This window comes from Malaclemys terrapin, chromosome 11 (genome assembly GCF_027887155.1).
Source record: "Malaclemys terrapin pileata isolate rMalTer1 chromosome 11, rMalTer1.hap1, whole genome shotgun sequence".
Lineage (NCBI taxonomy): Eukaryota > Metazoa > Chordata > Testudines > Emydidae > Malaclemys > Malaclemys terrapin.
In genome coordinates, this window is record NC_071515.1 from 739,545 (window position 1) to 800,492 (window position 60,948).

The 60,948-nt window shown below is 52.4% G+C and overlaps 2 protein-coding genes across 2 annotated transcripts; both read right to left on the bottom strand.

The window, feature by feature from the left end:
• Positions 1-28,285: 28,285 nt before the first annotated feature.
• Positions 28,286-29,125, bottom strand: LOC128845203 (zinc finger protein 3-like; the record flags this gene model as incomplete). The annotated part of the gene is made up of 2 exons (XM_054043597.1): positions 28,286-28,663; positions 28,751-29,125. Coding segments are annotated over 2 exons (753 nt in total), but the record flags the coding sequence as incomplete, so codon positions are not given.
• Positions 29,126-36,427: 7,302 nt separating this feature from the next.
• On the bottom strand, positions 36,428-60,731 carry LOC128845151 (butyrophilin subfamily 1 member A1-like). The gene is made up of 8 exons (XM_054043515.1): positions 60,594-60,731; positions 55,687-55,803; positions 52,054-52,401; positions 46,239-46,520; positions 44,587-44,703; positions 40,685-40,705; positions 40,554-40,580; positions 36,428-36,997 (listed from the first exon to the last, which is right to left on the bottom strand). The coding sequence occupies exons 2-8, from the start codon at positions 55,790-55,792 to the stop codon at positions 36,435-36,437; spliced, it is 1,464 nt and encodes a 487-aa protein (XP_053899490.1). The 5' UTR covers positions 55,793-55,803; positions 60,594-60,731; the 3' UTR covers positions 36,428-36,434.
• Between the last annotated feature and the right edge of the window lie 217 nt (positions 60,732-60,948).

Here is a 60,948-nt window from a genome sequence, read left to right on the forward strand (position 1 = left end):
AATCCGTCCCTGTTGGCAACCCTAATTGTGGCACAGGTGGGCCGGGGAGTTTTTCTTGCATGTTGGGGGACCTCAGAGAGAAAAAGGTTGAGAACCCTTTCTTAGGAGGATGCAATGTGGCCGTTATTCTGCAGCCTGTCAGGGCGAGAAAGGCAATCGGGGACATTTCTGAATTAGTGTTAGTCCATTTCACACCCCGATTGCCCTCAGGTTCTTTCCCTGCAGACAGACACTCTAGGCTCCGCCATGCTGGGAAAACCCTCAGTTACATTATTACAACACAGAACTGCCCCTCCCACCCGGACTAAACCCACAAGACCCTTTTAAACCCTCCCAGGAACACTTCCTCAGGCTCTTCCTTGACAGGAGTTTTGTAATGAGAATTACTAGCAGAGGAATGATCCTGGGGAAGTCAGTGCCCAGCCTCCCAACCCTGCTCCTTTGGCTTTGTTTAATGAACAGATTAGAGATAAGGATCAGGGGGTAGCCGTGTTAGTCTGTATCTACAAAAACAACAAGGAGTCTGGTGGCACCTTAAAGACTAACAGATTTATTTGGACATAAGCTTTCGTGGGTAAAAACCTCACTTCTTCAGATGCATAGAGTGAAAGTTACAGATGCAGGCATTATATACTGACACATGGAGAGCAGGGAGTTACTTCGCAAGTGGAGAACCAGTGTTGACAGGGGCAATTCAATCAGGGTGGATGTAGTCCACTCCCAATAATAGATGAGATGTCAATTCCAAGAGAGGAAAAGCTGCTTCTGTAATGAGCCAGCCACTCCCAGTCCCTATTCAAGCCCAGATTAGTGGTGTTAAATTTGCAAATGAAGTTTTGTTCTGCTGTTTCTCTTTGAAGTCTGTTTCTGAAGTTTTTTTGTTCAATAATAGTGACTTTTAAATCTGTAATGGAATGACCGGGGAGATTGAAGGGTTCACTTACTGGCTTATGTATATTACCATTCCTGATGTCTTCACTTCTCTACAGAGGAAAAAGGACAGTAAGCTATCTAAGCTCCTACCTGCCACAGGAAGCTACAACAGTGGTAGCATTTTACACACCCGGAGACTGGATTTGACTAATCGGGGGATGTTCCGGGACAGGGTGACTAATCCAGAAGGGGGTTGTATATCTCCTCTGATAACTCCTCCCTCTGTCCTCTACCAGTTGAAATGGGCGTCAGCCTTGTAGGACCACCCTGAGAGGGGATTTGACCAAACAAGGAAGTGCTGTAGTGGAGTGACCTGCCCGCAAAAGGATCCCGTGATCCCTCTAAGAAGTCCCCCCACCACCCTCTACCAATTGGTGAGGGTTTCACTCCCACCTTAGGCCATCTCAGAAGGGTAACATGTACCAATCAGAACAGGTATAGCCCGAAGGTCTAGGCCGTGATTTCTGCTAAAGACACCCTTGGAACGATACGGCCTATTCCACGCAGCGTTGTGTTGCGACTTCCAGGGTGATGCTGCCAGCCACGCAAACATGGAGCTCCAGAGATCGGCGGCTTCTTGCCTAGATCTTCGGGCACTACCTATTCTGATTGATACATTTCCCTTCTGGGATGGCCTAAAGGATGTGTGTGAAACCCTGACCGATTAGTAGAGGACAGTGGGGGGATTTCATGGAGGGGTGATGGGCCCCTCTCGCAGGCAGGTCTCCCCACCACGGCACTAACCCTATTTGGTGAAATCCTCTCTCTGGTTGGTCCTCAGGGGATGAGGCCCACCCCAACTGAGAGGTGTTCTCGGAGGGGTCACATGACCCACTTCCGGATGGGTCACTCTGCCCCAGAACTTTCCCCCATTGTTCAAATCCATTCCTGAGGCAGAGCGATGGAGATAAAACACCCCCAGATTGGTAGAGGAGTGGGAGGAGCTCTTAGAGGGCTCACATGCCACTCCTTGCTTCCGCTCATGTTTGCATCTTGACCCCAAAAGTCTTATGTCATGGGGTCAGTCTCATGGTGACAGATGAGCGATGCCTTAGGGGTGACGGGGCGAGGTCCCATGGCTGAAACCAAATAACTGCCATTAGCCTGAGGGTGGTTTGGCCTAATGGCCAGAGTCAAAATGGCTGCCCTGCCACTCAGGGCCGTGTGGCCCAACGACCAGAGTCCGTGCGGCCGCCCTCTCCGTTGGGGCTGTGTGGCCCAGAGTCCGTGCGGTCGCCCTCTCCGTCGGGGCTGTGTGGCCCAACGACCAGAGTCCGTGCGGCCGCCCTCTCCGTCGGGGCTGTGTGCAGGGCCGGCTTTAGCAAGAGCGGGGCCCGATTCCTGGGGGCGGGGCTTGCAGCAAGCCCCGCCCCCAGGACCCGCGCCGCCGGGGGGGGGGGTCCGGGGGGGCCCGAGCCGCGCCGCGCCGCCGGGGGGGGGCCGGGGGGGCCCGGAGCCAAGCTGCGCCGCCGGGGGGCCCCCGAGCTGAGCCGCGCGGGCCCCGAGCCGAGCCGCGCCGCGCCGCCGGGGGGCCCCGAGCCCAGCCGCGCCGCAGGGGGGTCGGGGGGACCCGAGCCGCGCCGCGCCGCAGGGGGGCCGGGGGGGACCCGAGCCCAGCCGCACCGCGCCGCAGGGGGGCCGGGGGGGACCCGAGCCCAGCCGCGCCGCGCCGCAGGGGGGTCGGGGGGGACCCGAGCCGCGCCGCGGGAGGGGACGGGGGGGTCTGAGCCGCGGGGACCGGGCCGGAGCCGGGCCACGGGGGCCGTGCTGGGGCCTGCGGGAACGGGCCGCGCCTGCCCGGAGCCCTTCTCCCGCCCCCACCCCAGCTTACCTCGTGCTGCCGGCCGGCCCGACCCTGCTGCTTAGTCTCAGACTTCCCACGAATCTCTGATTCGCGGGAAGCAGGGGAGGGGGCGGGGCGTGCAGGGCAGGGGAGGAGGGGGAAGTGAGCTGGGGGCGGGGTGAACAGCTGCAGCGCGGGGCCCTCTTGGCGCGGGGCCCAATTCAGCCAAATCGGCTGAATCGGCCTAAAGCCGGCCCTGGCTGTGTGGCCCAGAGACCAGAGTCCGTGCCGCTATCCTGTCTCTCATGCCTGTGTGGCCCGATGGCTCCAGACAATATGGCTGCTCTCTCCCTCAGTGCTGTCTAGCCCAGAGACCAGAGTCAATATCGCTGCCCTTCAGCGCAGGGCTGTTTGGCTGAGAGTTCAGAGACAAGATGGCTGCCCCTCCTCTTGGGGCTGTGCAGTCTAGTGGCACACTGGGGACGTGGGCTGCCACCCAAGGATGGATGGCGGCCAGGGCAGGGGGACCTGGGCCCTCGTTACTCCACCGGGTCCTAGCCCGAAGCCTTGTCCATGGCCAATGTGTTTGCCATTGATTCAGTGGGGATCCAACCAGAACATCTGATGTCACTCAGCATGACAATGGCTAGTTCACCCAGGTTACTTCCTACGAGATGTCTCTAGGCCTTGGGCTGGGGGTCTCTGGGCTCCCGGCCTGGGAAACTCCCAGAGACTCCGATCTCCCCTGCACATCTGCAGGCCCCTGGGGATGCGGCTGGGTCTCGGCTCCTCGGGGCTCTGCAGTCAGGGGCTTCAGTTGCTTCTGGACTGGAGCCCACAATGTGCATCCTCCATTTTCGGCACTCTGCCTAGACTGAGCTGAGCTGCTCCCTTTCACACGGGTGCTCCAGCTGTAGCATGTCCGGCAGGGCTGGGGAGGGGCTTGGCTTCTTCCGCCTAGACTATGGGGTTGTGTGTGGCTGGTGCACCCGGCACATCCTGCTCTGCCTCTTCTGTCTCCTCCTTCCCAGGCAACAGCTGCTTTGGCGTCTCACAAGAGATGTGATCGGCGGTGGGCTCAGATGGCTCCTGTTAGCCTCTAGATGTCTGTAGGAGGGAAAAAGGGCAGGAACACAAATCGGAAGAACAAAACCTTCAAGCAGGGGAGTTTTCCATGGCACAACCCCCCCCACACACTTTGCTAAAGCTCATTTGCAACTTCCCTGAGAGCTGGCATTGCTTAAACACAGCCCCCCGCCCCCGCAAGCTCCGCTGCCCTGTGGGCTGGCAATGGTTGAAGGGAGTCTGGGAGAATTTCTCCTCTGCCCGCCTGGCTCCGATGACTGAGGGAATCACATGCGAGAAGCTCTGGGAATGTCGGGCTCGGTGCAGTGGGGTGAGATGTCAGACATGGAGCCCAGAGGTGGGGTTGTCCTGACTCTGCAGTAACTTCATTACAGTGAGAGGGATTTCATTGCTCAGCTACAGGGTTCTGCCCTGTAACCGTGTGTGGGGATGGGGCAGAAGTGGGGCAGTGATGCACTCATGAAAGGAGTAGGGCTAAGGGGGGGCCCGTGCTGCAGCCACTAAAACCTCTGCGTGCTGCGTTCCGGCCGGGCCGGCTCTGCCTGGCTGGGGTGGGGGCGAGGCGGCTCCATGCGCTGCCGTTCCTCTCCCCCCAGCCGCCTCGCCGCGACGACCACCACACTGGGAATCTCAGTCCCAGGTGCTGCTCTTGCCTGTAGGCTCCGTCCCCTGCAGCTCTCATTGGCCGGGAATCCTTAATCCCGCCCTGGCCATACTCCCCAGCCTGTTCCAATCCTGCTCTTGACTCCTGACTCCGGCTCCAACCCTTGGCTCCCCTCGGCTCGACCTCCACCACCCTGACCACTAGGCCCCACTGCCACTGCTCATACCACTGGGCCCAACCAACCGTGCTTTGGTGTCCGACACCAGCGATATGTAGGAGTCATTTACCTCACTGCTTTCCATGCGTATGGCCCTGCCTTTGTCACCACTGGTTTTCATCTGTCATTGTGCTGCCCAGTCACATGGCTTCATTAGATCCTTTTCAACTGCTTCAAAGTCTTCTCTATGCCTGACTAACCTACATAATTTTGTGTCATCTGTCAATATCCACCTCGTTGTTCAGTCCCGGTTCCAAATATAAGAACATAAGAAAGGCCAGACTGCACCCACTTTCCAGAAGGCTGTGGGCAGATATCAGCTCCCTGAACCGAAGGGCACTTACAGATTTATGCTCCCTTTTCTTTTGCTGCCTCTTGTTGGGAACCTTTGGATGCAGCAGCCCAAAGGCCTGAGGCCTGTCTTTGCAGTAGAGGGTCAGGACTCTTTCCCAGAAGAAGGCTTTTCTTCCAAATTGTGCTGTGTGCTGTGAGACTGGATGAGGCACTAGGCTCCAGCATGGAGTGAAGCAGGGAGGAGAAGACTCTGCTTGGGCAAGGGGCTCTGGCCATTAATGGAGTGGGGGCCCCAGGGGATTCTGGCTCTTTGCTCTTAAGGAAATAACGACTGTGGCACTTACCAGTGTCACACGCTCCTCCTGGTCTTCAAGATGCAGCAGCAGCGGGAGCAAGCAGTTGATCATTTCCTGCTGCACAATGTGTTTGTCCGGGTCCTTCACCCTGCTCACCACGTTGCCAATCAGTAAAAAGGCAGCGGAGCGCACACTGCCCCTCTCCTGGCAATGACACACAGGGAGTGGGGAAGCCCGGTCAAAGCCAGGCAGTATCAGAGCATAACGCGACAGAGTCATAATCCGCCCACTGCTCCGGTTCCCTCTGCGTTAACTGACTTGGCTCATGGGAGCAGTGAGGCCACCAGGCCAGCGCCATAGACATCTTGTGCAGAGCAGGGCCTGAGATACTGTGCAGGGCAGTGCAGCCCCATGGTGTCCCAGACGCAATTTCTGTCTGGAGAGCACCGAACCCTGGAAGATTAGGGGACAGGGAGGGAAGGCTGCTGGAGACTGGTCTGGGGAAGGGGAGAAGCAGCTGCTGGAGCCTTGCAGGGACGTGCTTCTACAAAACACAGCAGTTCTTTTGCTCTTCAGTTCCCCTGAGAGCCGGGCCATTCCCGACCCACCTCTTTCCTGCTGGGAATCTCCACCTCTTTGGGGGCTGGTGTTCTCCAGACAGCTGGTCATCTGCCCAGTGCCAGGCCCGCTCTCCCCCAGGCCAGGCTGCAGCAGGGGCTGGGAGCAGGGCGCTGAGGCTGAGGTTTGCTGAGAAGAGCTCTGACAGGGAGGTGGCTGAGCAGGAGATTCCCCACCCATGGCGGGGGCACTCCTTGGAGGCTCCATGGCAGGGCTGAGGGGCGGGAGGCAAGGGGATGGGGAGAGAGAGACAAGGGCATCAGAGGCAGGCGGAGGGGGGGGAATTGACTTATCCTGCGGTTCCAAGCCTTACATCATCAATGAAGGGGCGAAGGCTGACTGCAATGTCCTGGGAGATGGAGCCAAGCCCCTCCCCGTCGAGGAGGTAGATGATGTCTGCAGCTTTATGCATGGCCCCCATGACACACCCTCCATCCCTGTCACCGAACGTGTCCATGATCGCTGGCAGCTGGGCCCGTAACAATTGCACCTGCAGGAATGAAGAAGGCAGCTCATTACTATCCTGGGTGACAGCCTGGAGCACATGCTGGACGATCCCACTCCCACCTATGAGAAACCACGGCTGGCACAGCCCCCCAACGGGGCAGAAAGTCATTCTCCTCTCACTCTGTGCCAGCTGCTCACTGTAACCTTTGTCTTTGCTCACCCCGCCTCCCCCATTGCATCACATCTGCAATCAGGGGTCAGCTCACGGGAGCAGGGACCACGTCATGCCTTGATTCGCTCAGTAAAGCACCTCCAACATTTGAGTGCCGTGCGTTAAACAACAAGGCTTGTGTGGGGATCTCGCTCTCATTTCTGAGCTATTCGATAGACATCGGCTTCCTTGGTCCCCAGGCAATCCACGCCTCTCACCTTTGCTGGCTGGAGCACAACACTGCCAAGGCCTCGCAGACTGAGCCTACGTACAATGGGATTTTTGTCTTGGGTCCATTCCATGAGCTGCGCCTCGAGCTCTGATCTTGTCAGTGTCATCTCAATGGAAGGACTCTGGAGAAACTGAAAAGAGCCAAATCAACATCCGGTTGAGGAGCAGAGGTCTTCCTGTGGGGTCTGTTCTCTGGCAGGGCTGCCCAGAGGATTCAGGGGGCCTGGGGCAAAGCAATTTTGGGGTCCCCTTCCATAAAAAAAATTGCAATACTATACAATACTATATTGTCGTGGGGGCCCCTGTGGGGCCCGGGGCAAATTGCCCCACTTGCTCCCCCTCCATGGGCGGCCCTGGGAAAAATAAACCTTCCGCATCTCAGAACAAACCCAGTTTTGAGAAAACTTCTTTACAAGCTATCACTGGTTCTCAGCATCAACTAGTGCTAAAAGGCACTAAAGCTCATTAAAAGGGTTGGACAAATATTTTCGATTAAAACTTTTTTTGGATCGAAAACTAGGGGTTTTTAAAAAGCAGAAAAAATCACGGACAATGTCTGTTTTCCTTCAAAATTTGTTGTGTTTTTTTTTAATTGAAAAGCTGAAATTAGTCTGCCAAAACCTGAACATGGTTTGGGGTTTCAGAACTGTGTGGCCAAATATTTGTGGCTTGCTGTGTTTGATTGTTTAAAGAAACAATAAAAAAATTCTGCTTAAAAAAAAATCAAAACTTTTGAACCACCTCAGCTTGTGACCAAATGCCTGAGCCCATCCAGTCAGAGATTTTTCCAGGTTTCTGATACTCTGCTAGCTTCCTTGACTCATATCTGTCTGCATAACTTTGGGTTCATTTAGGTTAGAACATAAGAACATAAGAAAGGCCGTACCAGGTCAGACCGAAGGTCCATCCAGCCCAGTATCCCGTCTACCGACAGTGGCCAATGCCAAGTGCCCCAGAGGGAGTGAATCTAACAGGCAATGATCAAGTGATCTCTCTCCTGCCATCCATCTCCATCTACCCTCTGACAACCAGAGGCTAGAGACACCATTCCTTACCCATCCTGGCTAATAGCCATTAATGGACTTAACCTCCATGCATTTATCTGTTTCCTAGAGACTGGTTCCATGGGGTCCCTTACAAACTGGAGACGGTTACTGTGGGTTTGTCTTTAGTATAGCTTATGTACATACTCCATGAACTGAGCATTTGAGGTTGTTCCAGAATCTGGGATGAGCCTATGCTGTGAAAACTGAAATGCTCAAAATAGCACATGCATGTGAATGGACAGAGGGTGCTAAAATTAACTTAACCCAGGGGTTCTCAAACTGGGGGTCGGGACCCCTCAGGGGGTCACGAGGTTATTACTGGGGGTCGCGAGCTGTCAGTCTCCACCTCAAACCCCACTTTGCCTCCAGCATTTATAATAGTGTTAAATATATAAAAAAGTGTTTTTAATTTATAAGGGGGGGGGGTTGCACTCAGAGGTTTGCTATGTGAAAGGGGTCACCTGTACAAAAGTTTGAGAATCACTGAATTAACCCCTCTGAAGCCTCGGAGAATGCGGCGGGGGGGGGAGGGGTCTCCCTTGGTAGGGTTGGGAAGGAGGTAGGTGGTATTGCTCTTCTCATGTGATCCCTCCCCCAGTGGCTAATTTGAAATGAAGCTCCCCTCCCCTGACATGAATCTCCCTATGGCACTGAAATGAAATGTAGACTATCATTTGGCATTTGAGAAGTGAAAGGGACGGCAGCGCTAACAGAAAAGCGAACAGCTTGGCTCTTCTGCAAGCCTCAAACTGCTGAATGAGCTTTCGGGTAGGGAAGGCTGTGCCTCCCCAAACAGCCTGGCCCTGCCCCCTATCCGACCCCCACCCACTTCCTGCCCCCCGACTGCCCGCCCCCCTCAGAATCGCTCACCATCCTGCTCCTTGTCCCCTCACCGTCCCCCAGAGACCCCCCCCTACCAACCCCCCCCCGCTCCCTGACTGCCCCAACCCCTATCCACCCCCCCGCCGAATCCTGACAGACCCCTGGAACGCCCACGATCCGACTCCCCGTTCCCTGTCCCCTGACCACCCCCCAACCTCTGCCCCCTCCCTGTTCCCTGACTGTCCCCAGGACTCCCTGCCCCTTATTCAACTCCCCAGCCCGGCCCCTCACCCCTGGCTCCCCCCCTCACCCGGAGTCTCAGCGTGCCGCGTCCAGGAGCGTCCCTGGACAGTGCTGCAGTGGGGCCTGAGCTCCACCCCGCTCAGAGCCGTGTGCTAAGGGGGCGGGGCTGCGAGCTCCGGCGGGGCCTGAGGTCCCTCCGCTTGGCCCGGAGCTCGCAGCCCCACCCCCTTAGCACGCGGCTCTGAGTGGGGTGGAGCTCAGGCCCCGCTGGAGCCAAGCTGCAGCGCTCTCCAGGGACGCTACTGGACGCGGTGCCTGAGGCTCTGGGAGAGGGGTGGAGGCGGGGTTGGGCTGGGGCCGGGGAGGGAGCCTCAGCCATTCTCGGGGGGACCCCTGTGGAGCCTGAGGCAAATTGCCCCACTTGCCCCCCCCGGGTAGCCCTGTTCCCTGGACAGTCATCTTTATCAAATGGCCACTTACTCCGGTACAAAGTGTCTGGTGTGTAGGGAGCCAGTTGCTGCTCTTTCAGTTGGTTCATTCCCAGAAGTTAGACTAATGTACAATTCACAAATAAACCCCCAGGGAAAGGGGAATCTCCAGGCCCCATTGAGTGCCATGGAGCGACCCCTGGCCTTGGGGCATTGGAGAAACATCTCCTCTTGTCCAGGAGCGCCACCAGATTTTCTGCCGCCCTAGGCAGCGGAAGGTCCCGCCCCGAAATGCCGCCCCCAACAGAGGCAGCGAAAGGTCCCGCCCCTGAAATATCAACGATGACCGGGGTGGCTGAAGATCCGGCCGCCGCGGTGGCCACCCCCCAAATTCTAGTGCCCTAGGTGACCGCCTAGGTCACCTAATGGGTTGTGCCGGCCCTGCTCTTGTCACATGATCCCATCTGGCACATCCAGCCAGGGGTGATCTCACCCTGTCTCTCCCTCCCTCTCTCTGCCGTGCCCCACAGCCATCCATGTGTGGAGAGGAGCTAGCTGGCTGTAGGCTGCTGAGCTCCTGACAATGTGCCCCAGAGCCTACTGGCCTGAGCTGCTCTGCAGAAAGCCCACTTGTGCCTGTCAATTAATGAATCTCACCTCAGTGCAGAAAGTCATGGCGATATTTCTCTGCTCATCCTCCTTCTCACTCTGTACGATGGTGACGGCCTCTCTGAAAACTGCAGGGAGCTGAGGGTTCTCAAACTCGATCATGGCTCTGGAACATGGAACAGAAAGTCCCTTGTGGTTATCAAGGGGGAGAGAGAGTTCCTCTCTAGTTGCTGGGCTGAGATGGCAGCTGGAACAGAGGAATATTTCACATGGAAATCCCAGTCCCAAGAGAGACCCAATGAAGAGGAAACTTTGGGCTCCTACCTTGCAATCAGTCCAACACCCTGCAAGTAGTAATATCGGGAGGATATCATGTCCCAACCCTGCTGTAACTGGATGCCGGCAAATTCCTTCCAGTATCCGGGCATGGAGAAAAGAGTCTTCACAGCCTCCACTGACGTGCTAAAGACAAAAAAATCCCAGTGCCAGGCAACGAGATCAGCTCCAAGCATGGCAAATCGGCACAAGCCCTGGGACACACAGCATGGTCAGCAGTAGCTAGCGTCCCCGAGGATAGATCCAGTGTGATATCATGGTGCTTCCCTGCCCAATGGGCCCTGTCTACACTGCAGATTCATTGAGTTTGTAACCAGTTAGTGCCACTGTAGCTTCTTAAGCTGGTTGGTGTCATCACTCAATACGGTTGAATACTTGATTCTTTACTGTGGCAGGTAACAGGACTCAAGTGGGCATGTGGGGCCAGTTCCTTAGCTGGTGTAAGTGAGCAAAGCTGTGTCAGTTTACACCATCTGAGGTGGTGTCTGGTGCTCTGGTTTTCCCTGCAGATGGAGGCCCCTAACTGTGCCCACAGAACCAGTTGAACTGGTCCCTCTTCCTCCTGTCTGCCTGTGACGCTGACATCCTGCGGTGCCTGGCCCCATGTGCTGCTGGTGTGGCTCTGTCTGCGTTGTGGGACGGAGGTCCACAGATTTGCTCAGCAGGCCCTGATAAAAGCACTGATGCTTTGGCAGGTGGCACATGGGGATGGATGCACAAACATGACTGCTGCCTGACTGAGTAGTGAAAGCAGCTGGCCTGGGGACGGAGTCAGATGAGCGAGTGTGACTCACAAGAACACACGGCTCTCAACCCTTTCCCCTCAAGAGAGACCTGCACCGAACTGAGCCTGGGCGAACTACAGCACCCGAACAAATGATGGCCATGAACAGACCATGTGTTTAGCAGAACAAATCTGTTCCTCCTTTTCCTTTCAGTCATTACCTCAGGGGGCTGAGGCAGCTGGATCCCTCCTCGGGGCTGGATGTCTCGCTGGCCCTGTAGGTCCCTGGCAAGCGCAGCTCCATCACATACTGCACTTGCCTGACACAGAGGATGAGCATCTGGGGATACATTTCCAGGATGGCTTCTCGGTATCCCCACAGGAAAAGGACCTCGTAAATGGTCCTCATTGCCTGGAGGGGGGAAAGAATTTCAGTCAACTATCCCAATCTACCACCTGCCCCCATTGCCATTCGCTATTGTCCTTTTGTCATGTCTCAGTTCCTCCCCAGGGTATTAGAAAAGAGGATTAGCTCCTGAGAGGGGAGGAGACATTTGGAGGCTCCTGAACCGTCACCCATTCGTGGAACAGAAGCAGGATGGAGCCCTGCGGAAAGGTCAGAAGAGTTTGGATGATGTTATTCCCCATTATTTCTCTTAATGGTGCAGACCCTGTGTGACGTTATTGACATAAACTGGGACCATATAGATCATCGTTGCAACCAAGGTCCTGTAGTGGCACCCAAATCTTGTATAAAGGGGGTCAAATGGGGTGTCTAGGACAAGGTTATGGTTTACTGGTTATGATTATGCTGTCTATATGTGTGTATCAGTTTTGTAGTCGAAGTTATGAATATTGGCTCTATACTGTCTGTATGGCAAATTTATGCTGTGCTTCTGGGTGACATCCCAGACAAGCTGGGATTAGCTCTGCCTAGCCTGCTTGATGGCCCATTAAGGCCCATCAGCTATACAATGGACCCATTGAGAGAAGGCAGATACGCCTTGTACCTCAGCAAAGTATGCAGGGACTGGCCCATGTGACTCCAGACTCCATTTTGCGGTAATTTTCCACAGTAAGAACAAAGAGGTGATCTTACACCTGGAAAAGACTATATAAGGCTGATGCCTGATCTCCATCTTGTCTTCAATCCTGCTTCTTACCTCTGGAGGAACTTTGCTACAAACTGAAGCTCTGAACAAAGGACTGAATGACCCATCCCAGCTGGGGATGTATTCCAGAGACTTGATTTGAACCTGCAGTTTATTCTATCACTGCTACAAGCCTGAACCAAGAACTTTGCCATTACTGTATGTAATTGATTCCATTTAACCAATTCTAATTCTCATCTCTATCTTTTCCCTTTTATGAATAAACCTTTAGATTTTAAATTCTAAAGGATTGGCAACAGCGTGATTTGTGGGTAAGATCTGATTTGTCTATTGACCTGGGTCTGGGGCTTGGTCCTTTGGGATCAGGAGAACCTTTTTCTTTTACTGGGGTATTGGTTTTTATAACCATTTGTCCCCATAACGTGTGGCACTGGTGGTAATACTGGGAAACTGGAGCGTCTAAGGAGATTGCTTGTGAGACTTGCGGTTAGCCAGTGGGGTGAGACCGAAGTCTTAGTCTGGCTGGTTTGGTTTGCCTTAGAGGTGGAAAGACCCCGGCCTTGGGCTGTAACTGCCCTATTTGAGCAATTTGTCCTGAGTTGGCACTCTCAGTTGGGTTCCGCCAGAACCGCATTGTCACACCCTGTGCTTTGGCTTTCCAGCCGTGACTGGACAGGCATCATCACTGAATGGGGGAGCTGTTAACGAGGCACCTCAGGGATTGGCTGTTGCCCCCTCACTATTCAACTTTGTAATTAACCATCTGGAAGTAAATATAAAATCACTGCTGATAAAGTCTGTGGCTAGCACAGCTTGGAGGAGTGGTAAATAATGCTAATGATGGGGAGTTGTACAGAGCAGCCTGGATAGTTTGGTAAACTGGGATTAGTAAAACAAATGCAGTTTAATACAGCCAAAAGCCAGGCCCTGTAGCTGGGAACGGAGGCTGGTGGCCACACCTAGAGCCTAGGGAACCGTAGCCTGGAAAGCAGGGACTATGAAAAGGATTTAGGGTCATAGAGGACAAACAGCTGAACCTGAACTTCTGTGAGCTGCTTTCAGGTTAAGCCTGCAGCTTTGGGCAAGTAATTCAGACCCTGGGTCTGTGTTGGAGCAGACAGGCGTGTCTGGCTCAACAAGGCAGGGTGCTGGGGTCCCGAGCTGCCAGGGCAGGAAAGCAGGGGCAGAAGTAGTCTTGGCACATCGGCTGGCAGCTCCCAAGGGGCTTTCTGTGATCCAACCCGTCACAAGGGACAAAACACTCCAATCCCTCCCGGTGGGAGGAGCCAGGTTTGCTCTTCAAATTCTGTCCTTGGTAAATGTCCAGGTCTGGGAATGTCCCACAACAGCATTTCTAATGGGAGCTGGCTGCAGAACAATTAAACTGCTGAGAGCTCCTATGCAGGAAGGGTGGGAATTCAGTCTCTGTGTTCTGTCAGTGCAGCTAGAGCAATAGGAAAACCTCACCACTCACTGTAGCAACTGTCTACTACAAAGTACTAAAGGAGCATTTTAAGTGTAGACAGCCTGAGAGTGAGACCAGATCTACCTCCAGTTGGCACTAGGAATGCACTAGTACTGAGATTACAGCAATGACAACAGTTTAATGCTTCCAGAGTTGGCAGGATTCAAACCTATGTGGGAAGGCCCTAAGGAATTTCTAGTCCAACACCTTAACCCCTCAGCCACAACTATCTGATGGCCACTCGCTTCCCTACACTATGATTCTCTTCTCAGTGAATTATCACTTCACGTTGTTTGCTCAGACCAGCCTCCCCGGCCCACTCACTGCTGTGCGGGGCTGTAAGTGTGTCCATTGCTGGACAGCAGGAATTCCTGCCCATTTCCCTTCCGGCTGGAGCAGGATTGGAGTGTGTTTGTGTTAATGACATCGCTGTAGATTGTTGTTCGTTCCCCATCTTGACAATTCAGACAGTCCCTTTCCCATTCAGATCTCCAGCATCTCGTTCCAATAGCAGGGGTCCTATTTTCTCTGGGGCACTGACACGTTTCAGGGGCTTGGTGAGTGAACTCAGCCTTGCATTCCGTCCTTGATGGGGTGGGACAAGGGTGGTCAGTTTTATTGGGTTAGAAAGTTGGCAACCCCTAGATCCAGGGGAAACAACTCAAACACCCAACGAGGCTGGCCAGGGGCAGGACATCAGCTTTGAGGGGAGGGGGTGGCAGTGACATCATAAAAGCCTTTTGCAGGAACTCGGCCTATTGGGCAAAGGTGGTGGGGAGGGGGTGACCTCACAGAGAGACCCTGACATCAGCCGGGCAGGACAGAGGTGCAGGGCCAGGCCAGTCTCTGAGACCCCCCGCCTTTGCTGCCGCTAGTCTCCTTCACGAGGTCTCTCCTCGAGGACTGAGAGAGAATTAGGATTCATGGATGTGAGCATGAGGAGGAACCTCTGTGGAGTTTTCTCCTTTCCTACCACTGATTGTGCCAGAAAACAAACTTCCCTTTTCCAAGGTAAGAGGCTCAGAGAGGTTTGGAACCTGTTCAGTCTGATCCCCCTGGTGCAGGCAGCATTCTAGACCCAGAAAACACTGGCTTAAGGTGGCCAAATTTGGTTTCCTGCCTAGGACATTGACGCTTGGAATCCCTGGGGACATTGGGGTTTATCCTTTTTGGTTTCCCGTTTCCTCTTTCCTCCCTCCTTTCTCCTCTTCTCTTGCTTCTTTTTCCCCTTTCCCCGGCTTCCCTCCCTCTACCAAGGAGGGGTGTTTGTGGAGTGTGGATGGGGTGGGGGGTGGTCTCATTGCGGGAGGTCCTCACAAAGAGGTGGGTCCGGATCTGAGAGTAATCCCCTCTGATGGTGACCTGAGCCGTCCTTTGGGACATCTGGTGAGACCTCTCAGCCTCCTGCCCCTCAGAGTCTCAGTGCTGATTGGCCGAGCAGGGGGCTATCGCCAGCGAGGAGACTCGGGTCCTTTTGGTCTCTTTTCAAATCAGGCAAATAAGTCACAACCAATCCAATGTATGGGATTAATCTTGCTGCTTCTCTCCATTCATTCTCTTAGCAGGTCATGATTTCCTCTAATGTTCTAGGTCTTCTAAAATACTTGCTGAATAATTACTATGAACCACTGTTGGTCTGTAGCTCACTTGAGAGCACTTTATTCTGATCAGTCACAGTATGAAATTCAAGATGTCACAGATAGGGTGAAAGTCAAGAGCAGTGTTTCCTCAAATTTTTTATGTCCATATGCGGAATGAATTTTGTGATGTGCACCAATATGTGCTATTTTGTTATGTGTCCCATCACCTGTATTTTGGTGCACATCACAAAATTCATTCTGCACATGGACGGTGTGTGGCAGGGGTGAGGCTGAAGGGTTCGGAGTGTGGGAGCGGGCTGAAGTGGGGCACAGGGTTGCGGTGTGGGCTATGGGGGGGGCTGAGAATGAGGGGCTCAGGGCTAGGGCAGAGGCTTGGGGTGCAGGGGGCATGAGGGCTCTGGCTGGGGGTGTGGACTCTGGGGTGGGGCTGGGAATGAGGGGTTTGGGGTGCAGGTTGCCCCAGGGAGACAGGACTCCCTCCAGCCCTCTCTCACCACAGCAGCTCAGGGCCAGGTGAGAGGGCACCTCTCTCCTGGCTGCAGCAGCGCCGGTGGGGCTGGGCTGGGCTGGGTTTGGGCTGGGGGAGGGGACAGGATGTATTTTTCCTAAGTCAAAAGGGAGAAGGGAAGGAGTTATGCTTCAGTTTTTACCTTATATACTAAGGTCCTGTCTAATCTACAGACACTATGGGAATAAGACACCATGTCATGTGGTGACATCACAAGAGCAGAGGGTGTGAGCACCACAGCCACCGAGAGGGCAGGGGATTTATATTCAGATTGTTTCAAATGCTGCATTCGTCGGCTGACATTTAACAGCAACGCTTAGCTAACAGAATGGAGAAAGGAATTCTCTGCTAAAGATTCAACCTGCCCCTTTGGCCAACTCCGCCCCTTCCCTGAACAGAGTGTGCTCAGAACAGCACCCCCCCCACACACACACACAAGCCCACAGCTGGGCGCCCAGCACAAAGCAAGGGAGGGGGTTGCTTGTCTTGTTTTACTCTTTACTTTGCAAAAGGTTTTTTCAAAAGCATTTTCTGCCCCTGTTCCCCATGGTAAGGAAGCAGATGGTTGTGGGGAAGGGAACCTGAGAGTGGTGGAGCCAGGGCAGTGGGGGGAAGTTGTGGGAGGCTGAAGGGGGCAATGGGGAGCAATGGCTCACCCCCGTTAGCAGTGGCTGTAGCTATTGGCGAGGAAACGCCCACAGGAATGCAGGACAGTGACCGGCTCTTCGTGCAGGAGGGAGAGGGGAGAGACTGGACGGGGCAGCTGGAGCAATCAGTGGGGAGGGAGGTTCCGGGCACCCAGCCCTGCCCAGCCCCATTCCCTGCAGCCCCCTGGGGCAGTGACTTTCCTGGGAGAGGTGAGGAGCAGGGAGAGGAAAAGCCAGTTCCTGCCTCTGCCTGGTCCCTGCGCTGCTGAGGGAATGGGCTGTTCTGGGGACAGTGTCGGGGGATCCCCCAAAGTGGCTCCTTTGATTCTGCTCTTTTCTGACGTTTGGCTCAGAGACTCTGTTCCTGGGAGAGTGTAATAGCGTCTGGTGGGTTTAGTCCCGGGGGAGAGGTCGGGTCTGTGCTGTGATAATGTCACTGAGGTTTCTCCCAGCATGGCTGAGTCTAGAGTGTCTGTCTGCAGGGACAGAGCCTGGGGGAATCGGGGTGTGAAATGGACTAACACTCATTCAGAAACCTCATGAACTTCCCTTCTCGCCCTGACAGGCTGCAGAATAACGACCCCGTTTTGCTCCAGACCGTCCCATCTTCCTAGGGGCTGGGGCAGGGAAATGGCTGTGGTGGATCCAGCTCAGGTAGGGGATTTTGGGGGAGCTGCTGGGGAGGGTTGTTGTAGAGGGGGAGGGTCAGGAAACACTCACGGTGAGGTGGGGGGGGGCAGGGACTGATAAACCTGCTGGGACATGCTCAGCCTAGGCCTGGTTTATGAACAGACCCATTGGGAGCGTGTGAACATTCCCCCATTTCTGAAACTGGAAACAACCCCCTGGACGGAGCTGGGAAAACAGAGCAGAGCACTGGAGCCTGAAGCCCCTAGGCAGAGACTGCAGTGAAATATGAAGGGGAGGTGCTGGGATTCCTGTCCCTGTTCCCTGCCCAGAGCTCTGCTCCCCACCTCAGCCTGTGCCTAGTAGGTGGGTGGGAAATGAGAAGACCCCACACTCCTCTGTCTGCTGGGAGGGACAAGGAGCTCTCCCCTTCTCTCTGTTCCCTGTAGCCTCCTGGCCACTCTGAGCAGGCTGGGGTGGGATTCTGCTCTTCTGACCCTCCCAGAGCCATCCTATTGTTGTGCTTCTTCCCCCATGAATAGTGGGGCTGTGGCTGGGGCACCAGGCTCTGAGTGGGGGGCACCTGTTGTTTCAGATGCCAGTGAGCTTCGAGGAGGTGGCTGTGTATTTCACCGCAGGGCAGGGGGCTCTGCTGGACCCCGCTCAGAGAGCCCTCTACAGGGACGTCCTGCAGGAGAACTATGAGACTGTGACCTCGCTGGGTAAGGGTTCCTGTCCCCTCAGCTATGTGAAGCCACAGGGTCTGCATTTCTGCCTCTGGTCAGGTTCTTCCCTGGCCAGTTACATTAGAGGGGAATGGGTCATATATTTCACACCCCAAGTGTGAGAGAGGCGTTCACATCCATATCTCCTCCAGCAGGATAGGGGAGTCATAAACCTAATGGACATGGTACTTCATTCCTGTCCGTCCATCTTTCCTGGGGACAGAAACAGTGTATTATTCTCTCTGCATTAATTCTCACTCGCACACAGGATCTCAGTGCACCTCCCTTCCTGGGACTGGCTCCATGTGTGGGGAGGGCTCGGGGGGTTCAGACACAGCCAGGGGTTTAACACCAGAGCTGTGTGTGCCTCGGCAAGTCCCCAAGAGCCCACAGATCCTGAACACTCCCAGTAATGCTGTGACAGCTTCCCCCCACCCGCCCACCCCTCCAGACATCGGCCTCTCCCACGGGGACTCAGTGACCGTGTTCCCATCTGTTCACATCCCACAACTCAAGGGGGGGAGGGATAGCTCAGTGGTTTGAGCATTGGCCTGCTAAACCCAGGGTTGTGAGTTCAATCCTTGAGGGGGCCATTTAGGGATCAGGGGCAAAATCAGTACTTGGTCCTGCTAGTGAAGGCAGGGGGCTGGACTCAATGACCTTTCAAGGTCCCTTCCAGTTCTAGGAGATGGGATATCTCCATTAATTTATTTTGGGGGGGGAGGGATAGCTCAGTGGTTTGAGCATTGGCCTGCTAAACCCAGGGTTGTGAGTTCAATCCTTGAGGGGGCCACTTGGGGATCTGGGGCAAAATCAGTACTTGGTCCTGCTAGTGAAGGCAGGGGGCTGGACTTGATGACCTTTCAAGGTCCCTTCCAGTTCTAGGAGATGGGATATCTCCATTATTTATTTATTTTATTTTATATAACTCCCCAGCAAACCATGGGCTCAGGTGAAACTCAAAATGTGCCCTTTGTGACAAATACTCCACCAATCCTCAGTGCACTCTGCTCATACCTGATTTCACCCCCTGAGCAGGACTCCCCATTCCCAAACCTGCCCTGACCGCCCGGCTGGAGGCAGGGGAAGAGCGGTGGGTCCTGGCAGGGCCGGCTCCAGGCTTTTTGCCGCTCCAAGCAGTGAAAAAAAAAAAAAAAGCCGCGATTGGTGGCACTTCGGCGGCAGCTCTACTGCCGCCGCTGCTTCATTCTTCGGTGGCAATTTGGCGGCAGGTCCGTCCTTCCGAGAGGGACTGAGGGACCCGCCGCCGAATTGCCGCCGAAGCCCCAGATGTGCCGCCCCTTTCCATTGGCTGCCCCAAGCACCTGCTTGCTGCACTGGTGCCTGGAGCTGGCCCTGGGTCCCGGATCTCCAGGCCTCCGAGGAAAGCAACATCCCAAGAGGAACCTGCACAGGTAAGGAGTCAGTGACACTGACACAGAAACTATCCGGCAAATGAAGGAAAAATCTGAAAATCCCCCAAATGTGGTGTGAGCCCCCCTCAGTTCTGCCTCGTCTCACCCAGGTCAGGCGCTGGTCAGCAGGTGTCATATCATCATGGCAGATATCGCTCATGGCTTCCCACCCACCCTGTTCACTCAGGAGTTTTCTCCCTGACGTCACTTCCCTGGGAGTGTTTGGATGGGATGTGGAGGCAGAATCCAATTGCTCAGTCTCCCAACAGTTATTGTGTTGTGTTTTCCCTCTTTGCTACTCCCCTTTTGTCCTTTCTGCCAGCCCATGCACTGACTCCTGCCTGGACTCTCTCTCTCCCCCAGCAGGTGATGAGACAATGAGTGAGAACGAGGAGGGGAATCTGCAAGAGGAAGGTGCTGAGCAAGTGGAACTGCCGGGGAGTTTTCTGAGAAGAGCTGAAGGGAATTTTTCCCAGTACTGGGAACAGAGAAAAGCCTGGCGTAATCGGCACAGGTCACAGAGGAAGCTGGGAAACAGCCCATGGAAGAAAGTGGATGAATCCATTGAATGTGGGAGAGGAGACAATGGTCCCAAGGAAACCACAGCCCAGCAGAGAAATCACAACGAAAAGAAATCCTAGAAATGCTTGGAGTGTGGGAATGCTTGGCCTTGGAAGGGACCTTGAAGGGTCATTGAGTCCAGTCACAGCAGGACCAAGTACCGTCCGTTCCTGACAGATTTTTGCCCTAGATCTCTAAATGGCCCCCTCAAGGATTGAACTCACAACGCTGGGGGCAGGGAGGGTTTGGACTTTTTGCAGTGACTGGAGCCAGCGCCTGAGCCGGAGCCTGCCGGTGGGGGGAGAGATCCGGGGGGAAGGGCTGGGGCTGGGCAGGAAAGTGACTCTGGACCTTCAGCTCTCACAGCCCCAGGGAGGCTCCTGCCCTCAGCTCTGGGCCAGATCTGCCGCTGGGGCCAAAGCAGAGGGTTCTTTTGGTTTAGTTCTTGAGTAACCTGCGTTGAGCTGTACACTGATTGCTTATAATCACTGCAAGCCTACCTTTGCGTCGTTAATAAATGTGTGTTATATTCCCCCCCAAAACAGGGAGTTTTGCTAGATGTGCTTGGGGAACCTGCTCAGGCCAAAGGCTGGTGCATTGTCCTCTCCACTTGGAGGGAGGGGCAGACTGGGTAGTAAACTGATACCGATCAGGCTTTTGACCAGGGCAAGACGGTGCAGCGCTGGGGACCTAGGCTGTGGAGCTGGGGAGAAGTTTCATAGTACCTGCAGCTGGGTGTGTCCCTGCCTGTGTAAAGGTTTGTGTGAGTGCAGGGCCGGGAGCGATCTGCATCTTCTCACAGCAGCACAGTGTGAGAGGGAGCCCAGGCTGGTGAGACATAGGGCTCGGCGGTACCCCAGCTCCAGGTTGCACCCTGGGGGGCCTGCTCACAATAACAAATAAACTAGTGCTTCTCTCCCCAAAATAGTTCTCTAAGCACAAAGAACACCATGGAGACCAGGCCTTTAAACGTTAGGAAACATCAGAGTTAAGGTGACATGTACAAACTTTGTGCAGTGCTGTTGTGTGTGTGTATGATACAGACTCACAAGTGTGGCCTTGGGATCAATTCCCTGCCCCCCACAGCATCAATTTCCTCCAGTCTACCAAGGGAAGTGGTGCTTTCTCCATACCTTGATGAGGTGCCTTTCCAGAGTCTGCTTTGGTCCAAAACTCGCTGCCGTGCCATACAGGAGGCCTGTGGTGTGCAGAGGGGTCAGATGAGATGATCTAACCGTCTCTTCTGGCCTTAAAGTCTCCAAATCTCTGCAAAACTGAGTGTGGCACATTGAGCAGCCTCTGATGTTTCCATGGGTCGCCTGCTCGATCCCCAGCACTAACATTGAGTGTGTGGGGGTGACACAGGGGGAGCAGCTCAAACACGCAAAGGGGCTGGCCAGGGGCAGGACATTAGCCCTACAGGGCAGGGGTGGGGGTGGCAGTGACATCACAAGGGCCTTTTGCAGCACCTCTGCTGATTGGTTAAAGGAGGTCGGGAGGCGGTGATCTCACAGACCGTCCATGACAACGGCCAGGTAGGACAGGCTGCAGGGCTGGGGCGATCTCAGAGACCCCCCGGCTTTGCTGCAGGGAGTTTCCTTCTGGAGGTCTCTCCTCGAGGACTGAGAGAGAATTCTGGGTCATGTATGTGAGAGCGAGGAGCCTCTTTTCAGTGTGCTCCTTTCCCACTGCTAATTTAGCGAGAAGACAGACGTCCCTGTGGAGCAGGTAAGAGCCCCAGAGAGGTTTGGCACCTAGGCAGCCTGACCCACCTGGTGCTGGCCACATTCAAGGCATGGAAAACACTAGGTTAAGGTGGAAGAATTTTTTACCACCCTAGGCCTTTGTCCATTAGAGTCAGGGGGACATTGGGGTTCATCATTTTTGGTTTCCCTTTTTCCTACTTCCCTCCTTCCACTGGCGAGGAGGGGGCTGCTCTCTAGCCCTCGTGGAGGGAGGCCCTCCCAAAGAGATGGGACAGGAAGACTGCTCTGGGAGCGAACCTCACTGGTGACCTGAGCCATCCCTGGGCCGTCTGGGGAACCCTCAGCCTCCCGCCAGAGACTCTATGCTGATTGGCTGAGCAGGGATCTAGTGACAGGGAGGAGACTCAGGACTTTGTTGTTCTCTTTTAAAGCCCAGCAAATAAGCCAGAACCAATCATCTGCCTGGTGAATTGTTCTCCTTCCTTCTCACCATTGATTGTCTCTGAGCCGGTCCTGGTTCTCTCTGACATGCTAGTGCTTCTACAACACTTGCTGAATAATCACCGTGAATGGTGGTTGGTCTGTAGCTCGTTCGAGGTCACTTTGTTCTGATCATTCAGAGTGTGAAACTCCAGACTGATGGTTAGTTTGAAAGTCAGGACACCCGGGTCCTGTTCCCAACTCTGCCCTGACAGGCTGTGTGATGTAAGACAAGGCCCTTCGCCTTTCTCAGCCTTGGGTTCTCCCTCTGTCGGTTAGGGATAACAAGCCTCTCACACCTGCCTCCTGGTGGGGGGAGGCTGGGGAGCTGTGGGGACCTGTTTGAGAGGGTCACTAGTAGCAGTGTAGCACAGGAAGTGTCCTATCGGGTTGAGTCATTGCAGATTATGATGTTGTGCAGCAGATCCCCGTTTTCCCAACCTTGCATTATGCATCTGTCCATGTTAACCAAACCACCAGTGCACACAGGTCCAGCAGCCGGCGATTCCTCCTGTGGCCGCTAGATGGCGCTGCAGCCTTGTGCTTTCCCATTCTCCTGGGTGTCCAAATGTTTGATTAGCTGATCTGGCCCCACCTGGTCCCAGTTAGATGCGATCAATGGGGTTCTGCTGTGTAATTGCTGAAAGAGTCAATTTTACTGGTATTTTATTATCTTTAAATCATTAAGGGGAGCAACTACTTAGCCCTGACTGAAGCATCTTATCTCGTTTCTAAATCAAAGCGTGTCCTCTTTGTGTTTCAGAGTAGCAGCCGTGTTAGTCTGTATCCGCAAAAAGAACAGGAGTACTTGTGGCACCTTAGAGACTAACACATTTATTAGAGCATAAGTTTTCTTGGGCTTGCATCCGAAGAAGTGGGCTGTAGCCCACGAAAGCTTATGCTCAAATAAATGTGTTAGTCTCTAAGGTGCCACAAGTACTCCTGTCCTCTTTGTGTGCGAAGAGACAGTTTAACGGGATGCCACAAACGGGAGATGCTTTTGGTTTGTAAACAAAATATTTTTGCAAAGAATTTCCATCCAAATTGATTCATGATTCCACAAACCAAACTTGTTTAATGTTCATGGGAGTTTCTAACAGAAAACTGTGTAGATGAAAATCCCCTCCCCCCCAAATTGCTGGGCTCTGTCCCTCCCTCTGGGGGCTTGTTGTCCGCTGATGACAGTGGGAGTGAGAACTGTTGACTTTTCTCTCTAGCTCTGCCATCGCTTTGCTGTGTGACCTGGCGTAGGTCATTTCCTTTCTCTGTACCTCAGCATCCCAAACTGTGTAATGGGAAGAGAGACACGTCTGTAATTTCTGGCAGGAGTGAGTCTGGGAGAGAGAACAGGCATTAAAGCCCTTTGGGGAGGAGAAAGGGTTGTTTCATGGTGTTGAGCGCCAAGGCATTCTGACATTTGTGAAAATGTCTCGTCTAGAGAAACAGGAAATGGTCGGGGACAAAGCCTGTGGTAGGATGTGAATCAGAGAGGCCAGGGTATGTGTTTGGGGTCTCACCGGTGCGTTCCACCCCTTACTGTCCTGTGGCAGGTGTAGCCCCTGACCCGTGGCTCTCCTTTCTGTTATAGGCTCTGCACAAGGTCTTGGCCAATCTCCCGGGTGCTGTGCTGGGGAGCGGCTGGCAGAATCCCCAGATACAGACAGGCCCCAATACCTCTTGGTGGTGAGCCCGATGAGGAGGGGTGCGGAGGCAATTTTATCTTAGTGCTGGGGAGGCCTGGAAAGGAGAGACTGGAAGATCCATTTTCCAGTCTGTCTGCCTAGCTGGGATCCCACTGGCCATCCTTGGCCAGGGCCGTCAGTGCAAGGCAATGTTGGGCCCTTCCTCCTTCAGTGACAGGGGAAGGAGCTGGGACTTCAAGCCAGAGCTCTGCCTGGTTCAACTGAGCACTAACTACAGGGTCCCAGGCTGGCCTAGACCCATCGCCCCTCCCCCCCACACACACCATAAGATCCAAAAGATGGGTCTCAGAGAAGAGTCACTGACTCCTTCCTCGAGAACCAGGAGGAGCCCAGGGAATCAGCCTCTCTCTCCTACAGCTCTTGAGATATCTGATGGGATTGTTCTCACCGTCGCTTCCTTCATCCTACCAAGGACTTTAGAGTGGGGAAGGTTGAGGGTTTGTCTCCTTCCTGAGGCACTTCCGGGGGGATGGGACCAGCCCTGACACAGGGAACACTGTCCCAATCTAGAGAGACAGTGACAAGCTGGGAACCGCAGGATACACGCAGGATTGTTGTCCTGCGTGCAACAATCCCCTTTGAAACTCTGCAATCACTGCGTCAGACATTCCACCCTGAGCACACAGTCTCAGCCCCCGGGAGATGGGAAGGGGCTCATTTGCATAGCATGTTTGTTCACCTGCCCATTGACCCTGACCTGCCTCCTCCCCCCATAGCATGTCAGTTTTGGGATCAGGTCCAGAGTGTCCCTTCCAAAATCTGAGGGGGACAAGGGGTGGAGCGTGCTTTTATGTCTTAAAAGAGCAACACTGCGATGCGGAAACTACAGAACCCAAACCACCAAAAAGAAAAACAGCCTTCTGCAGATGATGAGAATGAACATGTGTTGGTCTGCACTGCTTTGGATTGTTATTGAGCCGAACCTGTCATCAGCATGGACACGGGTCCTCTGGAAAGGTGTTGAAGCATGAAGGGACATATGAATCTTTCGCACAACGGGCATGTATATATCTTAGGACACCAGCTCCCGGAAGCCCCACTGGTAGAACTGAGACAAGGTGGGGTCGTTTCTCAACTGCTCGCTCAGAAGATCTGCTAGAACCCCTCCCTACCAACGAACAACCTTCAGATTCAGCCTCTGCTCTGTGTCACCACATTGTCCTCAAACAGACCCCAGCTGGGCTGGAGTTACGGAGGGGAGCAGTTTCTCCTGGGCTCTTTCTGCTCCGAAGGCTCCTGCAACCTCAGTACTTTTATCACCTGAAATACAAGCCGTCATCCTGGCAGGGAAAGAAAAGTGGAGACAGAAAGAAAAAGAGAGAATTCCCACCCCCACGCCAACCCATCTCACTTCCACCACCCTCCTGAACTCTCATCCCATCCCACTGGGCTCCCTCTAGGCTGCAGCCATGGAGATGACACAGGGTTTGCTTTGGTACCCGAGCATCAGCACTGAGAGCAAGGAGTCTGTTCTCTGGTGCTCTCCATGATCCCACTTTTGGCACCAAGCAGATGCTTGGTGCCAGAAGTGGGATCATGGAGAGCACCATGAGGTGCTGGGACGCAGCCATCGGGGAGAAGGAGGGAATTCAGCTGTGCTGGGGAAGCTGTGCTGAGCAGAGATGCTGCTGCAGATGCAGCTAGTTCCCTGGGTGCGATGTCGCAGCACTTTAACTACATGGTTAATACAGAGGTTGCAGCTCAGCTGAGTAAAGTGCTGCACCCGTTTTAATGGTGTTAGGGGCTTTGCCAGGCTATAAGACTGAGGTGCAGCTTCATCCTGGCCACACCCCTCTACCCCTGCTCCACCCCCTCCTCCTCCAGCCTGTCCATGCCCCCCCACCCCCCCGGAACACTCCTTGGGCCTGCAGCTGCTGGGGGGAGGCACAAGGGACACCTCTGTTGGAGGAATTTCCCAGGGTGGGGGAGGGTTTTACACCTTCCTTACAGCCCCTTTGGCCCGCGCTAGCCAGCATGGGAGCCAGAGCACAGTGGCGGGCTGGGTCCAGACTTCATGCATGTAGGGTCCAAAGCTGGGATACTGCCTTGAAGTGCGTAGGGGCTGGTTCTCTGAGGGGCTGGACCCCTGTACTACCCATGGACTCCAGATGCAGTTGGAACAAGGTCCCTGTAGTTCAAAGAGATAAACGGAGGTACCCAAAATTAGGCCATTGTTGTACATTTAGGCCTTACCGCCTTGCCCATTAACAACAGTAGGTGGGCTAAGGCTCACTGTCAGTCACTGTTTATACTTGATCACGGCTGACCTGGTTCTGGTCGTAACCAGAGGCCTGGCAGTGAAAGGTCCTGATTCTATCCCCAGCACCCAGAGACAGATGGTCCCTCAGGGATGTAATAACCCTGGGGGATATTTTACACTCATGGTCTTTCGCACGGGCTGGGGACTTCCACAGTCTCATCCCAGGGCTGAGAACCTCAGGGTTAAGTTGCACAAAGTGAAAATAACGGAAATGTGATCCCTGCGTTGCACACTGTGCTGTGCTGCCCTGGGCAGATGTGGCTTTAAGCTGGTGTCCAAGCCCCGTCCCACTCTCAAGAAGGACTGGGCCAAAAGAGCTGATTTTCCCGGCCCCCGGTCCGGGGGGCTCTGCGTTTTATTTTAATTTTAAATGAAGCGACTTAAACATTTTATAAACCTTATTTACTTTACATCCAACAATAGTTTAATTATATATTATAAACTTACAGAAAGAGACTTTCTAAAAACGTTAAAATGTATGACTGTATGAGTGAATAAATGAAGACTCGGCACACCACTCCTGAAAGGTTGCCGACCCCTGACCTAGGGGTTACAGTGGTTACAGTGGATGAGAAGCTGGAGATGAGTCAGCAGTGTGCCCTTGTTGCCAAGAAGGCCAATGGCATATTGGGCTGCATTAGTAGGCGCATTGCCAGCAGATTCAGAGAGTGATTATTCCCCTCTATTCGGCACTGGTGAGGCCACACTTGGAGTATTGCGTCCAGTTTTGGGCCCCACACTACAGAATGGATATGGACAAATTGGAGAGTCCAGGGGAAGGAAACAAAAATGTTTGGGGGGATGTGGGGGCTGGAGCACATGACCTATGAGGAGAGGCTGTGGGAACTGGGATTGTTTAGTTTCCAGAAGAGAAGAATGAGGGCGGATTTGATAGCAGCCTTCAACTACCTGAAGGGGGGTTCCAAAGAGGATGGAGCTCAGCTGTTCTCAGTGGTGGCAGATGACAGAACAAGGAGCAATGGTCTCAAGTTGCAATGGGGGAGGTCTAGGTTGGATATTAGGAAACACTATTTCACTAGGAGGGTGGTGAAGCACTGGAATGGGTTCCCTAGGGAGGTGGTGGAATCTCCTTCCTTAGAGGTTTTTAAGGTCAGGCTGACAAAGCCCTGGCTGGGATGATTTAGTTGGGGTTGGTCCTGCTTTGAGCAGGGGGGTGGACTAGATATCTCCTGAGGTCCCTTCCAACCCTGATCTTCTATGATCCTAAGTCAGTCTCTTGAGGGTTGGAAAAGAAAGTGTCAGATGTGGGAGTGGGCAGAGAATTCCCACTGAACCTCAAAGCACAGAGTGACCTGTCCAATCTTATAGCCCTGATTCTAGCTATTGAGAAAATTGCTTCTGGGCTTTTTCTAGGCTAGTTCAGATAATTTGTAGATGTGTTGTTTGGGTTATTTTTTTTCCCTCTCTCACTCTCTCTCTTTCTTTTAGTAAAATGATGCTAAAATTTTTGTAACTAATACAGCCAAATAATGAGATGAATAGTGAAGCAGGTTTAGCTACTTCATAAGAAAATGGGTAAATTTATTTCCCTGATTTTGAGTCTTGATGGCAAGAGGCCTCTCTCCCGGCCGGAGCACCCGCCTGCCCCATTGGAATTCCCCACCCAGGCTTGGGACACTTTCATCTCCAGCTCTAATGAGTTGGATACAGGATCAAATTGATACAAAGTGCAGAGACTCTCTGGGAGGGGGAGGGGACAAAATACAGGTGAATAAACTCCACTGTGCCTCAGACACAGGCCAGCGCTGCTGGAGTCAGCAGATATAGTGACGGTGACGGGGAAGGAGGGAATCCCTCCGACTCACCCCATTGCCTTCAGGAGTCACAGAGGCTGAAATGATCAATCTGTCCCACTCCTGCTCCTCCTTGTTACATGGAAATATATTTTAAATAAGGAAAATGGTAAAAAAGTAAAATATCTGCTGCCCAGCACCACCTGGACCAGCGTGAGCACAACTGGGAAGGAGACATTTTGTCAGCAAAGGGGGAACTTGGTGACTAACAATCGCTCTGCTCCTGGGGTGACAGTATAAACGTGATGCTCAGGGATTGTCCAGACCAGGAAAATGGGTGTCCATTAGGACAGGCCAAAGGGGAAGATGCCAGCTAACCCCAAACCCTGTGCCTGGGCTATGTCAGCACTGCAAACAGAGCGGTGTGTTTACATCAGGATAGCTACCTCCAGCACGCCGACACCAAGGGAAATCCTAGAGCAGAAGACAAACCCCATGTCCATTTTCACTCAGTGAGGCGACTTGTGGTCACCCCAATTTCCCAAACCTGGGGCTGATGGAAACTCCTTGCTGGAAGGACACACACTCCCATGACTCACAGGAGAAAGGAGTTGGGGGAAAGGAGCACGGGACTCACCCCAGAGAAGGGCGACCTGTAAAAGGCACAAGTGGGCAACACACGAGGCAGGTGAGAGAACAGAGGGACACAAATGGTGCAAACCACAAGGTCGCTATGTGGGAATTAGCAAATGTGTTTTTAAAAAAAGTCTTTTCTCCACCCTACACAACGTTTCTACGCTGCGTCGCGGTCCTGTGAACACCCTGCTGTCTTGTAAGGGGTGGGCCCTGGATGAAACTCACAGCATCTATAAGGTCTCTCTCCCGTGTGAATTCTCTGATGTACAATGAGGTCTGAGCTCACACTGAAGCCTTTCCCGCACTCACAGCACTGATAGGGTCTCTCTCCTGTATGCCTTGCCTGATGTGTAATTAGGGTTGATTTCTGCCTGAACAGTTTCCCACACTCACAGCACTCATAGGGGCGCTCTCCTGTGTGGATCCTCTGATGTGTATTAAGGGCTGTCTTGACATTGAATTTTTTCCCGCATTCATGGCATTCATAGGGTCTCACTCCAGTGTGGATCCTCTGATGTGTAATTAGAGCTGAACTCTGTGTGAACGTTTTTCCACACTCAGAGCACTGATGAGGTATCTTTCCCATGTGGATATTCTGATGTCCAATAAGGTCTAAGCTGACACTGAAGGTTTTCCCGCACTCACTGCATTCATGGGGTCTTTCTCCTGTGTGGATCCTGTGATGTCGAATAAGGTGAATGCTCTGACTGAAGCTTTTCCCACACACACTGCATCCATAGGGCCTCTCTCCAGTGTGGATTCTCTCATGTTTTAAAAGGCCTGAGTGGCTAGTGAAATGTTTTCCACACTCAGTGCATGTGTTTTTTCTCTCTCCTGTGGGTATTCTCGGCTGGGCTGTGGTTTCCAGGAGGTCCTGGTGAGTTCCCTGACAATTAATGGAGTTACCCACTTTCTCCGCTGGCTGGTTTCTCTGCTCCCTCTCTGGCCTGTGCTGACTCTCACAGGCTTTGCCCTGCACACGATGCCGGGCCACATTCCCTCTGGAGCTGTGCGATAATCCCCCATGTGGTGCCACTTGCTCAGAATCTTCCTGCTGAGGATTCTGCTTCTTCTCCCCACTCACCATCCCAGCACCTGCTGGGACAGAGAGAGAAACCTCAGAGACAGGGATGGAAAGGGGGAAACAAACCAAAATTAGAGCTGGAGAGACAGAGAAGAAACCTAGTAGCTGGATTGTCCACAACTCTTCCCCATAGGGGAGAGAGGAGGGGAACAATTCTGCCTCCACATCCCTCAGGGAGGGAGCTCTGCCAGGTGTCAGTCAGGATGTGCAGGAAGCCATGAGCGACAGTTGCCCTGAGGATACACGGCCTCCTGGGGATACTCCTGAACCCCGAGAGTTCACAAGGCTTTTAGGGACTCCCAGCTGTTTCCTTCAGGCCCTGAGAGCTTTGAGTTGGTTTAATGATCCCTCACCTGCGCAGGCACCTCTGGGGATCTCTCCTTCCTCACAGCCCTGGAGATCCGGGACCCACGGCTCCTCCCCTCGTTCCAGCTGGGAGATCACATCAGGTTTGGAAACTGGACACACTGCTCAGGGGAAAGAAAACAAGGGAGATCAGAGAATTCATGGGACGTTTCTATTACTTTAACCCCAGCCCATTTTACAGCAGGGAAAGGCTGAGGGCAGCTCCCCAGGTGCAGGAGACTCTGCGTATGAGGGATTTAACTCTCCCCATCTCTGCTGGGAACACACACAGCCAGACGCTGCTCAGCAAAGGGGCTCCTAAAACACAGAGACAGGAACTCCACGTTCCAGGAAGTTAAGGCCCCAGCCAGAGGGGAAGTTACCCTGGACCTGCTTCTTCATCCCAGAGAGAAACCCCGAGAGAACGGGGGAGTTGTAGGAGAGCCGGGACTGGTGAGCACGGGCTGGTGGGATTCAGCGCAGTGAGGAATAGGAGGGATGGGGGGTGTCACCGAATGTCGTATCTCAGGATGTGTCTACACTTGAGACACCATGACTGTACTGTTATAGTGGGTCAGTGTAGATACTCAGCAATGGGAAGGTTCTGCTGTCGGGGTCGGTCATCCACCTCCCGCAGAGGCAATAGCTAGTCCACAGAAGCATCATTTTCTGCATAAAAACCAACTATTCTAACTACCCTAAATTCCACAGGTGCATTCAGATGGCCTTGAAATGTGCTGGTTTCTATGGTCATTCATGGACGGGTTACTGGTCCCAGTATGGGGTGACCGGTTAAAGATGTTCCTGAGATTTAGCCCCACCACCCTAGGCAGCTTTTGACAAAATCATCTTGGTCTTGAAATGTTTTTTGCACACAGCTGGGGCTGAAACTGGTTCTAATTGTCCCTGGACTGATCTCAGTCACTTGGCATTGATCTGTTAATACAGGACACCCCGTCTTCTGCAGGAAACCAGCTCTGAAAGCCAATAGCTGCGGAATCTGGAATCTCAGAGCAGCACAAGCCAAACTGAGCAGTCGCTGACCTGGAAATGCACACGTGCTGCCAGACTACGTCCCTAGGAAGTGCGCGAGGGTTGCCAGCAATCTGCTGGCCCAGGGAAAGGTTTGCTCAAGGGGATGGGCTGCGGCCACTGAACCTGAACGACACCCATGAACTGAAGCCTGAGCCCGAGCTCCGATAGCTTTCACACGATGTGTGTGGTGCATTTTTCTTGCATTCGGCAGAAGTTCCTCTTGGAAGCTTTGCCCTTTTATACCACAATGTTTGTGTTAAGATTAATAGTTTAAAGTTCTCTGAACTAAAAAACCCACTTTCTTCCCCAGTCTGCACTTAAACTTTTTGCTAGGCTAGCTCTGTGTGATGGGGGTGTGAAAAATCACCCCGCTGACCAACACAGCTATGCTGGGAAAAGCTCTAGGGTAGACATAGTTATGGGCGGGGGGGGGGGAGAAAGAATCAATTAAAAAATTAAAGGTAATTAAATATCCATAAACTACATCCATGCAGAGGTCAAGAACATGCCACAATTGCAACACAACCTTAACTCTGCCCCTTCCCTAACCCTGGAGCTGGCAATAGCCACTGGCAATGGTTCAGTAAGGCTGGTGCAAAGGTTTACAAACTACCAATGGAAGTGGAGGCTCCTCCATCTCAGGAAGTCTTCCAGCGAAGACTGGACGTCTTTGTGGAGGCTGATTAGTCAAATACAAGGTATTGAGCTCAGTACAGCTGTAAGTGGATGAAATTCCTGGCCTGTATTGTAGATAGTCCTTTCTGGCCATAGAAAGCTACAGCTATGAAGAACGACTAAGAAGAACATGCCACCGTTTGTGTTGTGTTCCACGGATCGGAATACCAGCATTTTCCTGCATGTGTGTCAGCTGTGGATGACTGTGAGCAGCTTGGCAGAGATGTGACTGTGATAGGAAGAGAGCTGCATGTAAAACTTGGGGGCCTAGTCTGCCTCATGCCCGTGCTAAGGGCTGGAGGCTGGGTCCGTGAACGTGCACAAGGGTGAGGTCTTGTCACCGAGATTGTCAGCAGCCTGGTGACATATGTGCTAGTGATCCTCAGGGCTCAGTGAGAGCTAAGCGAAGTCTGCGACTCAGGAGGAAACCTCGGGGCGAGGGGAAAGGGGTGATCTCACTTTGCAGGTCCGAGCTGGTTTGTGTGGAGTGGGAGCAGTGTGTGAGTGCCAGCCAGGGGTCAGAAGTTTCTGTTTGTCACATTGGACCTAAATCCAAGTTTTGCCCTAGCAAAGAGAAGATGTCAGACTTCGTGCTGTACTGCCCCTGCGCGCTGTTTCCAGAGCGTCCTGTAGCAGGGGAGGGCAGAGCGCTAGGGTGTGTGTCACTGGCTTGTTGGGGTGTTGCTGAAACAGGGCAGAGTAGAGGTTGCATTGTGGGGATGCCATAAGCATTAACTCTGCATTTCCCCTCCTAAGAACCGAGGGGACAGGAACCCTTACCCAGTGTTTGTGCCCACTACACATCCGGCACTGACCCCTGGTGCTGCTGGGTCATGTGCTTCAGCTCCCTAATCATTTTTGTTGCCCTCCGCTGGACTCTTTCCAATTTTCCCACATCCTTCTTGTAGTGTGGGGCCCAAAACTGGACACAATACTCCAGATGAGGCCTCACCAATGCCGAATAGAGGGGAATGATCACGTCCCTCGATCTGCTGGCAATGCCCCTACTTATACAGCCCAAAATGCAGTTAGCCTTCTTGGCAACAAGGGCACACTGTTGACTCATATCCAGCTTCTCATCCACTGTGACCCCTAGGTCCTTTTCTGCAGAGCTGCTGCCTAGCCCCTCGGTCCCTACTGTCAAACTCATATTTATAGCCAAACCCTGCTGCCTTCCACTTAATCCTGACAGGGGCTGAGCTTCAGTTTATAAAAGGCTGTGAAATGATGCATCCAGGATTTACGAGGGTGACTTACAGATGACTTTTTTTGTGACCATTCTTGCCTTTTTCTGACCAATGAAAGAGGCCTAGGAGATATTTTGCTCTTTTTTAAAAATAAAAAATTGTCTTAAATAGGGTTACCACACTTAACAAATAAAAAAAGAGAACCCTCCATGGGGTCCTGGCCCCGCCCATTTCCCACCCCCAGCCCCACCCCAACTCCGCCCCTTCCCCACCCCAACCCCGCCCTAACTCCACCCCCTCCTCCCTCCCACTCCCAGCCACGCGAAAAGGGCTGCCCGAGCGCTACCGGCTTCACGGTTTCCCAGGCAGCCCCCAGACCCTGCGCCCCCGGCCGGCGCTTCCCCAGCGCAGCTGGAGCCCAGGAGGGGAAGCGCCCAGCCTGGAGCGCAGGGTCTGGAGGCTGCCTGGCAAACCGTGAAGCCGGTAGCGCTCGGGCTTCAGGCAGCCCCCTTGCCTCCGGACCCTGCGCCCCCGGCCGGGCACTTCCCCTCCCGGGCTCTGGCGGCGCAGGGTCCGGAGGCACGGGGGCTGCCCGAAGCCGGTAGCGCTTGGGCAGCCCGGCTCTTAAACAGAGCTGAAGAGTCAGGGGAGGAGCAGAGCCGCCGCAGGAGGGGAAGTGCCTGGCCGGCATTTTCCCAGACGTTCGGCTTTTTGGCAATTCCCCCCAGATGGGGGTTTGAGTGCTGAAAAGCCGGACATGTCCGGGAAAAACCGGACGTATGGTAACCCTATCTTAAAATCCCGAATTTTTCTAAAAGACTCTGTGGACAATAGGAGAACTGGTAGGTTTATAAGATCCAAGAAATGTGGCAAATGAAACTTTATTGTATCTCAGACTTTTTTGTTATTGTTGTTGTGTTAATCGCAACCAGTGTAGTATTTAAAAGATAGATTTGGCACCTAAAGATGCCAATCAATAGGAGTTAGACACCTGGACACTTCTGAAAATCTAGGCATCTTTCCATGTCGCTAGGCAGCTAAATACCTTTAGAAATCTGGCTCTTAATCAGTTGAGGGGAAATTATTTTCATTCTGTCAGTTTAAGTGTTATGCAGACTAAACTACACAGGATCATTTCAGGGGACAAGGCAAAGATGCCAAGTTTATTATTATAACAATTTGATCTATAACCAATAGCTAATACCTATACACACACACACACATCAAATGTTCTGCAGCTGCTGGATAGTTACCAGTCCTGAACGTAGCTTGAGTCCGTGGCTTGATTTCGCAGCTTGGGTTCATAGCTCGTGGCGGTAACTGGCCAGGAAAGTCGGGCACAAGGACGAGCTGGGTCTCTGTTGGGCGCACTGATGCCCTTCCATGTTGACAGCAGAATGTTACCCCAAAGTCTTCCATCTCACCCATCTTTTTTATAGGCTTTTAGTTTGAATCCAGAGTCTATAGGTCTTGCTGTGTCACGCTGCCTCTGGGTTCGGTGTGACTGATCACCCGTCAATTGCAGACCTGACTTTCAGCCTCGGACCGGGCTTTGATCTTCCTTCTATTGTACCTTTGTTCTTTTCTTTTTAGGGTGGACTCTTCTTACTTTGTTAGGGCTGTTGTCTGCATTTTCAGCTGTTGGTATTTACACTTTATTTCATCGGGATGGGATGGGGCTGGAGGTTGATTCCATTATCTGTGCATACCTCATTCACACATATGAACTAAACTAATAAGGTTACAGCAGGGTATTGCAAAATGAAGGTTACAGCAGGGTTTACAAAATTGAGTAAGCATTTCAAAAATGGAGTTTGAGTTACAATATGGAGTCTTATTAATAATAGTAATTAAAGAAAAGAAACAATTTCATTCTTCAGCTCTACATAAATAAGTCTTAACAGCTCTGCTGCTTCTGAAGGTTCAAACAAACAAAAACAGAGTTGTTCTTTTTCAGGAGGGAAAGACTCCGGGATCCTGTCAGACCTCTCTACATGTAGAGAAGCCCAAAGGGACTCAGTGCACTGATTAGTCTTTGCTCTTCAGTTCAGCTTTAAGGAATGGCCATTTTAAAAATTACTGGGCATGAATTTTCACCTCGAGTTTTTGTCATTTTCTCTCATGCTTAAATTTGGAAATAAAATCACCTCAACTTTTGTCGCATCTCTCCAATATTGAAAAAAGGTTATCTCAAATTTACTCTAATTGTCAAATATGGACATAAAATCCCCTCAGATTTTCCTTTTCTCTCAAATTATTGAATATTTAATATCCCTCTCAGACTGTCCAAGCCCAGGCCATCCCCTCCCAGTTGCTACCCCCTCACAACCCAGCTTAGCCCCCTCCCATCAGCAGTCAATCACCTGCCCCTCCTCCGCTCCTGCCTCCTCCCAAATGCCATGGAACCTTCCGGATCCTTCCCCTTGTTAATGCAGTGTCACCCCCTGCCTGTGTCAATGGCAGGGCTGGGGATGGGAGACAAAAACTTTCCAATTATTTATTAAATATTGATGAAAATCCCACAGATTTCTCCCATTTTCCATTTAATTACCAAATTAGATATAAAAAAACCCTTCAACTCTCTAGTTATTGGTGATTTGTAAGCAGAGTCAGAACGGGCTCTCCCCTGACATCTGGTGGTGAGCTGTGGAAAAGGCCTTCACGGGCTGATCTCACCCTGCCTAGGTGCTCAGCATGATGGGATTGATGGCCGAAATGGTCACTTTTGGCCGCTGTGGGCTCCCCGGTCTCTTTGTTATTGGGGCAGGGGTAATAAAACTGGTTGTGTGAATGAAGGACAACAGAACTGTACTTGGACTCACCCTCAACTGAACAGCACTCATGAGGCATGGGACATGGGTACTCTGTCAGCCTGAGCACAGGACAATTGGGCTCTGGGGACTGCCATAGTTTGTGTTAGAACATGTGGCCACTCTGTGCTAGCAACAGGACATGGCTGGGTCACAGAAGGGATGGGAAGAGTTACAAGTATCACGCCCTGAGAGTGCCCAGCCCTGGTTTGCCCAGTCCCAACCCAGCTCTTCCCCCTTTAGCTGCCAATCACCAGACTTTTCCCCAGAACTGCTTCCTCCAGCTGCCTCTGTTAATGCAAAGTCACCTAGGGCTCTCTGCTGCCCATGTCAATGGCAGGGCTAGGGAGACTAGTTATGTATTCAATATTTATTTTAAAAACTCCCCATACTCGTTTCTGGGCTATGGTGATCTCTCTACCACTGACCTCCCACTGGGGCTATGGAAGATGATAGGGGAGGGCCTGACACACACACAACTGAATCTGTCCCTTTTTCATCCCAATTCAGCTCTTAGGTGGGCAGGTGGGCCAGAAATTACACCCAGAAAAACAGGAAGCACAAAATAATATGGCTGTCAACGAGACCTTTATTGGGTCTATGAAACGACAGGGGTTAACGCATGCTCAGGAGCTGCATCTTAGCACATAAACATGGGCGGCGAGTTGTATGGGCCGATGGTGGCCATGCGCCACCAATATTTAGAGCACAGGACCCAGCTCCACCAAAGTTCAGGGCTGAGTCTCTCCCCCAGACCCGCCTGCTGCCACCCCTGTGCGCCTCCCCCGGTGATTTTCGCTGCCACCATTGGCAGTGCAGTGGGGCTAAAGCGGCTTCCTCCCCGCCTGCTCCGCTCTGTGCCTGAGTCATACAGGGCCCTGCAGGTGCCTCTCCCTTGTGATCTAGGCTCTTCCCTTCCTGCTGCTGAAGCCCCCTCCCCACCCCACCCCACCCTTGGCCACAGCATCCACCCCTACATTGCAACCACACATCCTCCTCGGTCCCTGCACCCCACAGCCCTCAGCCTGCTCCCTGCTCCCTCTTCAGTTCACAGGGACTGGGAACTGAGGGGGGGGGCAGGCAGGTGATGCCCTTTGTACCATCCCCATAGGAACAGGCCTGGGGGCTGGTCAGCGCTGGGAGGGGACAGTTTCTGCTGCAGGGTCACTGTCAGGGACAGAGATTCCCTCTAGCCTGAGCTGGGACAGGGCAGATTGTCAGGGGAGCTGTGTTTTTACCCTCCTCTTTGTAACCAACATAAAAATAAGAACGGAGCGTTCCGGAGAAGGTGTCAGTGAAAGTGAAGAGAAGGGACCTGTCAGTCACATTGTAAAATGAGACCTCGCCCGCCCCATAGTCCAGGAAAATCCCCACCCGGCTGGGCCTGACGCTCACGGAGAGGGGGGTCCTGGAGTATGAGGTGCAGGCCTCATATTTCTCATGCCTCAGCCACACTGTCCAGTATCCATTCCCAGGAGTGAGTCTGACCTTCCCCGTCCTGATCACAGATTCCCTACAAACCCCCACAGTCCAATTTGTTTTGTCTCCCATCTCCACCTCCCAGTAAAACCTCCCGCCTGTGAATCTGTTTGCACCCAGGACAATAGGATAAGTAGTAAATCTCTCAGGATTCTCAGGTCGATCCTGTCGTCTATCATCGTATGTCACAGTTTTCTGATCCTCAGACAGGACGAGGTTGGGATGAGCCGTGTTGGGATCCAGAGTCACGTCCACTGGGGAGAGAATCAGAGTCAGTGCTGGGTGCAGGGGCTGGTCACAGGGATCAAAGGGAAATTCACCCACATGCCCGTTAATCTCTGTGACATGGGGTTCTTCACCCTTAAGGGGAGTCAGGAGCTCAGGTAATGCTGGGGGGGAGGACAGGGGCAGGGGGAGAGGGGTGGGGAACAGGAGTGGAAGGGAAGGAAGGGGGAGAGCTCCAGGGGGCAGTAGGGGAGCCTGAGGAAGGCATTAAGGAATCAGAGGGGGATGAAAGGGTGGGGGCCAGGGGATGGAGCAGGCACCAGGGAGGGCACGTACCAGGGTACAGAGGGTGAGGGGAGGAGTGGGTGCCAGGGTGATGGGGAGAGGGGAGATGTGGGCACCAAAGGAAGGAGGGGAGGGGCAGGTGCCAGAGGGTCAGATCAAGGGGAAGGACATGGGGATAGGCACAGGGATGGAGGGGAGACAGGGGGAGGGTGTGTTGAGGGGGCAGAGGGTGGGTTGCATTAGGAGAGCAGAGAGGAGGGGCAGGTGCCATGGGGCTGGGAGGAGGGGAGTAGTGGGGGCAGAGGAGTGGAGAGGGATAGGGACTGGCACAGGCAGAGGAAGGGGACAGGTGTCAGGGAGGCAGAAGAGGAAGGGCAGGCTGTAGACACAAGGGTGGGAGGGGAGGGGAGAAGGGCAGGCATGGGCAGTGGATAACGCCCCTGGTTCAGCCGCTGACACCCTGTCACCAGACACCTAGGCCATGGTGGTCCCGCCTGCGCTCTTCCCCTTCTCCGAGGCCCCCACTGCCTGCAGCTACCAGGTAAGTGAGCCCCTCCTCGCTTCTCCTCCCCTCTGCTCCTGAGATCCCTGCCACCCACCACCTCCCTCCTCTCCTCCACCCTCCTCCCCCATGAGAACCCCCTGCCTACCACTCACTGTGTCTCTCCGCACCCCCACACCCTCCCTGCCCACCACTCACCATCCCAAGGACAAGATGCAGTGGGCGGGGGGTCTCACGGGAGCAGAGGGTGAGGTGGGGTGCATCAAGTGACGGCCAAGTGGGGGAAAGGCCTGGGGTGGAGTGGGGGTGGAGTGTGGGCAGGGCAGCGGGTGGAAGAGGTGAGACAGGGAGCTAGCCTCCCCCAAGGCAAACTTCACCCACTGCTCATGAGGGCAGGTGCCAGGGGGCAGAGGGAAGGTGCTCAGGGGTGGGGCAGGAGGCAGACATTGGGGGGCAGCAAAGGAGTGGGAGGGGCAGGTACTGTGGGAGCTGCAGTGGGGCTTAGAGGCCACTCAAGCTGGTTCCCTATTGTGCTGGTTGCTACACAGGCAGAGGGGGATCTTCACCTGCATCTGAGTGACTGAGGGGCACAAATCCTAGTGACTGTCAATAGGATGTGGGCTCTGGAGTCACACAGCACTGCGCAAAAGGAGCTCCTGGCCTAAGTCCCCAGTTTCAGCTCCACTATGATGCACAAACCTCCTGCTGACCCCGTAGGTGCCAAAACTCACTCACAGTCTATGTTTGTGCAGTAAAAATTCCCTCAGTGCCTGTGTTTCTCCCTCTGGCCATGACCATGGCGGCCTCCCTTTAGGCACGTGGACGCCTAGCCCTGCCTGAGCCCCAGCGTGCTCCACAGACTGGGGGAAGAGCGGTGTCCAGCCATCCCAGGCCCAGTTTGGTAGGTGTGCTCAGGGACTGTCTCTCAGATTGGGTCCCTCAGGCGAGGTCACACACAACCGCTGGTGGGGAAGGGCTTCCCTCAGAAATTTTAGCTCAGTGGCTAGAGCATTCCCCTAGGATGTGGGGACTCCCGGTTTAAGCTCCCCCTTTGCCCAAGGGGGAGAAGGGATTGGAATAGGGCTCTGCCGCTCTCAGGAGAGAGCTCTAGCCGCTAGGCTATGCTGATGAGGGGGGGCTCCTGCACACTCTCCTGTTGAAGATTTTCCATGGTGGATAAATAATTAAAGGGCCATTGGAGCAGGGGACTGGACCCTGGCTCTCCCACCTCGCAGGGGAGTGGTCTAACCACCCATCTGTAGAGTCAGTCACATACTCACTCTCTCTGGCCCAATCCTAGGTGTCGACTCCGCGGGTGCTCTGGGTCTAGCGCACCCTCAAATAAAAAAGTGGGTGCTCACCACCCTCTAATCAGCTGTTTGGTGGACCCTGCTGATCAGCTGTTTGGCAGTGGGTGGGAGGAGCTGGGGGAGGGGGGTAGAATGGGGGCAGAAAGAGGCAGAGGAAGGGTGGGGTCCTGGGGGAAGGGGCAGAGTGGGGCCTTGGGGTGGGGGTGGAGCACCCACCCAGAAAGAAGAAAGTCGGCAACTGTGCCTAATGACCTTTAGTTATTCAGTCCATAGTGGAACAGCTTCCAGAGAGAGGAAGTCTCAGAACAGAGTATCTTATACCCCGGGGGTAAGGGCCCTCCCCGAGAGATAGAAAGCCCCTTGGGCAGAAGGGGGAATTGACGCAGGGTCTCCCATGTGATGGCTTTAACTACGGGGCTAAAAGTCATTGCCAGCTCCTCCACCCCTGGCTGGTTTGTGTGGTGTGAGGAAGGTGTCCAATTCATTCCCACAAGATATGCCATAGGTGCTATGCTGCCTAACTCCAAGAAAGGGGATCCCTTTGTGGATCACTAAGCGGAGATAGGTGCCTATCTCCATGAGAGAGGCAGGGCCTAGCACACACCACTGTCATCAGCATCTCCTATTGTCTAGCTTAGGCATCTCCTCACCTCATGTCTTGGCTTTTGTGAATCACAGTCTAAGGGCAGGTCTTCACGTAAAATCCTGCACCGATGCAGCTGTGCCACTGTAGCACTTTCACGAAGATTCTCTAAACTGACAGGAAGGAGCTTTTCCCATCAGTTCAGGTAATCCACCCCTGCCCTCCCAGCTCAGTGCATTAGGAAACTTGGGCTAGCGGTGCTGCAATGTGTGTGCACATCCACTGGGCTCTCTGATCCTTGCTGGAGCTGCCAGAGTCTCCCGGCCTGCACTAACACATACCCATGGTCAGGTTGTGTGCAAACACACACACTGCTCAGCCCCAGCTGTGAGGCAGAAAAGCTGCCATGTGGGCACAATTTGTTGCAACTGGGTTAGGGGAGGGTCACTAGCTGGTTATAAAAACCTGTCTGCTGTTCAGTGGGGACAGGGCCTGCCTCACCCCAGAGCCAGGGAGACACTGAACAGCTCTGGTCTGGTCCTGTTACACTCGAAGGACATTGTGGCTAGAGCTCGGTCTGAGCATGGAAATCCTACGGTTGGGAAGAGTGAGTTTAGCAGTTCAGTGCCAATTATGGGCCGATAAGAACGTCCATCCTGCATAACCCAGGTACGGCCCTGGAAAGGTGACACTAGGGGCAGCATTCCCTCACTAATCAGCCCTTTCCCAAAGAGTGTGTGTCTCTGTGCTGGGCAATAAATCTGCGTTTCGTCTGCCCCGGGTGACATTGCTGTTTTTAGCCTATTGAATTTCATAGGAAAATGCTCTGTGCAGGGAAAGGAACAGAGATCTCCCAGGGGAGGTGGGTCTCATCATGGATAAAATACCAGCGGTATGTACAATACCTGCGTCGACCTGGGCGATTCTCCACCCTGCAACCAAACACAGACAGAGGGGTGAGAACGCCCCTGAACACAGACATGCTGAGCAGGAGACAATGTCACACAAGGGTCCTACTGGGGGGAATGGAACTTACTGAGCTCAGCCTGGAGTTTGTCTGAAAATAAAACACAGAGAAATGAGTCAGTGTCATGTTATCTTGCAGAAGGGAAGCAAGTCAAAATGGCCTTAAAGCAAGGAAGCCTCCTGGGTAACAAAGGAAACTGGAAAGGAAGAAATACAGTACAGCAGTGGTTCCCAAACTGGGGTTCGTAAACCCCATGTTACAGGGGGTTCTCGGGAAAAAATTCCCTAATAGCAGACAGAGCTGTCCTTACAGAGCCGGCCTTAGCAAGAGTGGGTCCGATTCCTGGGGATGGGGCTTGCCGCTGGCAAGCCCCACTCCCAGGACTTGTGCCGCGCTCCGGCCGGGGTCGCGGGTTTTGGGTCCGGGCCGAAGCCTCTGGGGCTGGGACCAGGGGTGCTCGGCTGGCACCACTCGGCCGGGGCCGGGCTGGAGTCGCTTGGCTGAGGCCGGGGCTGGGCCGGCACGCTCGGCCGGGGCCGGGGCTGGCGTCTGAGCCGGAGCCAGAGGTGCTCGGGCCGGGGCCGCTTGGGCCGGGGCCGGGGGTGCTCAGCCGGCGCCGGGGCCAGAGTCGCAGGGCCGGGCTGGGGGTGCTTGGGCGGAACCGGGGCCAGTGCCCCGGGGCCCGAGCCAGGCCAGAGCCAGAGCCACTCGGCTGGGGCCAGGCCGGCACCCCAAGCACTCACAGGAAAAAATTTGTGGGTGTTTTGCACCCACTGGCAACCAAGCTTCCCTCCCCCCTCACCCTACCTCCTCTTCCTGCTTCCCCCACCCTAAGTGCGCTGCCTCCCCGCTCCTTCGCCTACCTCCCAGAGCTTCCCCCTGGCTGCCGCCAAACAGCTGTTTGGTGGCGTGCTGGGAGGGACGGGGAGGAGCGGGAATGTGGCGCGCTCAGGGGAGGAAGCAGGGAAGAGGAGGGGCCGGGGCGGGGATTTGGGGAAGGAGGTGGAAAGGGGGTGGGGCTGGGGTGGGAAGAGGCAGGGCAGGGCAGGGCCGCATGGAAGGGGTGGAGTGGGGGGCGGGGCTGGGGGGGGGTCAAGCATACACGGGAGAGCGGGGAAGTCGGCGCCTATGGTGGTATTAGTTACGTTTTCTTCGGTGATGCCCTCATCAGGGACAAACATTCATGTTGGAGAGGAAACCTCAGCAGTGATCCTCACACATGGTGCTTGTTGTGCCTGTGTGAGGTCCACGTTAAAGAAGTGTTGCTCAATCATGAAATGGACTCAAGTGGCTCGAGACCTTTGCCTAAAGCAGCACCTGCTTGACCAGGCTATGTGACCTGCTTTGGTTTTGAGGCCCTTGTCTGATTGGAAGTGCCCTTGGGCTCTGAGAGCACTGCTGCTTCGCGGTCCAGAGCAGGTGCCTCTCTCAAGAAACAGAGGAGCCGTTCCCCATTGCATGCGCCGAGGAAAAAGTCTCATAAGACCAACTGATACTCAAAGAGACTCTTTCACTTTGCACAGGGTTGGTGCTCATGTGCGATATGGCATGGGTGCCTCTAACCTTTCCCTGGTACCAGGTAGAGAGATTAGAAACCTGGTATTATGAGCTCTGGGTCCAGCCCCAGGGCATCTGTGGAGTCTGCTACCAAAGAGGATGATGGTGGCACTGACTGTCTCCATGTTGGCGGCATACCAGGCAGTACAGACCTCCTTTGCCTTTCACCCCAAGCTCTCCTTTGGTCCAGGACTTTGCCAGGGCTATGCCATCTATAACCCCATTGGCTGAACAGGCTGTTCAGTCCTTGGATCCGTCTGCACTGGACCCCCAAGTTCCCTTCCACAGGCTGCTGAATCAGGGCCAGTATCGGGATTGGTGTGGGAGACCTCAGCAGCTTTCACCATCCTTGACTTCGGCACTGTCAGCCAGTCCAGCACAACTGATGACTTTGGGACTGATACTGCTTTCAGCCTTGGCATGCTCAGTGCCGGTGGTGCTGCTTCCATTATCAGCACTGGTCCCTGCCTTGTTCTGGGTAACAGATGAGTCAGGCCAGTTACTTGCTCCCTCTGGTCTGGCTCTGACTTTATTCCTGCAGTCCCAAGGCTTCTCAGTTTCAAGGCTGGGATCTTCCTTCTCCTGGTCTCCATCGCCAAACCAGCATCGGGGACTGTTTACAGAGCATTATATTATTGTGTCCACAGGGGTCTGTTTTGGGACCGGATCTGTTCAATATCTTCATCAACGACTTAGATATTGGCATAGAAAGTACGCTTATTAAGTTTGCGGATGATACCAAACTGGGAGGGATTGCAACCGCTTTGGAGGACAGGGTCATAATTCAAAATGATCTGGACAAATTGGAGAAATGGTCTGAGGTAAACAGGATGAAGTTTAACAAAGACAAATGCAAAGTGCTCCACTTAGGAAGGAACAATCAGTTACACGCATACAGAATGGGAAGAGACTGTGTAGGAAGGAGTACGGCAGAAAGGGATCTAGGGGTTATAGTGGACCACAAGCTAAATATGAGTCAACAGTGTGATGCTGTTGCAGAAAAAGCAAACATGATTCTGGGATGTATTAACAGGTGTGTTGTGAGCAAGACACGAGAAGTCATTCTTCCGCTCTACTCTGTGCTGGCTAGGCCTCAACTGGAGTATTGTGTCCAGTTCTGGGCGCCGCATTTCAAGAAAGATGTGGAGAAATTGGAGAGGGTCCAGAGAAGAGCAACAAGAATGATTAAAGGTCTTGAGAACATGACCTATGAAGGAAGGCTGAAAGAATTGGGTTTGTTTAGTTTGGAAAAGAGAAGACTGAGAGGGGACATGATAGCAGTTTTCAGGTATCTAAAAGGGTGTCAGAAGGAGGAGGGAGAAAACTAGTTCACCTTAGCCTCTAAAGATAGAACAAGAAGCAATGGGTTTAAACTGCAGCAAGGGAGGTCTAGGTTGGACATTAGGAAAAAGTTCCTAACTGTCAGGGTGGTTAAACATTGGAATAAATTGCCTAGGGAGGTTGTGGAATCTCCATCTCTGGAGATATTTAAGAGTAGGTTAGATAAATGTCTATCAGGGATGGTCTAGACAGTATTTGGTCCTGCCATGAGGGCAGGGGACTGGACTTGATGACCTCTCGAGGTCCCTTCCAGTCCTAGAATCTATGAATCTAAGGTCAGGCTTGAGAAAGCCCTGGCTGGGATGATTTAGTTGGGGTTGTTCCTGCTTTGAGCAGAGGATTGGACTAGATACCTCCTGAGGTCCCTTCCAACCCTGAGATTCTATGATTCTATGACTGCTGTGAATGACAGAGCCCAGCAGGGCAGGTTTAAGTCCACTCTGAAGGACAAGTTCTCCAAAAGGATGGATTAAATGGGCAGGAAGATTTACACTTCCCTACAAATGAGGATTGTATGCCAGCAGGCATTGGTGTCCAATTATGACTTCGTAAGTTGGACAGTGATGCCTAAGTTTGCAAACTAGCTGCATGTAGCCACCAGAGAGTAATTTCAGGAATCTGATTTTGGACAAAATCTACAGGGTTCTGACCAGAGTGCGGGATGAGGGGCTCAGCCTACATAAGCAATGAAGTATGCAACCCTCTAGTTTAAAAAAAGCCACATAATTTTGCTCCATGATCTAAATTTTCACTGTGAGATTCTGTGCTCGGAACCTGCAGCATCAGTGCACGTAAGAACTACGGTGACTTTTACCATTCCTGGCATCTGCCTGATCCCAAAGCAGCCCCTGATGTAAGTCAGTGCTAGTCCACACGGGTGTTGCAGTGAAGTCATCTCCAGAGCACTGTCTTCTAGCATAGGAGGACTTGCAGGCACACCACCCTCATTTCTATCCTGGGGCTCCCTATGGTTTTTCATAGTCCAAAGCACATAAAATAAATTTCCCCTTCTGGGGGGTTCTGATACTATAAATAAATTCATTTATTCATTTTCTCCCCTCTCCTTACTTTACCTTTCGCTCTGTGTTGCCTCCAGAAGCAGTAACCGGCCAGGACAATGAGAACAGCCAGGAGAGGCAGGATCACCCCCAGAGCCACCCTCCAGGGGTTGACTCTCAGGAAAAACAGCTCTGCAAGAGAAAGTGCCATTGACTTGGGAACAAATATATACATAAGAACACAAGAACGGCCATACTGGGTCAAACAAATGTTCCATGTGGCCCAGTATCCTGTCTTCTGACAGTGGCCAGTGCCAGGTGCCCCAGAAGGAATGAACAGAACAGGGCAGTAATCAAATGATCCATCCCCTGTCATCCACACCCAGCTTCTGGCAGTTAGAGGTTTAAGGACACCCAGAGCATGGGGCCACATCCCTGCCCGTCTTCGCTAGTAGCCATTGATAGATCTATCCTTCATGAACACACCTGGTTCTTTTTTGAACCCAGTTATACTTTTGGCCTTCACTAGATCCCCTGGCAATGAGTTCCACAGGTTGACTGTGAATTGTGTGAAGAAATATTTCCTTTTGTTTGCTTTAAACCCGCTGCCTGTTAATTTCATTCCTTGGTTCTTGTATTATGTGAAGGGGTAAATAACACTTCCTTATTCACTTTCTCCGTGCCAGTTAAAATTTTATAGACCTCTGCTATATCCCCACTTAGTTGTCTCTTTTCCAAGCTGAAACGTCCCAGTCATTTTAATCTCTCCTCAGAATGAAGCTGTTCCATACCCTTAAACATTTTTGTTGCCATTCTCTGTACCTTTCCATTTCTAATATATATTTTTTGAGATGGGGCAACCAGAACTGCCTACAGTATTCAAGAGTTGGGCATACCATGGGTTTATATATATTTATTATGATATTTACTGTCTTATTATCTACCCCCTTTCTAATAGTTCCTAACATTCTGTTAGGTTTTATTAATACCACTGCACATTGAACAGATGTTTTCAGAGAACTATCCACAATGACTCCAAGATCTCTTTCTTGAGTAGTAACAGATTAGTAAGACCTGATCATTTTATATGCATAGTTGGGATTTTGTTTTCCAATATGCATTACTTTGTATTTATCAACATTGAATTTCATCTGCCATTTTGTTGCCCAGTCACCCAGTTTTTTGAGATCCCTTCATAATTCTTCACAGTCTGTTTTGAACTTAACTAGCTTGAGTAATTTTGTATCATCTGCAAGTTTTGCCATCTCATTGTTTACCCCTTTTTCAGACCTTTTATAAGTATGTTGAACAACACTGGTCCCAGAACAGATTCCTGAAGGACATCACAGTTTACCCCTCCTCCTTCTGAAAACTGACCATTTATTCCTACACTTTGTGTCTTGTCTTTTAAGCAGGTACTGATCCATAAAAGCACCTTAAAGGGTCCTAGAGCTTGGTCTGCAGCACAAGCCCAAATGTCTACACTGCGATTTAAGCTGCCCGTAGCCCAAGCCCTGCAAGCCTGAGTCAGCGGGCATGGGCCAGCCATGGGTTTTGAATTACAGTGTAGGCACAGCCAAAGAGAACTAAGGTTGCTCAGAAGTTACTAAGAAGTGCTCAGCATGTTGAAGGTCCAGGCCCATACATAGGAGACACAATGATAAATACTCTCTGCCCACGTCTGCAGCGTCTCAGTCCATCCATGTGCGGCACAGATGGGCACTGACCTGGTATGGAAATCGCTGACTCTCTCTCCTGGTCGAGTCGGGGGCTCCTGACATGGCAGGACACTTTCTGGTTGGACTCTTCTGTTAGAATAATGGCAATCTCTGCTTGAAACAGGCCATCGGCCTCTTGGGATATGTTTTCAGAGGCTGATGGTAAGAGCTGCCCCTGGAGATCTCTCCACTGAGCCTCGGGCTGTGGGTACCATCCGGATGATCGACACACCACCCGGATCCCTCTGTCCTGATGTCCCTCCACAGAGATGGCAGGAGCAGAGCCCAAACCTACAGAAAAAATAAATGAACTTGTGATAATCCTACAATGCCCAGTAATGACCCAAAAGCTTTATTACACTGTTATCAAAAGCCATTTCCTATTAAACTAATAATCAAATGTGAGTCCACGAGTGCCGCAGGTCACCTAATTTGGCCAGATTCCTATTTGATATAGAGTAGAATTCATGTTAATGTCAGGGCTGTTCTATGCACAAACTTTCTTCAGTTTAGTTAATCAAGTGCAAATCCCTGTGTGGACATTCTTAAATCAAGACTTAAACTAAATCAATATAAGCCATTTCCAAACTCATTTAAAAGGTTCCACCTGGATGTTTGCACTAGTTCAGCAGTTCTCAAATTTTAGCAACCCAAGGACCCCCATTTTGATTTCAAAATTTTAGCAAACCCCCTAGCCCCTCCCGCTCAGCGCCAGGCCCTGCTGTCACTCCACCCCTTCCCCCAAGACCCCATCTTCGCCCCACCTCTTCCTGCCCCTGCTCCACCCCTGCCCCTCCTCTTCCCCACCTCTTTCTATCCCCACCCCTGAGCACACCCAATCTCTGCTCTGCCCCCTCGCTCCCAGTGCCTTGTGCACACTGCAGAACAGCTGTTCCCTAGCATGCAGGAAGCACTGGGAGGGAGGAGGTGGTGTTGAGGGAGGAAGGGGAAGGAGTTGATCAGTGGGGTCGGTGCACCCCCTGGAGTACCTGGGGATCCACAGACTCCAGTTTGAAAAACACTTCACTAGTTCATTGAAACCAGCGCACATGTACGTGTAAACAAGCCTTAAATAATTCACTAATAAAAAAAGCCGGTGTAATGGCAAAAACAGAGCACCAGGGGTAGGAGAATTTATTGGCGCTCCGGATTGGAAAGGCTGCAACTGCAATGCCTGGCCTCTTGGTTCTCCAGGGGGCGGGAGGGTGGGGAGGCGCTAACCTGGGGCAGAGACCAGTGGCCACAATGGAAGGGGTCTGGGGGCACAATGTGGGCTGGGCTCTGTTGGGCACAGAAGGGATGAGGCCTCGGGTGGAAGGGGCAGGGCTCAGGAGTGGGGGGCGGGCTAATGCAAACACTAGATAAGGTCACACATTCCACACCAGATCACACTTGGGGTTTTTTATTACCGATGAGCTAAACTGAAATAAAATTATCTTAATTGGAAGCAAGTGTCTTGTGAATTCAAATGGATTTCATTACTGCGGGGCAGTCTGCGGGCAGAGAGGCCCATAGGCTGCTTGGAAATTTCACACAGACCATCCTAGAGAGGGGAAACAACTGCCCAGGAGAGATAAAGAAGGGATGGGTGTCTGGTGCCATTTCCGCTCGGGATTCTTGACCAGAAAAGTACAGGCTAGCAGGGGTCTCACAACCATTTTTTTGGTGGCCTAAGAGTGAAAAACCCATCTCTGACCTGCAGGCCACTCTGAGGAAGGTGAGTCAGGAACAGCTGCAAAGTCCCAGCCTCCCCAGGCCTTGGCCAGGCAGGAGCCGGGAAACTGTTCAGGGGAGTGCCTCAGTGACCGAACCCTGCAGTGCCATTCACACTGGCCCCACATGTCTTCGGAGGCACTGCCCAGAGCCCCCAAGGAGGCTGGACAGTGCAGGGCCCTGATCCCTGCTGGCAGAGCCAGCACAAACACCAAGGAGGTGCATCTTGCTGCCTTTGGCAACAGGTATTCAGGAGCAAAAGCTGGGCACTGCAGGAAGGGGCCACTGCTTTGCCTTCCCCAATCTCCGCTCACATACTGGAGGCTGTCATGACTGCAAAAAAATGTCCTCAGGTGGCCACATGCAGCTTTGGTGGCCATAGTTGAGAAATGCTTGGCAGAGTCCTCTTTCAGAAGAGTTGTGACACAGGGCTTTGGTCCGACAGACTCACGGGAAATGCCCAAGAGTCACAGACAGGAACTGAGATTAAAAGGCCTAAGGTGAAAAGTATATGTAACCCCCAATGTTTCTGTTGCTGTTCCTTTTAAACTGTAATAGTCAATTTAGTTTTTGTTTTTTCCTGCCAGAAGAGTGGAGCAGCTGTCCACTGACTCCAGCTAGTTGGGGACTAGCAGGTAAACGGAGGAAAAAGTCCACGAGCCTTTGCAGCATGTTCAGTGGGGCATCTCCAAGGGTGTGGGGCTGTGCTATTCCCAAGTATAAAGAAAAAAGGTGCCAAACTCTTCAGAGGGCGACAGCCCCACCAGAGGGGAGGTGAAGATCTTGCCAGGAGGACTGATACTCACAGACCTGCTTTTACTCATTGCAGCAAGAGGATAACCACAAAGAGAAGAGCTGGGTCCTTGCTGCTGGTTCAGTTCAGGGCAGTGTGGTTACATTAATGCCAAATCAATAGTGTATATTTTAAACGCATAGGATTTGAGGCCTGTGACTCATCTGGTACTAAAGAAATTTGTATGTTTCATTAATTTTGTTGTTGTTTGCAAAGTATTTGCTGTATTGATGTCATGATAAGATTGTGTTTAGATTTATGAGGCATCTCAGTTACCCCTCAGACTGTCCTCTTGTGACGCATAAAGGGCTTTATCGATACTGTCGCCTACCCTTTGGAATAACATCTGCTCCCGCCCTGTTCCAGAGGGCTATGGACCAGATCTTGTGTGGCTTGTCAGGAGTCCAGTGCTATCTGGACGACATCCTGGTCACTGGAAGGAATGAGGAGGATCACTTAAAGAATTTAGAGGCTACCCTACAAAGACTGGAAGAGTATGGCCTACGAGTCCGCAGAGACAAGTGTGAATTCTTCCAGCCTCTGTTGAATATTTGGGGCACATCATTGATGCTGCAGATCTTCATAAGGCCCCTGCAAAAGTTAAGGCTATTATGGAGGCTCCCTCGCCTCGAAATATTAGCCAGCTGTGCTCGTTTCTAGGACTCTTGAACTATTATGGAAAGTTCATCTCACAGTTAGTCACACTGCTAAAACCACTTCACGAACTCCTTGGGCAGAACAAGACCTGGAAGTGGACTGAAGCCTGTGATGTTGCATTTAACAAAGCTAAGGGTGCATTGCTAAATTCTGAAGTTCTAACGCACTTTGATCCATCCTTACCCCTACAGTTGGCCTGCGATGTGTCCCCTTATGGAGTGGGAGCAGTCGTGTCACACATTTTGCCTTCGGGAGAAGAGAGACCTATTGCTTTTGCTTCACGCAGTCTAAGCAAAGCAGAAACTAACGATGTCCAAATAGAACATGAGGCGTTGGGAATCGTTTTTGGAATTCGGAAGTTTCATCAGTACCTGTTCGGACGGAAGTTTACTCTTCGCACAGACCATCGACCCCTGACTTCAATTTTTGGACCCCACACAGGCATTCCCCCATTAGCTGCTAGTGGTATGCAATGTTGGGCATTGTTGCTTTCCGCGCACAGATATGAAATCAAATATCGGAAATCCACTCTGCACGGCAATGCGGATGGTCTCTCAAGGCTGCCTTTGCCAGGCAAACATCAAGATATTGCCCAAAAGGAAATATTTTACTTTGAGCAGGTAGATAATACACCACATTACTTCAGCGCCATATTATCCATCCACCAATGGATTAGCTGAAAGGTTTGTGCAGACAGTGAAACAAGCTTTGAAATCAGCAAGGGAACAATTATCCATTCAAAAGCATCTGGACACCTTCTTGCTTTCCTACAGAAACACTCCTCATGCTACGATCAAGGCATCCCCGGCCTTTCTAATGATGGGACGACAGCTGCGTGCTTGCTTTGATCTGCTGAAACCTTCTGAACCGACAAATTGTGTAACGTCAGCAGCAAGATCAAGTCATCAGGCGTGCACCCAGAGCAAAAGACCGAACCTTCAGCCAGTTTTGGCTCGGAATTATACTTCTGGAGCTAAATGGGTCCCTGCCACAGTCATCGCTCAAACAGGACCTGTTTCCTACACAGTCCGGACTGCAGAGGACCTCACCTGGCGGCAACATGTAGATCAGCTGTTGGCAGGTCACACATCTTCAGTTAAGTGGCCTGACTTCACCACCTCCGACAAGACACAGAATCAACAGTCACCTGGTCCTGACTGTCCCCCTCCATTACTGCCGACGGCTGAGATACCCTTCTGCCCGGCACGAGCTGATACCCCATCCTCACCCTTCGCCCTACGAACCCTGAGCCCATTGTCAGGCCCGTGCCCAAGACACTTTCAGGTGCAACAACACCAGAAGTTCGCCGTAATCCACCTAGAGACAGAAGGCCTCCTCGTTGGCTGGATCTTTAGCTAGGGCACAGTTACAGGGCAAAATAATCCCTGGGGTTTTGCCGGGAATGGAGGCAGTCTACCCTCCTTCTCTAGTCTAGTGTTTGTTTTATTTAGGGGTTGTTGTCATTAAGGGGGCAGGAATATGTTGTGTATTTGGTTGTCATGGTAAGAGCACCTTGTTGTTGCTATGGCAACTGAGCTAGATTATTAGGGGATAGCCCAGCCAGTTTTGGCTTGTTTGGTTAGTTCAGCGTGTGGCAATAAATGGCTGATTTTAAGGTTTACAGCTCTCTGTGTCTCAAGTGATTTCTTCCTAAAACTGTTGCTCCCAAGGATACAACACTGCCCTCTCCCCTGATAGCGCACCCTCCCCACTCCCTGCCAGTGCCACCTTCACGGGAGGCGCTGGGAGGGAGGGGGAGGAGTTGATCAGCGGGGCCACCGGCAGGCAGAAGGCATTGGGGCAGGGGGAGGGGAGCTTGGCTGCCGGTGGGTGCTAAGCACCCCCCAATTTTTTTCTGTGGGTGCTCCAGCTCTGGAGCTCCCATGGAGTCAGCTCCTGTGGGTAGAGGAATTAATTAGAGCAGGCTGGCTGAGCTGTCACTGCAATATGAGGAGAGGTGTGTGTATCTTGAGGGATCATGTATGCCTCATTTCAGCGCTGAGGTCTGTAGGGTGTCAGTAGAAGTGCACAGAGGTGTTTTTGTGCCATGGGGATTGTCAGCAGTCTGGTGTTCGCTACACCTGCCCTAAGCCTCATGTTACAGAACTAGCTGCACCTGTCCCCTTGCCGTTCTCTCTAGCAGCACCTTCAGGGGTCAGGCCGCCTGCCTTTACCCATCCTGGTGGGGGGAATTCCTCAGCTCTCCCACTCTTAGACCGGGCGCTGGGCTACAGGACCCTGTGCATCAACCACTGTTCCCCTGTGGGTGCCAGACATGAGGCCAAAATCACAACTGGTGACGTTAGTGTGAGGAGGATCAGCTATTGTTTAGCCCCAGGTGTGCACAAAGAGTTTTAATAACCACAACATATGCATATCACCTGACTTTTTAGGGGTGTTTGTGTATTTTATTAACCCCATAAATTTAACCCATTAATGCTACCCCAGACTCCAAAGAGTCACAACACTCTTCAAGACAATCTGAGACTCTGTGTGGATTTTAGAGCCCTTAGCAAAAACAGTAAACTAGAATAAACCTTAACCAGAGCAGAGCTGCTGCCCCACTATCATGAGAAAAATCAGGTGTCATCTCATAATGAACCATTTGACTCCACTTATTACCCTGTTGAAGATGGCCAAGTGTCACAATAAGTTACTGACCTGCCACCTGTAGTTCCAATAAAGCTTCTTCATAAGACACATTGGACTGAAAAAAACACTTGTATTGTCCATCGTCGGAGGGTTGGATATCGTGTATTCTCAGGGAAACACTCCCATCAGTGATTTGGTCTTTTAAGAGCTCAGTTCTTCCTTGATATTCTGGCATCTGCTCTCCATACTGATCCTGCCCATCATGGTACAGGTGCACAACTGCAGAGTACTGGGATCTGAACCATCTCACCTCCATGCTCTGAGCATCCATCCTGGGGGAGAGGTGGCAGGGCAGGACGGCCTCCCCACCTAGGGAGGCGGCGATTGGATGGTCAGGTCCAGTTACTGTGAACTGTGCTGAGAAATATGTAATGAAAATAGAAATTAAATTGACAGGGAGCTGGGGGTGGCATTCATTTAGCAGTAAGACAAAATAAAAGAGCGTCTTGAATTAAAAGTGAACACCCTGTCTCCATGCAGTGCCCTAGGCATGCTATGAGTGCAGAGTCTCACATGCTTGGGGTAGCTGCATCTTTGACTCCCTCTGGGGTCTGCTTAAGGGTTGTCCCTTAGGTCTCAGGCCTCCAGCCATCTCCTCTATCTTGGCAGGGACCTACCTCCCTCTCCCTCCACACTGGGGTTTTAGGCTTGCAGCTTCTTTGCAATTCACTGTGGTTTTCTCACCAGGTCTGACAAAAGTCCAGCACCTGCACTTCGCTTTCTATCCCAGGGCTATGATCAGTGTGTGCCAGCAGCTACCAGAAACCAAACAGGTTTTCCAAAGCAGGGAACATTTATGAACAAAAGCCTGAGAGAGAAATGTTACTACAAACTAATCAAACATCTGAACATGTTACAATTATTGCAAAGGATTCTCATCTGGCACATGGGGACAGACTCTCTGTTAAACCTTTTTCTAAGGGTTTCTCTGAGTTTGTAGCCCAAGATCCCAGGCTTCTGGTTAGTTTACATCAGCTTTCATACCAAAAATCTTCATTCTCTTTGGTTTCTGGGACCTGCTCTGAACTAGTTTAACCACCTGGGGAGGTACTTCTGTGGAGCTGTTACCTGTCTCAAAAGAAATTACCCCCCCATCATTTGTATATCCTGCAGGAGATGGGATAACCATCCCCCATGGAGTAGATTACTATCTGGATCCCACAAAGATACATCTAGAACGGATAGATACTGTGATATTGCACGCCATGTGCTTTATGAAAATAGGCTTATGAATCCGAAAATGCCATAGCTAGATTGTGCTTTATGCAAAAGGTCTCTTGTAACATATCATTGAAAAAGTTATAATGTGTTGAATTTGATTTTCCTATTTGTGTGCATGTATCATTCTTACATCTGATGTTAGAAATATAAGATATGAACGTGTATTACTGATGTAGTCATACCAGGTGAGGGCCGTCAATAGGGCATCAGGAACTTGATGACTCCCACTGACAGCACAATTGGCTGTAAATGGCTTTGTTTACCTTAAAGCTTTCCTGTGTACGGGTGGGCCAACCTAGGAAGAATGGAGACTGGGGTCTTACACAGACATGTCGCCACGTCACCTGATACTGAAATCCATCTTGGAGCTGGTATTTTTCCAGAGGGGGTGGGGGGTGGGATTCCAAACCAAGGTTTCCCACCTTAGGGAAATTCTACATAAAGTGGGGGAAGTAAACAATGAGGGTCTTCAGCTGGCTTAAGAGATGCTTCCCCACCTCAAGGAGATACCTGAAAGCATCTGGAAACAAAAGAACTGTAACGACAGGGGTGGGAGAGAACAGGCTGGACCCAGGTCAGAAAAGGCAACTGACCTGGGAAGGATTTTATTTGAAATAACATCTAGGGTGAGAAGTTATCATTTGTAACCGATTTCTTAGTGTAACAAGTTCAGCCTTGCGTGTTTTGGTTTATTTTGCTTTATGATTTACTTTGTTCTGTCTGTTATTACTTAAAACCACTTAAATCCTACTTCTTATACTTAATAAAATCGCTTTTGTTTATTAATAAACCCAGTGTAGTAATTGTTACCTGGGGGGCAAACAGCTGTGCATCTCTCTCTATCAGTGTTATAGAGGGCGGACATTTTATGAGTTTACCCTGTATAAGCTCTATCCAGAGTAAAACAGATTTATTTGGGGTTCAGGCTCCCAGAAAGGCTGAACACTGGGAAAATCCCTGTTAACTGAGAAGCCCCTGGGCTGAGTGAATCTCAGTTTCTGTGAACTGCAGAGGGGTGTGGCCCAACCCCTAGGTCTGGCCTGGAGCTAAACTGGAGTGTCTGGCTCAGCAAGACAAAAGCAGAGGGGCGCCCGTTCTGGCAGGAGGGTTGTTCTCAGTGGTACCCCAGCGCATCAAGTGACAGTCTCAAGGGGATCTCTGTGACCGAACTCCTCACAGATACTATCTACAGAGAGGGTGCAAAATAGACAGAATATTCATGACATTAATTTGATAGTCCTCAAATACGGCATGTGGTTGCAATATCTGTCACCCAGAGTTCACAGTTGAATGTTATACACTGTCCCTATTATCTCTGAATAGGGGCTGAGCACTTCTCACAAGCACCAGAGAGAGCTGGTTAAATTAGCAGGATGGAAACCACAGCAGGAGGGAACCAAAATGCCTGAGAAGCTGTGGGGGCAGTCCTGGGAGTGCCGTGGGATACAATAAGACTTTCACTGAGGGCACAGAATGAAGAAGCCAGCAGAAAATATCCTCACATCCTCATTGTGAGATAAGGTTTCACTCTCACCCTTACGTGGCTGTGCCTAGGGCAATGTGAATGATTTGTGGGTTTTCATTACACAACTGGAGAGTTGGGAAGTCATGATTTGTTTGTGGCTGAAGAGTCTGATCTATGACTTACATGGTCCAGCAGTGTAGTGTAACAGAATTGTGTAGTGTCCCTTTAAATAGTGTGTGAGCCCAGTAATGGTGCTCATCACTTTCTATGTCTTAGAAGCCTCCAGTCAGAGCAGCAACGTGTGTGTGTATAGCTAGGCCTGACTAGATTGCATATAGATAAACATTGTCACTAGGACCCAGCTGTGCTCTGGTGATTTATGGTCGTTGTGTAAAGAGCAAAAGACCAGGGCTGGATTTAGGGGCAGGCAACCCAGGCAACCACCTGGGGTGCCAGGATTGGTGGGCGCCAGGTTCGGGGGGTGCCAGGCTCGGGGTCCTGTTCTTGTTAATGACAAAAGGGAAAACAGAATGTTTGAAGTGAAAAGTTTCAAGTATTGATGTTAGTACATTCTAGTTATTCCTAAAATTAAAAATTTTCTTTAAGCTTAGAGGAAAGAATTTTATTGCTTTTATATGGCATGAATAAATACAGATGTACAGATCCTAGCATGCACATTTATTGTCTTATATGAAAGGGATAACTCATGCATGCAAATCGTGTATCAAAGTAATGAAATGAGCTACAAATGCAATAAAAGAAAAGGTATTCAAAAGTTTAACAAATAAATGGGGCGGGGCAACAAAGAAACGCTCCTCGCCTAGGGCACCATGTGGTCTAGGGCTGGCTCTGCAAAAAGCAGACATGGTTTACGAGACATGGCAGTGATGCGAAATAGACGATAATGACCAGCAATAGAACAGCAGCAAACCCAGCGAGGAGGCTGGAGCTCTTACCTGACTCCAGCCTGTGAACCTGGAGAGCGAGGCAGAGAGCAACGTAGCCGGGCAGAGCGGAGCTCACTGTGGAGCCGGGGGAGAACAAGGGAACCTTCCCCGTCATCGTAGCTGGGTCTGGGGAACAGGAGAAATAACAAACCAGATAGGGAGTGAGTGAGTGGGATGCAGTGACAGCACCACGGGGCAGTGGGGAGGAGGAAACAAACCCCACTGCTGCCCAATGTACACCAGAAGGGAAGGGATTTCCCCCCACAGTTCTCATCTGCCCTGGCTCTGAGCAGGATTAGATGTCCCTGTGCCAGCAGCCGGTCCATACCACACTCACACCATGGCTGCACCTGTGGAGCTGTCTGGTGTAATTTAGATTGTAATAGGACATCTACACCGAACACGTCACTGGTCACCGACAGGACCGGGAGGCATGGGCCGGAGCGACATTGTGCATCGATTACGAGAAAGGGACCAAGAGACTTTGTCCATTGGACCATATGAACTGGAATCATAAACTCACTGAACGCTAAATCTCACCAAATGAGGGTCAATCCATCCTCATCATCATATCCACTCATTATACTCCACACTTGACCATAGCCATCATATGAACATCATACCCTCATATCTCAATGTTTGTACTTTGACCTGTTAACCTTTTACTCCCAATCGGGGATATTGCAGATTATGTATTCCTTATGCCATCCAATCTTAAACTGAACTTCGCACCCCTTGATAATCTGTACGTTATTCCCTGATAACCAGAAACTTCTACGCTTAAACTCTGTACTGTTCACTTTTTTTTTGTAAACATCATCTTAATAAAATTTTTAAATCTGTGAACTCTCCAGGGCAAGGACGGTTCCTCACTACTGGTGTGTCCAGGGAACAGCACAATGGGGACCCCCATCTTGGTTGGGCCATTTAGGTGTTACCATAATACTAATGAATGAATAAGTAAATAAGAAAGGAGGTATAAAGGAGAACAAGTGAGTGCAGGCAAGGCCTCTGAGTGTGGTAGGAATGGCTGCTTATTGCTATGGGAGAAAGCAGTGCCACGTCCCAGCCATACCTGTCCTGGGTGAGGGCATGGGCAGCAGGTATCACAGGCCAGGGGAGGCTGTGCCTCCCCAAACAGCCCAGCCTGCCCTGCCCATGCTTTGCCCCCAGCCCCCACCTCCCTGCTTCCAGCTCCCTCTTTTCCGCTGGGACTTGGGCTGGGGTAGCCAGCATGTGGCTGGGACTCAGGGCAGCTGGGCTGGGTGCACACGCTGGCCTGTGGCCAAGACTCGGGGTGGTGCTCTGGGGCTAGGGGGGGCTGGAGCTGCGCTGCCTGCCCAGCACTCCGGGCCTGGGGATAGCTGGGGTGGCTTGGGACTAAGGGGCCAGTGGCTATGGTGGGGGTGCACTGGCAGGGCGGGGGACGGGGACTCGGGCAGAATGGGAGGGGCCCGGGGCTAGCCTCCCATAACGGGCAGTTCACGTGCTGCCCATCGGAGAGGGCTCTCTGAGGATCTCCCTAAGAGCAAATCAGTCCCTGGTCCCAGTGATTTTTACATGTCAGTGACGCACCCAACATCTCCAGTGTTGGTGCAATGTCAGGGTTGAATTCTGATCAAGGTCACCACACTGCAGTGCCCCCTCAGCTCTGCAACATTTAACCAATTCTAGAGTGAGATTCCCAGAGACGGTGTGGTCTATGCTCCGGTCTCATAGCCAGTAACACGGCTTCAGTGCCTATGCCCGTAGGTTCCTTAGGCTTACTAGCTGTGTCTGCACCGCAGGACCCATGCACTCTGTGGGTACCGGGCTTAGGAGCCACGGGTGCCGAAGTGACTGAATATGCTGGGAATCACCTCTGGCTGGCTGGGGACTCACTGGGAGGGCTCGTAGGTCTCTTTTTGGAGACTTTTTCCTACGTTCACCCTCTTTGGAGGTAGAAGGCTAGGGCGATGGCTCATATAGCCAAGGAGACTTGGGACCAGGTCAGTCGCATGTTGGACGGCTTCCTCCATAAGGAGAAGTTTCAATTTTAGTTCCTGGTATTTTTTAGGATCTGTGTGAAGGGGTGTACCAACCCCTCATTAGGCCAACAGGGACAGGCCAATCACTGTGGGCCTAAGAAGGCCACACACCCTCACTCTTGCCGCACATGCTCCAGATGGAAGGGACAGATGGAGAGAGGAAGGAAGGATGTGTGTTGCAAGCTCCTGCAGAGATGCCGGAGACTCCCCAAGCAGTGTGGAATTCCCTGGCTTCATCGGGCCCTGGGTCAGAACCCAGTGGAGCAGGATGGCCCAGGTTACCTTACCACTCCCCCACTTGCCACTAGGTTTGGCTACTGTTTGTTCTGCCCTGCCCAGAAGGTCAGGAACCCTAACAGTTATTGTCAGCCACAGTCAGGAGGCTCGGAGGCTACAGACTGCTTGTTCTACCCTGACTGGGGACTGTGGGTTGATATTTGCTCAACCCTGCCAGGAATCCTGAGACCCCATTATTCGATCCCACAGGAAGTCCAGACAAGTGTGTGACAGCATGGGTGGTGGGTGAAACCTGGGCTTGAGGAGGCTAGCCCCTGGCCCGGCCCACCCCTCTGCCTGAGGCTCCTCCCCTCCCACCATAGCCCAGAGCCCCACCCCCCATGGCCGCCAACACCTCGCCCCACCCCCAGGCTGCCTGAATGCCCCCAGCCCCAGAGTGCCAGGTGGGTGGCGCAGCCCTGCTCCTTCAGCCCCAGAGCACCAGGCAGTTGGGGTGGGTCATGTGGCCCCCCCATGCCAGCCCCAGAGCACCGGGCAGTTGGGCAGGCAACACGGTCCCCCTCCTTCAGCCCCGGAGCACCAGGTGGGCACCTCCCCTTAGCTCCAGAGCACCCCCTCAGCCCCGGAGTGCTGGGTGGGAGGGCAGGCAGCATGCCCCCCTGCCAGCACCAGAGCACAGGTCAGCCCCCACTAGCCCCAGCCTGGGGCCCTGGCCATGGGAGGGAAGAGCCCCCCACAGCACAGCACCATGAAGCAGGAAGAGGCCTGGGGGTGGAGCGTCAGGGGGGCCATGCAAGGCTGTTTGGGGAGGCTCAGCCTTTCCCGACCTTCGAGACCCACCACCTATGTGTGACGAGGTGTGCCAACCCCACACTGGACCAAGGGGTGTGGCCCCCTCTGACAAACAGCCCCCGTATCACAATCTGACTTTCAGTTGGTGACAAAAATACGTTAAAATGTTAGGCTGACCAGTCTACAATTCTCTGGTCCCCTTTGCTCCTCTCTCTAGAGACTTAGGGCTAATTCAGTAAGATTTAGGTGCTTTTCATCACTAAAACTTTCCTGGGCCGAGGGTGGTTTTTTTCCAAACTCTTGACGCACACGAAAGTTTTACTGACAAAAGTGAAGTGTAAACATAACCTTAGAATGGGACTCACAAGAGCTAGGTGTGGAGCTGCCTAAGCTAGACAATGGGAGACATATTGGGTGTGTCCTAAGCCCTACCGCTGATGGACTAGGCTGCTGGAGATAGCTGCCAATGCTGGTTTTGCTAGAAGCCAGGGGACAGGACACTTCCCTTGCACCTTTTTAGCCCAGTGGTTAGAGCACTCACCTGGGATGTGAGAGACCCAGGTTACAGCTCCCTCTCCGCCCGAGGGTGAGAAGGGATTTGGACCCAGCTCAGCTCTTTTAGGAGAGTGCTCTGAGCACTGAGCTGTGGATACTGTGATGGGAGGCCCTGTCAGTCTGTCCTATTGAAGCTGTTGCCTTCTGGATAAATAATTAAAGCTAATTGGAGCAGGGGGACTGGACCCTGGTCTCCCACCTTGTGGGTGGGTACGCTAACCACCAGCCTATGAGTCAGTCTCATGCGTGTGTTTTCTTGTGCTCTCTCCCTCTCCTTCAAAGAGTGGTTTGGCCAGAGCCTGAGAGCGGGAAGATAAACAGGAGTAGGACCCAGTCGCCTGGTGGTTACAGCACTGACCAGCGTCTAGTCCTGTGTCTCCAGTGGAGCTTTAACTGGAGAGACTGAGGACGCCTCACATCAGCATAGCCCCACGGTTCGAGCCCCCTCCTGAGTCACCAGCTGCCTGGCTGGAACCAGGTCGGGGGAAGAGCCATGCAGACAGCTGTGGGGAGATCCAGACCCTCCGCCTGCCCTGGGCAGGGGGATAGAGGATGAGGATATGGGCTGGGGGCTGTTCTCAGGCCCTCCCAGCCTGGGCACGTGGAGGGTCTGTGGCTCCCCGGCCCTGCTCCGGCTTCCAGCGTGGCTGTGGGGTGGGGCCTTGAGGGTAAGAGGAGGGGCAGGGGCCGGGCCATGGATGGAGCAGCAGCTCCTGGCCCCCCATTTTTGGGAAGGCTCCGCTGCCCCTGTGCTGAAGGCCTTTTCTTCACCCGGTTTGTGACTTGCTCTGGGGCTCAGGTGGGAGATAGGCACCAGACGCCTACAATATGGCAGCAGGGCATGTGCCCAGAGACAGAAACAGTTAAGAGCTTAGGTGCGGAGTGAGTTTAGACTCCTACATTTTCAGCTGGAATTTTGTGCACCACGGGGGAGCCTAAAACTGGGACTTAGCCTGGTGCCTGAACCTCCGACTTAGCTGCCTGATTCCTTTTGTGCATCTGGCCCTTAGTAACTAAGGGAAGGGAAGAAAAACACACACACACACACGCCATCATAGCATCACCTAAGGAAAATGACATTGGGTCATTACCTGCCCATCGCATCTCACATTAAGGAAAGCAGCTGAGTGGAAGGGAGACCAGCCCTGTGTCAGCACCTCAATCTGTTTTCAAAGGAGCAGTGAGATCTCTGAATTTGCAGGGCCACTTCCGCAGCCTTGTTTCCGTTCAGAGTAAGGAGGTGCCCGTGTACCCGATGGCCTTTTGCCAGTAACAGCCAGAGCCGTTTAGCTGGAGCTCCCCTACCTGCTGAATCCCGGAGAGACCGTTTCCAGCTGTTTCTGGCTCCGCAGGGCGCTCCCAGCCACAGCCATTTGAGGAAGAGTTGGTATCACAAGTGTCCATTTCCCTTGCTGAGGCTGTCTCATCCATTCCACTCAGGGAGTGCTGGAGCCAGGGGCTTGAGACTGGATTCTTCCTGCTTTATCGATTCATTGAAGGGCTTCCTGCTGCTTCCACCTGCTGCAGAAATGGAAGTAAGGAAGTGGTTGGAAAATTGCAGTCACAGACTCACTGGCACACACTGATTGCTGCTAGGGTGACCATTGCTGCACAGAGATCAAAATTCTCTTAAACAGGCATACAGCTGCGGTGAGCACCG

Excerpts from the sequence above, each read along its gene's own strand:
- LOC128845151 (XM_054043515.1), bottom strand. The coding sequence starts at position 55,792 with ATGACGGGGAAGGTTCCCTTGTTCTCCCCCGGCTCCACAGTGAGCTCC. Across the intron at positions 46,521-52,053 it reads ATTGGAACTACAGGTGGCAG|GTTTGGGCTCTGCTCCTGCC; the intron begins GTCAGTAACTTA and ends TTTTTTCTGTAG. Across the intron at positions 40,706-44,586 it reads GAGGCAACACAGAGCGAAAG|ACAAACTCCAGGCTGAGCTC; the intron begins GTAAAGTAAGGA and ends TTTTATTTTCAG.